Source organism: Panthera pardus, unplaced genomic scaffold (genome assembly GCF_024362965.1).
Source record: "Panthera pardus isolate Hobbes unplaced genomic scaffold, ASM2436296v1 HiC_scaffold_13, whole genome shotgun sequence".
NCBI classification, from domain to species: Eukaryota; Metazoa; Chordata; class Mammalia; order Carnivora; family Felidae; genus Panthera; species Panthera pardus.
In genome coordinates, this window is record NW_026526688.1 from 44,982,483 (window position 1) to 45,052,884 (window position 70,402).

Here is a 70,402-nt window from a genome sequence, read left to right on the forward strand (position 1 = left end):
GATGCAGTAGCTGGAAACTAGGAGGAAGTTTTCCAGGACAAAGCCTTGCGGGCTAATTGGGAGCCTCTGAGCATCCAAACCTTCTGAGGCAGACACCGGCCCTGGCAGCTGGTGGCACAGAGGATGCTAGGCTGAGTGGTGGGTCAGCCCCGAACAGCATGCTGTGGGGACCCGGGAAACTTGCTGGGGATGCTATCACTGATCTGATGAAAATCTGGGAGTGTTCTACCTGCTGCCTGTCACGTGTAACAAAACCAAAGTCACAATTTTGTTCAATTTTCTTTCCGCTGTGGGTACACTGGACAGACTTACCGTGGTTTCCCTTTCCTTATCTGCATTTGATCAGGCCCTGGCTCGCCTCTTTCATTGTTCTCAATCTCTAGGCACAATCCAGAGAGTTCTTTATTAAGCTTAGTTAGACCAGTTCCCCTCTCCCAAAGTGCTCCACGGCCACAGTCAGGCCACTAGCCCAGGTAGCAAAGAAATGAGGCATCTGGAAGAACCTAGCGGCGCCGCAAGAGTCAGTCACATCACTTGGAAAAATCGTGCTCTTTGGCCTCCACTCCTGCTCTCTGAAGGGGTGAGACTAAGGGTGAGGGGCCCCTCCCAGGAAATTTGCTGAGCTGGGAACCCCAATGCTTGCCCACAGGTTAGCCAATGTCGCCATCTAGAGGCCACTTAGAATACAGGTTCTTGCAGTAAGAGGTTAGTAAGCTCTTGATTTTGGTAATTCCTAAAATGCCAACATTTCCTTTTCTTGCCTTTAGAAGTTCAGAATTGCTCTCTCATCCACAGTGTGGCTTTGGCTGCATCTGGGACTTAAGGGAAGTCCTCCCCTGAAGCCAGGCTGGCACAATGTCAAGTGATGGGCACAGCTGCTACCTGTTGCTTCCAATGCCCCGCTCCTGTTAATACTCACTCGTTACACAGGGTCATAAAAAATAAATCTTTTAATTGCTTTGTAATTGGCACAGATGGTATAATTCAAACTCACATTTTTATTTACTAGACTCTGAGACATGTTATAGCTCTGACTGAAACAGTGCAGGAATCATAATGGTTTAAGTTTTACAAAATTACATTCAGCAACAGCAGCATCATGTTCTGAAAGTTATTTCATAAAATGAAGACTGGGGCTTGAATAAATAAGGAAAAAAACATCTAGAAAATAAACCACCCAGACGGAAGTCATCTGTTATGGATATCTGAGAATTGTGCTTTCTGGTGTTTGAAGACCTTGCTGCTACTTTATTAACAATCAAGAAGTTGCCAAATTCTGGCTTATATATATAGCAGGGCAGTGGGGACGAGGAAGGGCTTTAGAGGTGCCTGGAAAATGCTCTGCAGGAACAGGAACCTCAAAGCCAGGTCTTGTTGGAACTGTGGGCCTGAAATGGCCTTAAAGGAGTTTCTGGGGAGCTACACTCACTGTGGGGCTGGTCTTTGAGGCTGCCTAGAGATTGAGAAGGAGTCACTGGCCTTTGAGATAAGAAATCACCATTAAGAGGATTAGAGTGGAGAACAAATCATAGCATTTAATTCTCATTGAGGACAGCCCTGTCTCTTCAGGAGGATATTCGAAAGGCCCAAGTCCCTTTAGGTTACCCCTGCAGTTTTCAGGGTCCACAGGGACCACCGAGGTAACCAAAGACATAACCTCTGATCATTGTGATTTGGGTTTGCAGCACTACCTTGAGCCAGCTCCTGAAGTTACCTGCACTGTCATTCCAGAGTAGGGACAAATATTTACTGAGTGGAGTCAAACCTGGGCGCAGAAATCACTTTGCCCCAGAGCAGCAAAGGTGATTACTCAGTAGGGGGTCTGCATGAAGGGACTTTCCATTAATGTGGATGACAAATGGGAATCCCTCTCACTTTGGTGATTATAGGCATGAGTGACCACATTTTAACCTGGGGAAGGCATTTGTGGGTTGGTTGGTGCTCCTGGGCAGGATTCAATACTGAACTCGATTCCTGGCTACTGATTTGATACCTGTTTTGCAGAAATGTCTGGATTTCTCAAACCCAATCCAAAGCCACTACCTGAAGTGAGCTTCTTATGTCAGATCCTAAGTACACACGGTTCCCATCAACACCCACAATCCTTAGCGCGCTCTCTCCAGGTCACAAGGAGAGCATGGCTGTGCTGTGACACGGGGAATACCAAAATGGAGACCAGGTAAGTGCATAGTTAGTGTTCCTGGACAGGCCCACGGGCCACGAGCCACGGCTGGCTGTGCCTGGGCTCAGTGTGCCTGGGCCACCTCCACTGGGGCCTTCAGGTCAGCCGGGGACTTGTCCAGGGCAGGTTTCTTGGAGTAATCTCGCTCTCCAAAAATGGTGCTTCCTATTCGGACATTCGTAGATCCTACTTCAATCTGTGGGAAAGAAGAGAGAGTATCAAGGGCTGAGTTTAAAATCATGCAGCAAATGCTGAAGTCCCGCCTCTCGTTCTGGCTTTGGAGGGGCTTCTATGAAGAACAAGGCTGAGGCAGCTGAAGAGGGGTGCAGGGCAGGGGTTCCCTTTGGGACAACAGCACCTCCGGGGGTGTGTTTAAGAAGTCAGGATTTCCTTGGCTGTCACAGTGACTAGGGGACATGACTGCCATGGAGTTGGGGCTGTTAAGACGTGTCACCCTGTGTGACTGAGACACAGTGGCACAACGAAGGGTTGTCTGACAGCCCACACCCCTTTCTAACGTTCCACTGTCAGAAGAAAAAACCTCCCAGTAATTGTTTGAGCACGGGACCGAATTCCAGTTCACTTATAAACACAAAGCATTTTTGCACCGTTTTGATATATATGATTTTCCGAGACTGCAACTACTAGATACACACAGTGAGGTTGACACTTTAGTTTTTAGAACTTGATCAAGTTATTTACTGTTCCAGAGCCACACACCTCTCTCAGCATATAGTTACAGCTGTTGTGAATCTACCCGTAAGATGAACTCCAGACTATTTCATTAGGACTCACTGTCACACATCCATGCCCAAACATTTATACAGTGCGATGCTTTTTTAAAAAATTACAGTTTAGGGGCCTTTGGCTGGCTCAGTCGGTACAGCGTGTGACTCTGGATCTCAGGGTCATGAGCTCCAGCCCCACAGTGAGTGTAGAGATTACTTAAAAACAAAGAAAGAAAGAAAAATAAATTAAACTATAATTTTAAAAAGTCTATTTAAAAAAAAAAAATTTTTTTAATGTTTATTTATTTTTGAGACAGAGAGAGACTGAGCATGAATGGGGGGAGGGTCAGAGAGAGGGAGACACAGAATCCGAAGCAGGCTCTAGGCTCCGAGCTGTCAGCACAGAGCCCGACGCGGGGCTTGAACTCGTGAACCACAAGATCATGACCTGAACTGAAGTCGGACACTTAACTGACTGAGCCACCCAGGTGCCCCTGAAAAGTCTATTTTTGAGAGCGCGCACGCGCGAGAGAGTGAGCCAGGGAGGGGCAGAGAGAGAGGGAGACAGGATCCAAAGCAGGCTCTGTGCTGTCAGCGCACAGCCCAGACTCACGAACCATGAGATGGCAACCTGAGCCAAAGTCGGATGCTTAACCGACTGAGCCATCCAGGTGCCCCAAAAATAAAGAAAGAAAAATAAAAATTGAGCTATAATTTTTAAAAGAGTTTATTTATTTGTTTTTAAGTAATCTCTACACCCACCATGGGGCTTGAACTCACAACCCAGAGATCGAGAGTCGCATGCTCTAGCAACTGGGCCAGCCAGGTGTCCCTTCTGATTTTTCTTTAGAATCCCCTTAGGGAATTAGATGGAGTTTAGGAGAGTTATGTGTCAGGCTGTAATTTCTATACATCTCATTTCCGAAAAGAAGGGGGTGGGGGATGTTGGGACAGTTGAGGGCCACTGCTGTTGGCTGCTCTATTGCCATGATGAGGCGTTTCAAAGCTTTCTCCAGCAAACATTGCTTTCCTGCGGCCTTTCGGGCCCTCCCCTTGGGCGGACAGGGCAAGGAGGACACTTACCGCATGCTGGAAGTCCATGGACATGCCCATACTCAGCTCAACCTGCTCAGTGGGGACGTTGAGCTTTTTACACAGCTCCTCTCGGAGGGACAGTAACGCCTAACAGAAGGACAAGTGTCACATTATTTCCTCCTGCCTTCTCCAAGGGTGTCTGAGAGTGGCTGAATCTGAACATCTCTGACAAAGACTATTGGTTCTTCGTGGTTTCAAGCCCTGTCCAAATTTCCAGAAGTTACCTAAAGTTTTTTAGCAAATGCTCCTACTTTCAAAACAGTGATCAGTCACTGGAAAGGAGGAAAAGAGCTCATTTTCTCTAGAGACTGTGTTTTAGCCAGGTTCAAGGGGAGTTGAGGAGAGTTCAGAAGAGGGTCATAATACCAGACAGGCAATATCTGGGAGGGCTTTCAACTTTATTACAACAGCCAGCCCTGCAACAGCATTTTGTTCAGATGCTTCTCTAGTGCATGAGCAATCCCGCCATCCTTGGACCCCAGTACCTGGAAATCTGGGTTTGGTCCTTGACTAAGATCATGTCCAAAGCTTCCTATGGTCATCAGCCCCACGAACTCCAGGCTGGGGCACTTGGCATTTATGTGTTCCACCATGGCTACTGTCTCTGAAGGCAAAAGGCCATGTTTACCTTCACAAAAAGAAACAGAAGACACTTGTACCAAAATGTTTTAAGTAGCCAGAGGAAGGCTCAGTTTCCATCCCTTCCTTGTAACAGAGGAGGTGACTCTCAGACAAGAGGACTTCTTAAAAAACACATATCCTCAAGTCCTAAAGAGTAACCTAATTTTTGAGGTCTTTGTCTATGTTGCTTCCCTTCTGAATAATAACCATCTGAATCTCAGTGATATGAGCCGAGAACAGCTAGAGTACAGGGAAAAGAAAAAACACTGCTTTTCTTGGGACACCAACAAGACTCACATTGCCAAACACCAGATTTATCTGAGGATTCTTTTCCTAGGTCTGGTATTTCTACAGTTTCATTAATTTATTAGAATTGTAAACATTTTAAATTATTACTTTTTTAAATGTTTATTTATTTATTTATTTATTTATTTATTTAGACAGAGAGTGCAAGTGGGGGAGGGACAGAGAGAGAGAGAGAGAGAGAGAGAGAGAGAGAGAGAGAGAATCCCAAGCAGGCTCCATGCTGTCAGCACAGAGCCTGATGAAGATTATGACTTGAGGCAAAATCAAGAGTCAGACTCTCAATCGACTAAGCCACCCAGGTGCCCCAAGACTGTAAACATTTAAAAATAAAGTATCTATCACACGGATTTCACTATATATTTTCAAAATTTAATTGAACTTGCCAATTAACAACTAGAGGAGGAATCTGCAGCAAATGATTATTTGTTATGCAGTTATAAGGAATATTGATATCCTCTTTCCCTCATTTATCAAATGGAGATGCTAAGAACATTCACTTTAATCTTTAACTACAGCAAATTATAGCTAATTACCAAGAAATGATGTCACAGACTTGACCTGAAGTCAATTTCAGATTTACCTATATTGGTAATGTAAGATATAATCTAGGTATGTGTAGAAATAATGACAATTATTAAAATTTACAGAACACTTCTCTGCCAGGTACACATGCCAAGTCCTAAGAGCCTTTCACTTAATACAGTAACTATGAAGTAATAAGTACTCTTACTATCCCCCTTCTACAGATGAGGAAACTGAGGCACAGGAAAGCTAAGTACCTTTTCCAAGGTCATACAACTAGAAACTGTGCAACTGGGATTTCAGTCCGGGAAGCCTGACCTGAGGGCCCATCTAGAAAATAGTCTTGGCACTGTGCTCCTTCATATTACGGTTTGATGAACACTGGTCTGATGGTCATAAGCAAACGACTAATCTGTAAACACTCAATCAAGTGGCTAACAAGTGAGATGAGTGGGGTTCTATGCCAACAGCTTTGCCCGCATTAAGACTTATAATCCTTACAACACCCTCTGAAGTAGGCATCATTATGACAGCACTGTCCACCAGGGAAACTGAGGTACAGAGAGGCTAGGTAACTAACCCACAGTTATGACGGACAGTGCTGGAGGTCAAACCCAAGATCTGATTTCAAAGCTCCTGTTTTGTTCACTAGGTTACAACGTTAACGCAAGCCCCTTGAAGGTATTCATTAACGGGTGCTCACGGGATTTTCTTCTGTTCTCTCCCAAGATAATGCTAAGTAAATTTTTTTTAACACTGGGGAAGTGTTATACAGGTAACTATGCCGTCTCTTTTAGGAGTGATGGTGACTTTTGGGAATTTTCTGGAAATCAAAATCACAATCCCCTTCCTGACTTGTCCAATTTTGGGCCACCAAAAAATTAAGAAATAACAACCCATGATGTTATGAAAGAATTATATGTGGATGGGCTTAGATGTCACTGTGCCTTCTAGATCCTACTTACAGGCATGAAACGTCTTACTTACAGGCCCATGATTTCCTTCTATAACCTTAGCTATCAGATACTTAGGCCTGCCATTCTTGCTGACCTTCAACCATCCTAAGGGAAGAAAAATCTATAGTTAGGTCTGGTCACTTACTCTCCTCTCCACTGGTGTTAACCTGGACCATAACCTTTAACCTTTCAGGAGAACCTTTTTTCTGCCATGAACTGTTCACTTTGTCTGCCAACTTCACAGAATCCACTGTTTCCAGCATGAAGAGATTGGGCACAGCTGTAATGAGAAAGAGGCAAGGTAATTCTCTACTCGTCCCAGTGTGGCAAGCAACGCGCAACCAATATTTGACTTGGCAGATGGGAAGACAGTTTTCCAGAAAAAGAACAAGACAGTTAAGTCTCAGTTCTGCTAAGACTCACGTGACAGTTTTACTAGATGTGAGTTCGGATGTCGGCCCATTGCTATCTAATCAGAGAAGACGAACAGGGGGAACGCTGACGCACCACAATCCGGCAGCATGCCAACTCTAAGAGCTTCCTGAGGGTCGGGAATTGCAGAGATTCCTAATAGCAGGCTTGATCTGACTAAATCGCAGCTCACACAGCGAGAAACAGGTCAAGATGACAATAAAGAGAGGATAACCAATGGAGGCCAAAGTGCTTCCCTGGCATGCTAACACCATGTTCTTAAACTGTGCGCTGGGGGTGCTCTCATTCAACAAGGACATCAGAATGACCTCAACACGGAGAGCTAAGGGAGATGCTGACGTCATCAAAGCCATCTTCTTTTCCAGAGATGCATGTGAAATGAAGTATTAGTCTTGCCCAGGTAAAGAACGACAAAGACAGAAGCAGCATCAGCAGCTTGCATTTATAAACACTGAAATCCCCCAGGCAATTTGCTAACTGTTGTATATGCATGATTTCTTTTTAATCTTTTTCTTATTTTTTTTTATTTTTTAAAAATATTTTATTTTATTCTATTATTTAACTTTTTTAAATGTTTATTTATTTTGAGAGAGAGAGAGATAATGAGCAGGGGAGGGGCAGAGAGAGAGGGAGAGAGAACCCCAAGCAGGCTCTATGCTGCCAACGCAGACCCCGATGGAGGGTTCGAACTCATGAACCATGAGATCATGACCTGAGCTGAAATCAAGTCAGCCACTTAACTGACTAAGTCATCCTGGCCTCCTAAAAGATTTTATTTTTAAGTAATCTCCACACCCAACGTGGGGCTCAAACTCACAACCCTGAGATCAAGAGTCACTTGCTCCTGTGACTGAGCCAGCCACGCGCCCATTTCTTTTTAATCTTTATCATGGTTCATGAAACACTATTATTACCTCCATCTTACAGATGGGGAAACTGAGGCTCAGAAAGGATAAAGTTTATTCCAGTTTACAAAATTAACAAATATTAGAGCTGTGACTTGAAATGATGGCAAACTGACTCCATATTCTTCATACTGAATTTGAGTTCAGGCTACTTCACTTAAAAACTTACATATATTTTAAAAAACAGACTGAAAGTACGCATGCTTGATGTTGGAAAAAAAAAAAAAAAAAGAAGAAGCAATATAGAAGTAAAAGCAATATATGCAGTAAAAACTCCAAGCCTCTCACCCTAGAAACTATCACTATTACTGCTAGGATAAGGATTCTTCCAGATCTATTTTAGTGTATTTCCATCCAAACGAACACACACACACACACACACACACACACACACACACTCCCCAGACATAGAATTTCCTGTTATTTTTTGAAATAACATACAAATTGGCTCCTACTAAATGTTTTATGGGTTGCTTGCTTCCAGTTAGCAATACATGTTGGAGATTGTTTACATCAGTACCATAAATCCACCTGTACTTTTAACAACTGCATCGTTCCACAGAACAGATGATCACAATTTATTTAACATTGTTCTTGTTAATGGACATTGTTTCTTTTTTACTATAGACCCAAAGCTTACACACAGGCCTTTGCGCACATATACATGTTGCTATAGGCTGCATGAGTCCGAGAATTGAAATTACTAGTTAAAAGAGGAAGCACAATTTAAATTGTATTGGATATGAGAAATTCAAAAAAGCCCTACCATTTTAGAGTCCTCCTGGCAAAATGTGGAGTGCTCACGTACTCATGCTCTCAAAACATTGCATGTTAGCAGCTTTTTAATTTTTTTGCAAACCTGACTGGTGAAAGGTAGAATTTTTTATTGTGTTTTGCATTTCTCTTACTGAGGTTAAGCATTTTTCACTTGATTCCTGGATTTGTATTTTTTATCCTTGTAAATGACCCGTTCGTTTTTCCCTATGTTTTTCTCATTGATTAAAAATATATACACATGTTTCTTTATGCATTATGGACATTAACCTCTTTTGCTTTTAAAAACTATTATTTTAATACCAATCTGTGCTTTCTTTTTGCTTTAATTTTTGTGTAAGCAAATGTGCTAGTTGTTTCTTTTATGGTTTCCAGACTTTATGCTTTATTTAGAAAGGCCTTTCACCAGCTTGAAAAAATAAAAATATTTTCCTATGTTTTCTTCTAATACTTGTTTATTTTTAAAGTTTATTTATTTATTTTGAGAGAGAGAGGGAGAGAGAGAGGAGGTGCGTGTGAGTGCGCGAGCCCTGGAGGGGCAGAGAGAGGGGGAGAGAGAATCCCAGGCAGGCTCTACACTGTCAGGGCAGAGCCCAATGAGGGGCTTGATTTCATGAACCATGAGATCACGACCTGAGCCTAAATCAAGAGTTGGACACTTAACCGCCTGAGCCACCCAGGTGCCCCTCTTCTAACACTTTCAGGGTTTTGATTTTTCACATTAGGATTCTTTAATCTAGCTGGAATTTACACTGTGAGGAAGGGAAGCTAATTTAATTATTTCTCAAATTAAAAAGCTGATTGTCTTGCTGCGTTTATTAAGTGTAAATAGTCTCTCTACTTGCCCCATACCTAGTGTGAAATAGCTTTTAAGAATAATGTAGTAGACTTCTGCTTCCTGACAAGATGGAGTAAGTACGGGGCCCAGAATGACCATTCCACCTGAACAACCAAATGGACAAAATGTGTGAAACATATATGAAACAATGGTTTACAAGACCTGTGTATCATAGAGTGAAACATAGTGATCTCTGAGACATGAGAAACACATGAAGTGACTGCCCCACCTCTCTTTCCTGGAGAGTTTCTAGAATGTGTTGCAGAAAAGGGGAAGAGAGGAAGAGCGTGGGCCTTAGAATGAGGACATGAGCTAAGAATATGGAAAGACTATGCAGCTAGAGTTCACAGGACAGAATTTGGGAGAGGAGAGAGCTGCATACAGAGGCATCACCGGTGATTTGAAAAGGGCTCCCCTCCAGAACTCAGCTGGGTATAGACTGGCACGTGCATCACCCAGGGCTGGGGAGGGAACTATTTGAAAAGATTAGAAGAAACAGTGCCTGATGTTCACAGAGGGCATGGAATAGTGCCTGTTTCCATCAGACAGGCTGGAACATTCAGGATTCATGGGGCACTGGCTAGAGTATACAGAGGGCCTTGCCTCAGAAATGGGGAATAATTAACCCTGAACTGAGCTCTCTCCAGTCACACCAACTAATCTTAAAAGCAAGACCTAAAAAGATCAAACTGTTCCCGAGTAACTTAACTGTGTTCCAAAAAAGCTCAAAAATATTTATAGGAATACAAAACTGACCAGCCCCCAACAAGAAAATTCATGTTTGGCTATCCTCCCCCCAAAAAAGCAGGCACTGAAAGACTCAAAGAAGCAGAAAATATGATATATTAAATCAATCTATTGAAACTGTTCCAGACTGTCAAAGATGATAGAATCAGTAGACAGCACATTAAAAGTTACCATAACTGTGTGCCATCTATTAAAAAATAGAGAGAGACAGGGAAGATATTAAAAAAAGACCCAAATTGAACTTCTAGCATGAAAACCACATGTAGGAGATGGAAAATCCACTGATGGAATTAATGGCAAATTAGACAATGCTAAAGAAGATCAGTTACTTTGAAGATATTATCCAAAATGAAACAGAAAAAAAATCATAAAAATTAAAAGGGCATTAGTGAGCTGCCGAAACACCTCAAGCAGACGAACAGGTAACCGGAGTCCCCAAAGGAGAAGAGAAGTTGTGGTGGGGAGGGAGTGGGGAGGCAGAACATATATATGAAGAAACAGTGATTGAAAATATTCTAAACTTGACGAGAACTATAAACTCCAGATCCAAGAAGCTCCATGAACCCCAAGCACAAGAAATGTGGAAAATATTACACCAGGAAACATCATCATCAAATTGCTCAAAACCAGTGATCATGAGAAAATCTTGTAAATAGCTAGAAGAAAAAAAAACACGTTACATACAGAGGAACCAAGATAAAGATGACATCCTATTTCTCACTGGAAACAATGTAAGTGAAGAGAGTGGAGTGACATCTTTAAAGTCCTGAAAGAAAAAACCGTCAAGCTGGAATTCTATAGCTAGCAAACATTTCTCTGAAAAATAAAGGTGAAGGTGCAAACAGTTCAACGGACAAGAATGAAGTTGCACCTCCCTCTTCCTTAGGCTATACATAAAAATGAATTCAAAAAATCCCAAAAGTGAGAGCTAACACTATAAAACTCTTAGAAGAAAACAGGAGTAAATCTTGGTGACCTTGGGGGCACCTGGTTGGCTCAGCTGGTAAAGCATGTGATTCCTGATCTCTGGGTCGTGACTTCAAGCCCCACATGGGGCATAGAGATTATTAAAAAAAAAAAATCTTTGTGACCTTGGATTTCCTAGCTATAACACCAAAAGCACATGCCACACACACAAAAAAGAGACAAAGTACACTAAATGTACTTTAAAATGTCCATTTTACATTAAAGTGTACATGAAAATGAAAAATTTCTGTGCTACAAATGATACCATAAAGAAAGTCAAAAGACAATCCATGGAATGGGAGAAAAAAATCTGCAAATGATATATATCATAAAGGCCTGGTACCTAGGATATATAAAGAACTTTTACAACTCAATAATAAAAAAACCCAATTAGGGGCGCCTGGGTGGCTCAGTCGGTTAAGTGTCTGACTTCGGCTCAGGTCGTGATCTCGCGGTCCGTGAGTTCAAGCCCCGCGTCAGGCTCTGCGCTGACTGCTCAGAGCCTGGAGCCTGTTTCGGATTCTGTGTCTCCCTCTCTCTCTGACCCTCCCCCGTTCATGCTCTGTCTCTCTCTGTCTCAAAAATAAATAAACGTTAAAAAAAAAAAAATTAAAAAAAAAAAACCCAATTAAAAAATACACAAAGGATTTGAATAAACATTTCTCCAAAGAAGATGCACAAATGCCAATAAGCACATGTTCAACTTCATTCGTCATTAGGGGAATGCAAATCAAAACCACAATGAGAAACCATTTCACAAATTTTTTTATTATTCCAGCTGATCTCCTTTGCTGACTTATTAGCTATAATTCTCTGTGTTATTGGTTGCTTTATTTTATTTTTTAAATAAGTTCTACATCCAATCTACACCTTGAGATCAAGTCATGTGCTCTACTGACTGAGCCAGACAGGCGCCCCTAATGGTTGCTTTAAAGTTGAACTTATGCATAGTCTACCTTAAAGTGGTGTTATACTACTTCATATATAGTTTAAGAACCTTATAATTGTGTACTTCTATTTCTTAACTTTCCATTCTGTATGCTATTGTTGCAATGCATTTTGACTTTTTCATATGTTATAAATCCCACAATACATAATTATTTTTGTTTATATAACATATACTAATAAAACAATAGATAAAAATTATTGAAACTAAAAGTAGTTCTTTGAGAAGACTGATAAAACTGATAAACCTCTAGCCAGATGGATTAGGGGAAAAAAAAAAGAGAAGACACACATTACCAACATCAGGAATCAGCTGACATCACTACAGAGCCTACAGATATTAAAAGGATAATAAAGGAATATTACAAACAACCGAATGCTCACAAATTCATTATTTTTTTTATTGCTTATTTATTTTTGAGAGAAAGAGAGAGTGCAAGAGTGTGGGAGAGGGGCAGAGAGAGAGGGAGACACAGAATCCGAAGCAGGCTCTAGGAACTGAGCTGTCAGCACAGAGCCCAGCATGGGGCTCGAACTCCCAAACTGCGAGACCATAACCTGAACTGAAGTCGGATGCTTAACCAACTGAGCCATCCAGGTGCCCTATTAAATTCATTACTCTAGATGAAATGGACAAACTCCTTGAACCTTGAAAGCTCACCCAAGAAAAATCAGATTATATGAATAGTCTTAAATCTATTAATAAAATTGAAACTACAGTTAAAAACCTTCCCACAAAGAAACTCCAGGATTCACTGGTGAATTCTACTAAGCAGTTAGGAAAGAGACAATACCAATTCCACACAAACTCTACGAAAAGACTGAAGGGTTGGGAATACTTCCCAACTCATTCTATGAGGACAGCATTATCCTGTTATCAAATCTACAAAAAGATATTATAAGAAAGGAAAACTACAGACCAATGTCCTTTGTGACTATAGATGCATACACTTTTTTTTAAGTTTAGTTATTCGTTTTTGAGAGACAGCAAGAGAGGGGCAAAGAGAGGGAGAGAGGGAGAGAGGGAGAGAGGAGAATCCCAAACAGACTCCACACTGTCAGCACAGAACCCAATTCTGGGCTTGAACCCATGAACCATGAGTTCATGACCTGAGCCAAAACCAAGAGTTGGGTGCTTAACTGACTGAGCCACCCAGGCGCCCCTAGATGCAAACATTCTAAACAAACTTAACAAATCAAATGCAACATTATAGTAAAAGGATAATACTGCATGACCAAGTGAGCTCATCCCTAGTAATATAGGAGTGGTTTAACAATAGAAAATCAATAAATGTAATTCAACATGTTAATAAACTGAAAGAGAAAAACTGTAGGATCATTTCAATGGATGCAGTAAAAGCATTTGACAAAATCTAACATCTACTCTTGATAAAGCCTCTCAGCAAATTAGGATTAGAAGCGAAATTTCTCCTTCTGATAAAGCACATCATGAAAAACATGCGTGTACACTCTTAGCCCTTCTACTCAACATCGTATTGAAGGTATTAGCTAGTATAATATGGCAAGAAAAAGAAATAAAAGGCATCCAGATTGGAAAGGAAGAAGTAAATTGTCTTTGTTCATAGATAACATAATTGTCTACGTAGAAAATTATATGCAATCTGCAAAAAAAGCTACTAGAATAAGTGAGTTTAACAAAGTTGCAGTATACAAGATGAATATACAAAAATCAACTGTATTATATATTAGCAACACACAATCAGAAATTAAACAGAATCAATAACAGTATAATAGATAGCATCAAAATATAAGAAAAACAAAGATATAAATCAGAAAAAAGATGAAGAAAACCTGCACAATGAAAACTACAAAATATTACTGAGAGAAAATAAAGAAGACCTAAAGAACTACTGAGCTGTACCTTGTTAATGTGTTGGGAGGTTCAATATTTTTAGTATGTCATTGTTCCCCATATTGATCTATAGATTCAATACAATCCTAATTCAAATACCTGGCAGGGCTTTTGATATATAATATATATATATATATATATATATATATATATATATATATATATACACACACACACACACACACACATATATTTATACATGTATATATATTTATATATGTATATATATTTATATATAAAAACATATGTATATAACATACATAACATATATTTATATATATAAAACATATATATAACATATATATAACATACATATATATAACATATATATATATATAAAACAAATATATATATATTTGGTAGAAATGGACAAATTGGTTTATATGGAAATGGGGAGGATCTAGAATAGCCAAAATGACTTTGAAAAAGAACAAAGCTGGGGGCTAACAGTACTCCATTTTAAGAATTATTATAAAGCTCCATGAATCAAAATATCATGCTTTCAGTGTAAAAGTAGATAAGTAGATCAGTGGAACAGAGTAGATAGTCTAGCAATAAACTCACAGATAATCGATTTTTGATAAAGGTACAAAGGAATGCAATGGAAAAAGGACGGACTTTCCAACAAGTAGTGTTGGAACAATTAGATATTTATATGCAAAAAAAAACCCCAGAAAACCAAAAGAACTTGGAATCATACCTTGCACCACATACAAAATTAACTCAAAGTGAATAATGAAGCTTAATATAAAACTGAACACTACAGAACTGCTAAGAGAAAATCTGTGACTTGAACCATAGAGAAATATTTTTTAGACACAACACCAAAAGCACAGTATTGATAAACTGGGCTTCGTTAAATTAGAAACTTGGGCCCTTCAAAAACACTGTTAAGAGAAGGAAAAGACAAGCAACAGAGTGGAAGAAAACACTTGCAAAGCATGTATCTGATAAAGGACTAGTCAGAATATATAAAGAATTCTCTTGTCTTAAAAGTAAAAAAATCCAATTAGAAAATGGCAAAAGACTTCAACAGACACTTCACCAAAGAAGATAAACAGAGGCAACCATGTGAAAAGATGTTCAACATCATAAGCCATTAAGGTAATGCAAGGACACTACCACATACCTACTAGAACGGCTAAAATTAAAAGACCGTGTTAAGTGTGGGCAAAGATGTGGAAGAACTTGAGCACTGCTTGTGGGAATGTACGACGGCACATCCACTTTGGAGGATGGCTTGGCAGTTTCTTAGAAAGTTAAACATACATGATGATGGGTACAGGGTTTCAGTTTTGAGAGAGGAAAACAGTTCTAGAGGATAGAAAGTAGTGATGGCTGCAAACAATATGAATGTACTTAATGCCTTTAATCTGAATACTTAAAAATAGTTAAAGGTGATAAATTTTATGTTATGTGTACTTTCTCAGAATTTAAAAAAAAAATTAAACATATACTTATTGTGAGATTCAGCCATTCTACTCCTAGGTATTTATTTTAAGAGATAAGAAGAAGTCCATATGGGGTGCCTGGGTGGCTCAGTTGGTTAAGCGTCTGACTTCAGTTCAGGTCATGATCTTACGGTTCATGGATTCAAGCCCTGCGTTGGGGTCTGTGCTGACAGCTCTCAGCTTGGAGCCTGCTTGAGATTCTGCGTCTCCCTCTCTGCCTTTCCCCTGCTCGTGCTCTGTGTCTTTCTTCTTCTTCTCTCTCTCAAAAATAAATATTAAAAAAAAAAAAAAAAGAGTCCATACAAAGATGTTCATAGCAGCTTTTTTTCCGTCACTGCCATAACAATTTTATTTGTCATGGCCCCACATTAGAAGCAACCCAAATGTCCATCAGTAGGTGAATGGATAAAGCAATAAAAAGGAGTGAACTACTGATACACAAATCAACATGATGAACCTCAAAATAATTATGCTGAGTGGAAGAAGTCAGACAAAAAAAAGTACATACTTTATATTTCCATTTATATAAAACTCTTAGCAACGTAAACTAATCTACAGTGACAGAAAGCAGGTAAGTAGTGCTGAAGAAGGGGAGTGGGGAGGAGCGGAAAGAAGGGGTTATTACAAAGGGCATGAGGAATCTTTTTGGGGTGATGGATGTGTTCACTATTTTGACTGTGGTGATGGTTTTACAAGTACAAACATACGTCAAAACTAATCAAATTGTGCCCTTTAAATATATACAATTTACTACTGGTCAATTATACTTCAATAAAGCTGCTTAAAAAAAATACAGGTTATTTTAGAAACCTTGAGAGAAATAAGTATTCAGTTCCTCAGACAGATCTCCACATGTCATTGTCATATGGTTAAGTTCTTTTGTAGTTAATTCTTAATTGTACTTTACTGTATATTGTGTTTTATATACAATATATACAATATATACTGTATTTGATTTACTGTATATTATTATATTTTATTTACCATAGTCTTACATCCAGAGGGAAAAGGAGAAAAATGTCTCCCTTGCCCACTTAATAATTTTATGGGATACAATTCCTTATAATTTATTTGGAAGACCACCAAATGATACCTAACACAAAGTAGGGTAGGTTTCCAAGTACATACGACCCAGTCAATGGTGAATTCATTCTATTCTTGGTATGAGGCTTTTTCCTTATACTAAGCACTAACATTTCTTTCTCCCAAAACTCCAAAACACAAACGGTGAATTAGGACTATTCTAAAAGCTGTTCTCTTTTCCACAGAAAGTAGTATAAGTAGTATGACAGAGAAATTTTGTCTTCATGTTTAGAATTTGATCTTACCCATCAATTTGTTGACATTTTGTTTCTGTAGGTGGCCAATGAAGTGCCATTTGATCTCAGGACACGAAGACAGAATCTGAAGGAAAAAAGGTAACCATGTCTGACTCAGAATTTATGAAGGCCATGCCGGCTCAAATACCTTACACACTCCCTTCTGACTTTTCATGTCTATGCAATAAACTGCTATCACCTTCTTCAGCTGGGCTCCTAAGGATACTACTACCTAAGGCTTCTGCTCTGCTCCTCTTCCTTATTCCCATCAGCTCCCTCCATCTTTTAGATATCATCCATTAAGGGCAAACTGATTATGGGGCACCTGGCTGGCTCAGTTGGTAGAGCATGCGACTTGTGATCTCAGAGTCATGAGTTCAAACCCCATGGTGGGTGTGGAGACTTCTTTAAAAAACAAAAAATGAAAAAAACCCCAAGAAAGATGAACTGAGTAAAGCTTTCCAATCTCAGAGGATCCAGGATTACAGCAAGCTCCTAAATTACCATATCCAAAAAGCTGCAAAGGAGATGACTATAGTCCTAGTTTTAATAAAGAAAGAAAATCTAGCTGAGATTTATTTGGAGCTTGAGGTGAATGGAGACATTTCTACTGCCAGTCAACCTTGCTATAAAACCCACCACCAACAAGGGTCTAACTTTCAACTGCGGAACCAAGATTAGATGCAAACTCAAGAATTCAGATATTCACTTACTTTGGGATTTGATGCTTTTTCTAGCAGTTCTTGAACCTGAAGGGTAAAAACAGAACAAGTGAGAAGCCTGGCAATCACAACTTTTCCAAAGGGAGTTTGGAAAAGGGATCTTACGTAGTTCTCCCCGAAAGTGCGCTGGCCATGACTGTAGGCTTCAATCACCATATCTGCAGGTTTGGTTTTGCTGACTGCTACCAGTCGGGGCTGGATGGCTGGGAGATCCTGCCAAGAGAGAAAGAGCCCAGTGGGTGAACGTTTAGGAATATTATTCCAGTGAGTTCTATAAGATAGACCCTGTAGGATCAGTTGGCATAGGTCTTAACTTGACATTTGGTAAGCTCCATTATTCTTATACTGGAGGGGGGACCAGTATCAAATAATGTTGATCAAATGTCTTTCAAATGCATGGCATCCAAATCTAATATAGTAGCTACTTTAATACCTAGTAAAACACAGTTCTCTCTCAGGAGACCTGGGAAGGTAAGTAAAAGCAGTATTTCTTTAAAATGCGGTCTTTGACCAACTGCATCAGCATCATCTGGGTACCACTCCAGACTTACTGACTCTGAATCTTTGGGGCTGGAGTCTAAGAATTTCCTTTTTTTTTAAATTTGAGAGAGAGCACAAGTGGGGGAGGAGGGTTAGAAGGACACAGAGAGAATCTTAAGCAGGTCCCATGCCCAGCATGGAGCCTGATGTGGGACTCGATCCTATAACCCTGGGATTATGACTGGAGCTGAAATCAAGAGTCGGACTCTCAACTGACTGAGTCACCCAGGCGCCCCTGAGAATCTCCTTTTTAAACAAACTCTTCGGATGATGCTCTTGCATGCCAACGTTGGAGGTTTAAGAATCAGTTTGTTAAGGGAAGGCATTACTCTCTGACTAGAGGGGATACCACTTCTGGCTTCTGAAACCCCAAGATTAAATTTTGGAAACTCATTCTGGTCCTGGTATATTCAATAATATTGCCCCCCCCCCCCCCCCCCCCCGCCAAAAGTGGCCTGTGTAGGGTAGCTATGTAATTTATTGTTCAATCTAATTAAGAACCAGCAGCAGAACTGAGGCAGGGACACCACAAACTCTGGACTGAGGGTTAGGCCCATATGACCCTCTTACGGCCATCACGTAAAGAGCAGGGCTTCCCTGAACTCTGCAACCAAATCTATACAGAGGCAACAAGAGATCCACCTATCCTCACATAGCTCAGTTTTCACAGAGCCAATGATCCTCTACAATTTTTACAGAATCACTGTATTTTCAAAGGCTCTAAGGATTCAGATCCATTAGCAAAAAGTTCCAGCTTCCTTCTGAGGGATGATGCATCACCAGCCTTTTATGAGACCATGTCATAGCTCCTAGGATTACATTGACGAATTGATGACTTCCAGAGAGAAAAGTGGAACAGGCGGCCCATCCACCTGTGGAGTTTTGCTGGGAGAACTTCCCAGAGTGATGTTTATTAGGGACATCCCTAGCTTTCCTTGGAGAATCGCCGAGAATCATAGAACATTAATGCCAAGGGTGGGCTGAAAAGGCAGTCAGAGCTCATTCCGTTGCCTATCCAGGTGAGGAAACTCCCGGCCAGAGCAGTTGAGTGACTTAGTTCAAGGTAAGCCAAGGAAAGACTACACTGATATAGATCTTGTGTCTCCAGAAGAGCATTCTGAGTTCTGACACCATAAATGCTTGATGGGAGAAACTCTGACCTCTCTGTTCAGTTGTGTTTCACTCCACACCATTGGCTTAAACTTGCAGTGAGGGGGAGCAGACACTGACCCTTGATCTAATGAAATTCCCAGAGGAGACAAAATACATTAGAAGGGGGGGGGGGGGGAGGGAATCTCCCTCTAGACTGCTTGGGATTGGATGTCAGCTCCCCTCGAGTCCAAACGTGCCATGCAGCTCTGGGGTCTTCAGAACCCGGCCCGTCCACCGTCTCTTTCACCTCCGGGTGGAGCCGACTGTTCCTGAGCACCTACTAGCAGTCAGACGCTGCCACACACGTGATCTGGGGATCTGGCCTCCTCTGGGTGCTCCTGTAGTAGACGTCTCCTCTTGTAGCCTCTGGGCACGGGACTGGCGCTGCTCCTGTCCGCTAAGGCTGTTGGCCACGACACGAGGTGGGACGGGCAATGGTCGCGCTGCTGGGGGACTGGTCATCTTCCCGGGTAGTGGATACCTTCTGCTCCAACTAAGCCAACCTCCAGAAAACCTGACAGACTCACGGCGAGGTGGCTGAGGACACCCTTCGCTAAGCGTTTTGGGGGCTCTGCAACCCGAGCCAAAGCCAAGGCGGAAGGACGGCTCCCGCCCCTCCGGGAGACCCCTCTGCGTCACCGTGACGACCCATTCCCACGCAGGTGTTTCCCCCTCCTCAAAGCAGCCGCCCACCGTCCCCACGCTGTCCCCTTCCTCACCCGCGGCCGCCGCGCCACCGCCTGCTGCACGCGCTCGTTCACTGCCCGAAGTGCGAACCCGACTCCCAGCTCCGCCGACATGCTGCCAGCTCTCCACATCCCCCGGGACAAACGCAGAGCCCCAGACCCGGGAGCCCCCCACAGGCAGAGACCACCTTCCGGTCCCGCCCAGTTCACGTCTGGTGTGACCCAATCGCAGCTCACCACTGAGTCGTCTCACCCAATCCACACCGGGCAGCGCGGGGGCGGGACGGGGGCAGTGTGGCGGGAGGCCCCACCCCGCCGCGGCGGCCATCTTGGGGAGGTCGTCCCGGGCCTTACTGGGGACAGCCTGGCCCCGCTCTGGAGGCGGCGCTCCGGAGGCGGGGGGTGGGTGTGGGGTGGGTGTGGGGAGGCCGGCCTGACGTGGTTCCGGTGCCCCCTCGCAAGCCTTGCCAGTCCTCCTGCCTGAGCCACGGTCCCCGTCCCCGCGGGAGCTTCTTGACGCAAAAAACGCGGCCTGTTCCGGGGTCCTGGTTCCTTTCTTAAAAGACCCACATTTTTGCCGGTCCCTGGCGTTGAGAGAGCTGTGAGCTAAGATTCCTGTGCGCGGGGACCAGGGTTCGAAGCTGCTAGAGCCGGAGACATGGCTGCTCAGATGAGGCTCGTGAGGAACCCTTAAGAGACAGAAAACAGTTTCTGAAGGAAACGGCACGATTCAATTATATGGCTATTCTTGTCATCCTTGTGACCAGTGCTGTCAAATAGCAATATGATGCGATCCACACATGTATTCAAAGAATTACCAATAGGCGCAGAAAAAGTAAGACATTTTAATGAATACTTTAAACACCACGTTAAAACCCAGTACCTCCAAGGTAAGGTTTCGGTATGTAACCAATAGGGAACCTTACTGAGATCTTTTTAAGCGTACGTAATTTACAAAACCCGGTGCAGAGTTTTGACTTACCGCATGCCCCAGTTCGGGCTATCCATTATTTCAAGAGATTGGTGACCACCTGCGGTAGCGCTGCCTTATCAGAGGGCACAGGTGGCCTTTGGACCGCCTAGCATGAGCTCCGCACACATTCAGTCCAGTCTTGAGTGTCCTTATGTGTCCAGCTCTCGGCAGTGTGAAGGTCATAAACATGGCGAGGAGCCAAACAATGTAAAGGCTAACACAGTAAAATACGAGGTTTAATAGATGGTGAAATAGTAGGTGCTGTGGGTGGGTAGAGAGAATTCTGTTACGGAAAGTGCTTTTGGCTGTACTGTTTAAAGATTCTCAAACGTTTCAACTGGATGGAGTGGGACGCTATTATGTTGGAGAAAGGGCCAAAGTGCGTCCCCCAGGTTGTCTTGGGGTGACCGGGCTTACTTCAAATCTTCAGGAAATAAAGGGCAATATTCTTTCTTCTATTACCATCTCCCCAGACCCCAGGAACTGAGATAAAATTTCATATGTTGTGTTCCGGAAAATCACTTTGAGCAGAACCGAGGGTACTTGCCATCAAGAACTACTTTGGGGGAAGTTTCTGTTTACAGGTAACTGGGGGTATCTGTAAATTAGGGTTGTCAAAATGGCTCTGGACTTGATAATTTCTACTCCTGACAAAATGATAAAAATTTTAAAAATGACTAGAATAATTATTCATGGTGTGTATATAATAGACCTTTGCTCTAGAGAGATGGAGTTGAAAGGTCTGGGGCTAGGCAGCGGTCACTGGTGAAACAAAAGGGATTACAGTGATGGAGATCATGTTGAAGAGATGTATAGAGGAAGCATTGGGTGAACCTGACATAAAGTGTGACACGCTATTTGGAAAACATTTAAAAAACCATAAACACCTCATCAGAGCTAAAGGATGTACAATCCAGGTGATAGGTTATTACGATAACAAGTAGGAGTAACTTCATAGGTCAGGTGTCATCTTTGAATTCTAAGGTCAACCTCCCCCACCCCGGCCTCCACTGTTGAATGTGTGCATGGCTCCCAAAAAGGCATCAGGAGAGTGATTTGAACTTTCAAGTTAATAAGGATAGTGGTGCCAAGATTGGGTAGTGGTGGCACAGGATTGACACACCGAATTTTGGTTTCATTGTTGAACTGGCATCTTGGATAAGTTACTGAAGTTCTTAGTTTTTCTTTTATAAAATGGAGTCACAATCTCCTTCAGAGCTGCAGGGGGGATCAATCAAGATAACGTGTTAACACCCTTAGTAGAGTGCTCTGCCAAAGCGAGTGCAAAAACGTTCAACACATGTGAGTTCCCCCACCCTTCTTATCTATTCAGTCAACATTTATTGAGGCATTTCTCTGTAAAGGTACCTTTGGGGAGACCAGGATGAGTAAGACAGGCTTTACTACGGATTCATTTCTAAGATGCTTTTCATCGCTAACCTTCTATAACTCTACGGAAATAAATGGAAGTAAAGGCAAAAAGATCAAGGTGACCCCGGTCTCATCATTTCACATTTTCCAATTTCTTTACTTCTTAGCTATGCTTTTGAATGCATTGTATTCCACTTTTTTCTCCTGGTTTTCCTTTTTAATTTCTTCTCTTCCTCTTTCTGGGACATCAACCATGTAATTTATTTAACCTTTCATTCTTCCCTACCACCTAATCCTTAAAAAATGGAAGTCCACAATCACATCATCACCAGCAACTGTCTTTACATTGCTCTGACAGTTTGCAAGGATAAAGGGGAGAAGAGAAAGATTAAAAAAGCCAAATACCCAGAGGAACAGATTATATAATTTTATAAAAATCTAGTATACTTATTCATCCTAAAGGCCATCAAGTGTTTAAAACATTCACCTCTATAGTCTGAGGCCCTGAATTATGGGAAATGCATTCATGGATTTTAAAACTGTTTCCTTCTGCGCGTACTGTGATTCTATCGGGGATAAAAAGAGATAAAATAATAGAAAATTAATGTTGCCTGGTTACTTGGCTCTAAGGAGAAATGGAGAAATAATGTCTGTGCCCCAGTTTAAATGAATTGAGGTAGAGAAACCATGACAACAATCCCTCAGCAAACATACTGTCACATTTGGCTTTTGAAATGTGAATATAGATTCTAGAACCACAGACCTAGGGAGGACCTTTAGAGATCATTTGATCTTTCATACAGAATTAGAATGACATTTAAACCCTCCAAACAGCATAGAATCTCCCCAATTTTTGAAAAGCATCAGAGAAAATGTTATTCATGTTAATCCCTGGATTTATTTCCTATTTGCACACAACTATTTTTCTGGATTTCAAATTTTAGCCGGTCTTATCTCAAGTAGAATCTTTTAAAAAATACTTCATTCTGCAAACTAATTTCCTCTTCTCTGATCTCTGGGGAGCTAGAGGATACCTAGCCAACCATTATGCAACTTCTATGAATGTGAAGTCGCTAAATTCCCCTTATGCCTTTTATGGGGTCAACCCATGGGGTTTATTTTCTTACTTTTTAAATTTTGGTCTTAGCATTTTGCTTTGCTAGCCTCCTCAACTCTTATTTTTTATTAAAAAATTTTTTTAATGTCTTATTTTATTTATGAGAGATACAGAGCTTGTGCGTGGGAAGAGCAGAGAGAGAGGGAGATCGGGAATCCGAAGCAGGCTCCAGGCTCTGAGCTGTCAGCTCAGCGCAGAGCCCAAAGCGGGGCTCAAATGCACGAACCAAGAGATCATGACATGAGCCAGAGTCAGATGCTTACTACTGACCGAGCCACCCAGGTGCCCCACCTCAACTCTTTTTATATCAGAGAACTGGGAGTTCTCCACAGGACCAAACCTGCTTACTTTTTACATATGCCATTTCTGTAGAAGCTGTATTCTTAATACTGTTTGCTGCATTCTAATGTTGTTCCCCTTTCCCTCTCTGTGCCGGGCAGTCTGTAATCTTATAGTGGTACCCACTTTATGGTTGTATGCTTCCTAGGCCTGTTTTTCCAAATGATTGAAAATGTTATTTCTGAGTGCTTACCCACAGTAGGCACAGGGCTAACCCCTTCACGTGCATGATTTCATTTCCTCCACTCAACCCATTTTATAGATGAGGAAACTGAGGCTCAGAGAGGTTAAAGAATTTAAGGCCATACACCTAAGAAATGGTAGAGCAGGGATCTTAATCATGGCAGTCTAATGTCAGTAACTACATTCTTAACTTACCTATTCAATTGTAAGTTCATAGTATTTGCGTAGCAGCTCTCAAACCAATAGAAAAAGTTTGGGAGCATCATTAAAAAAAAACTCAGAAAGCCTGGGCTAGGGTTGCCAAGTTTGGCAAATAAAAATATAGGATATCCAGTTAAGTGTGCATTTCATATGAATAATATTTTTTTAGTGTGTCTCATGCAGTGTTTGAGACATCCTTACACTAAAAATTATTAGTTGTTCATGTGAAATTCAGACTGAACGGAGCACCCCGTATTTTGTTTGGCAGCCTTAGGCTGGGCGGCTTTCCGGAGTAGAGACTGTAACTTTCTCACTAAATTGATATCAAAATGAGTTTTGGCTCAACTCAAGGAATCTCTGCCCTTTGGGGAAGTGCAGCCGCTATGGATTCTTTAAAATCAGCAACCTCTACAGCACCTACCCAGAATCATGCCAAGTTTACAGGTTAGTTGTTTACTGTTTCCACATTGATGATGGGGGTATTCGTCTGAATATATTTATGTATATATATATATTTTAAAGTTTACTTTTGAGAGAGAGAAAGCACGCACAAGTGAGGGGGTGGGGGGAGGGAGAGAAAGAGAGAAAGAAAGAGAGAGAGAGAGAGAATATGAATCCTAAGCAGGCTCCATGCTCAGCAGAGCCAGAAGGGCCTTGATCCCATCATGAATCTGGGGTCATGACCTGAGCCAAAATCAAGACTCAGATTCTCAACCTATTGAGCCACCCACGTGCCCCACTAGTTTTATTTCTTTATATCACCTATCCTAACATGAGCTATTGCTGAATTTCACTTTAACAAAGAAGTAAATACAGGGGCACCTGAGTGGCTCAGTCAGTTAAGCGTCTGACTTCAGCTCAGGTCATGATCTCACTGTTTGTGGGTTTGAGCCCCGCGTCGGGCTCTGTGCTGACAGCTCAGAGCCTGGAGCCTGCCTCGGATTCTGTGTCTCTCTCTCTTCTTCCCCTCCTCTGCTTGTGCTCTGTCTCTCTCAAAAATGAATAAACGTTTAAAAAAAATAAAAAGTAAATACAAAGACTTGTTTTATTTAGCAAGACTGAAAATAAAACTCAGATATAAATTCACACCTTTAGTGTTGTCTAAAACAATTCCTCCAGCTATCAACCTAAGGCAATTAATCCAGCATATAATTTATAGAGTTATTAATATAACAAGAATCATTTCTCATTTACAAAGGGGGTCATTAAACTGTTGGGGCTCTTTCAAAGTAGAGTTTGTTTGACTATTCAATTACCAGCTTACACAGAAATGGAAATACAAACACAAACTGATTGGCTATTAACTCTTTTCTAAGGAAGCAATAGAAACTGTGGCTAGAATCCTACTGAGCACTAAAGTAGAGGTTAAGTTCATGGACACAGAGCAGCCACTAGCCAAGATACAGGTTTATTTTCAACTGAGGGAGGTTTATCTTCAATCAAACTTAGAGAAGTCAGTAAATACGGTGATCTTACTTTCACTACTTACTCTCTGTAAATGGCAAAGTTATCAATGCTGAAAGATACACATACCCATAGAAATTACAACAGATCATGTATAAAACAACTTTTTTTGGATCAATATAGTGCTACAATTGTCAATTTTTTTCCTCCTTCAACTTAATATGACCACAGTTACCTTCAGATTTATGTTATTTTAGTCTTATAAAAATTATTAACAAACTTTGGCTTCCTTGCAAATATTCTGTCCTTATATTAAAAAAGTGATTAAAAACAGTACCGAATATGAACCACTTCTGTAAAGTTTAGTGAGAAACATTCAGCCAAGGTGACTTTTCCTTGGAAAATCCTACAAAAACTGAATTTTATAAACAGTTACTTATTTTGATAGAAGTTCCATTTATAAATAGCAGCCATGACTTTGCTGCCTACAAAATTGTAGGCTGTCACATTTTACATGTTTAGAACTCAAATGTTTTAAGATTGGATTTTCTAGTGAGTGTTAAAGAAACAAAGTCGCACAGACAGACTGGTTAGTCCCATGCTGAGGAAACCGCTGACCTCCATGATTTCACCATTTAGGCAGGTTATAGATAACCGTTGAATTTGAACCGAGGGCTACTGCAACATTTATACTTTGTGTTTAAAGGGGAAGCAACATTAGCAGTGAGGGGGGCAGGTGCAGCAGACTTTACTGAGGCTCTGTTGTGGTTAAAGTGTATCTAGTGCAAGGGACAAACTATCACAGAATGTTGGTATTAGGGAGGCTTTCAAGTTAAGAACCTGAGCAAACGTACTGTTCAGAGGCTGAGACATCCTTGCCTTGGGTTCTGTTAAGGTAGCATTTTCTGAGGCTGAGGCGGCAAGTCTCAGGGTAGGGGGAGCTGACAAATATGAAAACTGGGGATGCTGGATGTCATGTGTCCTGTTGCTCCTAACAAGGGATCAATGGCACCGAAATGGAGGAGGGTGAGTATATCTTAATGACGGTTACCCTGTTGGCCTCGGGAGACTGACTGTCTTCTGCAAGCGCCTGTGAGCACATTAAAACCCATCATTCCCACGAACATGTGGTTGCCTGCACAAAGTGTGACCAGGACCAGTGGTTTGAAAATTCTAAGTCCCAGAGATAAGAACAGAGAAGGGCAGCATTTCAGAGGAGTTCACATTTTGTTTCTACCTAAGCAGGCTGATTGTTCCCAGGACCCTAGACAAGCCTGATGCTACTTGGGAGCAAGCTGGCCCGAATTTTGGGACCGTTCGATAAACCAGGTCTGGGCATGGGATCAAAAATGAAGTGGGGATCTGTGCCAGAAAGTATCATTCATAGTATCGCTGAGGGGGTACAGTGGTAGTTTCTTTGGTGGTGGGGGGAGGGGGGGAGGCTAATAACAAGGCTGAATTCTCAACCAGAGCTTGTCATGGAGAATACCAACGTGTTTGCAAGTTAACTCGAGACAACCTAACAATCTGGTGCACGACTCGTAGGCTACATAAGCTGCACACCACCCCACCCCCCATTTCAGGATAGAAGAAAACCTTTCATGTTTGTTCTCCTCCATCCCAAATCTCCCAGAGTGACTCAAATTTTTCCTACTTAGAAATGGAAAAACAAAAACAAAACTAAAACCAAACTCAAACATTTGAACAGATTTTGATGCAGCCCTTCCAACCCAGGGGCCGGGGCAGGGCCTCGGGCATGTACCCCCATCGCTGTCTCTGGAGATTTAGCACTCAGTCTGACCCCTGTGTGGCTGTCAGTGCCCTAGATTTAAAAACACGTGCTACTTAGAGAATGGGCTCCCTTTTTATCGCTGCGTCAGACTAATGCCAGCACAAGCTAGAAGCATTATGACTAGGAGATCTTCCAGGGGACCGTCCTCCTCCCCCACAGGAGCTCTTCAAGGTAGAATCCCCACAATAGAAAAGACACTTGATCTCAAGGAACATACGCAGTTTGCCAAGCAGGTGCCATGGTGGCTGAGAGAGATGACAACCCCACGTCAGCAGCTATTAAGACACTTGGGTTGTTTGTTCCTGTCTTCCTGATGCCAAGTGGAATTAATGAACAGACGTGAGAGGAAAAAACCAAATCACAGAACAGGTGAAAAGTTTTAAAAAGAAGCGTGTGGTGGTGCCCAAAGCCTGACTCTGGAATGTAGTTGGAAACCACCGCTCTTTGAGCCCTGGGGAAAGGAGGGCAGTGGACAGAAAGGTCTGCAGAGCCGACAGCTCAGGTTCTTCCTTAAGAGGACTCCAGAAAAGCGTGCCAACGTGACTCACAGACGCCCCGAGAGAAATGCCAGCAAAGCCCAACATCCCCTGCAGCTGTCCCCCCGCAGCTCTGCTGGCAAACTCAAAAGCACACATTTGCTCAGTTGCTGGGCCTCACCCCCAGGTGTCTCCCACCTTGGAGGCAGGGGCGAGAAAACTGGACCCCGTTTTCCCAAATAAGGGAAATCAGATCACCTGGAGGCAACACCCTACGTTTCTCCCACTCTGTAATGACTGAGTCCCTCCTTAAATCTGCTTCAAAGGGCTAAAATTAGTGTCTAGAGGGCAAAGGTCAAAGCCATGGTTTCCCAGTCTTAACAGAAGTCATCTGACCCACTTACCTGAATAAAACCCCAAATCATCAACCCCTTCCCATCCTTCCCAGGGAGGGGATCTATTTAAATCCATTTCTTCTTTTTTTTCACCACCGAATGTGGGAGAGAGTCAAGGCAGGTAATGTGGGAGGGAGGAGCATCCTGGTTCATCATTCAAAAATAAAGATCTCTTTTAAGTGTCATTTGAGGTCGTATACAAAAATTTCAATTCTCCTCAGGGTCTGCTTCCAAGGGGTCATCATCGAAACTCAGCTTGTCAGCTAGCCCCTCGAACTGCTTGCCCAGACCGCCTGCGGAGTCCATGAACATGTTCGGGATGTCTTTGCCAAAGTAAATCTTGCTGTTGGAAGCAATGGCTTTGTACTTCATCAGCTGCAAATACTCAGGGGTCAGCTTCAGCTGTAAGAAAAAAGGAAAGGCGGCTATGTGGAGGCAGATTCAAGAAAACTCTGGGTGGCACCCTTCACTTTTCACAAGGAGAGGGTCTTTGTCGAAGAAATGTGCCTTCCCTACCCCTTCCTGGTCTCACTGTTCTGTTAGTAACGGGTACTGATTTCCAAGGTCAGAGCTGCAAGGGAGTTTTAGGGAGTTTCTGGGTTTAGCACAACAACTGAGCTTCTATTGAGGCATGGCTAAGGAACAGGGGAGCACCAGGCCCACACAGCATGGCAGCCAGCACGTCTGGCTAGGAGGGGCTTTGGTGGCAGTGGCCATCCAACATCACAAACCCTCAAACCACATCAGCCCAAAGCCAAATATACCCTCTTGTCACCAGGTGCATTGGGCTTTACCTTGTTTGCTTCAGCGATTTTCATAGCGGTGTAGCACTCGGCATCAGCCTTTGCCTTCTCCCGGGCCAGAAAGGCAGCATCTGAGGGCAAGAACGCAGTGAACTGCAGTGTAGATGTTACCAGAACCCTGGGCCCTGTGACGTTCCCCTGGTTGCCTCTGTGACCTTGGGAGACTGCTCTTTTCTCTCTGTGGTTTGGTTTCCTCTTCCGTGAAATGGTGGAAAGAGGCATTTTTTCCTACTTCATAAGTTGTTGTGAAAATCAACCATGGGTGAAAAATGCTTTGAAGTCATCTCCGGATAGTGGGGACCAACTCTGAGCACGTCTGTTGCTATGCCCAGCGACACTTATGAAGGCAGTCTCGGGAAAAGTGCTGCCAAGGGACACTTCCTGTGTCCACAGGCTGAGTCCTTGTCACTCCGCGTCTGGGAAGACAGGGGTGGGGTGCCACTTCACCCCTCTTGTGCTGCACAGCAAGAGCGCGAGGAGCCCAAAGAAGGCTCTAAAGACAGCCAGAAGTGGCTCCCCCTAAACCTGGATGCCACGAACATGAAACAGCTCGGTCCCTCTCCACCTTCATTTCTCTTTTATTTCCACTGACCATTTCAAAAAGATTCTAGTTAACACTGGTTAAGCTGGCACAACTCCCAACAGGAGAAGTCCATGCCATGGTCCAGACTAACACCTGTTTGGATGAAGACCTATTTAAACTTCCACCATGCAAGCAAAACACTTCCTTAATCTGCTGAGACCAGCTTTCTGTCAAGCTGATGCAAAACTTTTGATGCTTGCTCCCTTGCCTTGGGAATGCGGCCAGCCTCGTGTAATATCTGTAGCAAAAAGCCTGGAAGAAAGGTCAGCCTGTGGGTGGGTTCTAACTGCACACCCCCAGCACGGCCCCGGGCGGAAAGAGCGTGCAGTCTGGCTGGGGCGCTGGCTGCATGGGGCCCACTCAAGTGGTCTTAGCACCTGATGACATGTTTTTATAAGAAATAAAAATGCGTTGTTTTGCAGAGAGCTCCCTAACAAGGAACTGCTGGCCTGTAAAATCCCAGCTGGCTCCTCGCTGGGCCCCTGCAAAGCCTGAGAGCCCCATGGTGAGTACAAGTTGACATGGCATTTCGAAGCTGGGCCTCGAGGTCCTATTTTTGTCCTAGAATTTGCTTGATATAAGGCACCACGTGAAGGAAAGGGCAGGTGGTGGGAATGAGCTGAGGGCTTAGGGGCAGGGAACTGAAGGTGAATAATATTCAGAAAAGCCAGTCAAGAAAACACTTTTCTCCAGCTCCAGTGTTGTTGGTACCGAAAAGGTGTCTTTTTCAGACCTGCCTCAGTATCTACCATAGGGATACTGAGAGCAGACTTAGAAGCCACAGCTGTGGGGGGTAGGCACGGCACAAGGAGGGGCTGTTCTGGCCTAGCCTCTGAGTTCACTGCCACTGAGACCCTTGCCAGACAGCAGGGATTTACACAATTTCCCTTTTTCTTACTCCTCACCCGAGAGCACCTAACAGCACTACATGGACATTTGTTGAATCAGTGAACGCTCTCTGAAGTGGAAAACGTATGCCAGCCTGGCCCAAATCTCCCCCAAACTTGAGTCAAAGCACAGTGAAAAAGGAATTTTCCAAAGAAATCCGGACATCTTAGAACAAAGGTTAAAGAGCCAAGGAAAAGGGCTCTCCCGACCCCACCCCCACCCAGCCACACAGTGGGGCGTGAGGAAAACTCAGGCACTCATTTCAGCTTTGCTCACCTTCAATTTCCGAAATCTTTTTCTCGGTCTCCTTCTCCATCACCTTCTGCCCATAGGTGATTTCTGCCACCTGAGCCACTTTTTCTGCCTCTGTAGTGACGATGTTGAGAAAAGGCTTAGAGCACTTATGGATATCTCACAGGCTAGACTAAATCCCACCCTTCCTGTGATCAGAGTCCCTGATGCGGGGATGCGGATGTGTTCAGAGGGAGGGCCCCAGAGGGTGACCACGGTGGGCACGTGTGGACTGCACCCGTGAGTGCAGTACCCCGACATCGGCATGAGACAGTCAGCCGGGAGACCTGGGCCCTCCCACGAAAGCGAGGAATGAGTCCCAACCTCTCTCCTAAGTCACAGGGGTGTTTCTCCCAAAAGAGTATTTTAAGGAATACGGTAGTGTCTAAAAAGGTTCTTCCTGCCACTTCACTCTGGGAAGCAGTCAGTAGTCGTTGATGATCTAGTGCAGAGGTTAGGAGCCGGGTTCTGGCCAGGGTCTCTGCGGGTGAACCCCATTTCCACCACTTACTTGCCATATGACACTGGGCACGTTAGTTAGTCCCTTCGTGCTTGTGAGGAGACGAGTCACATGTAAGTGCTTAGAAAAGTGCACGGCTCATGGTAGGTGCTTGAGAAGTATTAGCTACTACTATTATCGATTAAGAATTAACTAGGAAGGGATCCTTTCATTTCAGAGATAGGGGGAGACTCAAAGCTCACCGGCCCTGCCCACCATCTGACAACTTCAGCGTCGCTTCCGGGAGTACAAGTGCCGCTCCTGTGCGCGGCCAGGGTTTGCAGGACCGTGTGACCTAACCGCGCCCGAGGCTTCCTCGCCATCTGCCCGCCTTCCCCAGCCCTTCCACCCTGAGAGGGGATCCCAGAACCACATCCAGACCGATCAGGGCCTTCTTGCGCTCTGTCTCAGCTTCCTTCTCCACCACCTTCTGTTTCTGGGCTGCAATGAGCAGCTTTGTCTTCTCGCTTTCCCTGAAGGGAAGAACAGTATGCAGCCGTGAGGCGGCTGCGGAAAACGCTTCCGAGGAACTTCACTGTCCCCTGGAGGAACCAAACTTCTGCTGAGGAGAGGCAAACCTGGCTTTCTCACTCTCGCCTGGAAGGCTGTTCCCTGTCCCAAGTAAGAGCAGATCTGTTGCAGGCAGTAATGCGGCTCTCTTTCTCCTCCCAAATAACTCATTTGTGAGAAGTAAAGCATAATTTACTTAGGTAAAATGCACCTGCCTGCCCACTGAACCGCCTCTTCCTCCCATCTTCTTTGGCACGAGCCATGAAGCACAAACAATGCCCCCTGGCCCTTTTCAAAGCATCACTGCTTGAAAGGGCTTCTCCGGAGCCCAGGTGACTGTTGTGACACACCCGCCCCACCTTACAGTGCAGCGGGCTGTGCCGAATACTCAAGGAGGGGAAGAAACGCGTGGCACGGGTTAACTCTGGGATGGGATGAGGTGAGGGGTGTGGGACAGAGTGGGGGGTACAGGTTGGGCAGAGGGAATACTCACATCAACTCGTAGTTTCTGCGGATCGCCTCGGGTATATTGGGCTTTGTGACCCGCACGGCCTGGGGAAGGATAAAAATAGCACCTGATGGGAAGGTGAGGGTGGTGAGGGACCCGAGCAGCTGCCACTAGCCCTTGATCTGCTTGCACAAGAAGGACATCCCTTGGAAGAGTGGGGGATACACCTTTACCAGGGGGTGTCCCACAGTGGCCATGCTTACTTGGATGACGAGCCCGGGGGCCATGGAGGTCAGGTCCTGTTGCAAAGCCAGCTTGAGATTTTCATCAATCTGATCTGGAATCAAGAAAGACCGAAAACGTTGTTGTTACGTTTTTTAGGCAGGGTGGAGGAAAGTGTGAGGGCAGAGTACAAACTAACACGCCAGCTCAAGAATGCACCTGACAGGCCAAAGGTCTTTCCAAGGCAGAGCCCAGAAATCTAAAGATACCCTGCACGTCTTTCTTGTTTTTAAAAAATTTTTAATGTTTATTTATTTTTGAGAGAGAGACAGAGCACGAGCGGGGGGAGGGGCAGAGAGAGAGGGAGACACAGAATCTGAAGCAGGCTCCAGGCTCTGAGCTGTCAGCACAGAGCCAGACATGGAACTTGAACTCATGAACCAGAAGATCGTGACCTGAGCTGAAGTCAGATGCTTAAATGGCTAAGCCACCCAGGCGTCCCCCGCCACCCATCTTTCAAAGTGACATCCCTGTGCGGCCCCTCTACATAAGCTAGATGGGAGAGTGTCCTTTTCCTGTGGCCTCCAGATAAAATCACCGAGGCTGTTGAAAATATCAACCTTGCCCAAAAGGAAACTGAGCTTTCAAAAGAACAAGTACAAACAACAATTCTAGCACATTTCTTGAGTCAGGCAGCAGCCTTCCCCTAGACAACAGCAGCGAAACAGAGGGCGGGCCCCCATTTTCAAGAGGAAGGAAGGTGGAGTGGCTGTGTTAGGTATTTCGAAGGGAGCCAAGCACATTAAATCTGGTAATTTTAGAAGTTTCTACCAGAAAAACAGACTCTGACGTCAAGGAAAGCCCCAGGGAAGACTATTTCCATTAAGAACTCCCATCAAATAACACAAGGGGAAAATGAAAATTTACGGTTCTGGAAATGAGCCCAAGTCCTCTGATGTGTCGTTTGCTTTGGCCCTGATTGCTCTGTCAGAATTCACATGGGAGTCGTTTCATAGGGAAGTTTAGGAAGAGCTCTAACTGGTTGCCCCTTCTGGCTGTGACTGTGCGGGGCCACAGCTGCCCTCTCTGGCCTGGGGCTTCTCTTCCTGGCCCTCCCCCCCCGACCACCCTCCCGAGGTCTTCTATAAGACCCTGCAAGGCCCTGAGAAGACTCCATGAAACCTCGAAATCTGGCTGGGACATCGGAACTGAATCACCTCTCTTATTACTGTCAGCTGTCACCTGCTTGAAGTAGCCGTTCTTGGTCACCTGTGCCCAAAGAGGAGCCACTGAGGAACAGCAAATGCCTTTAACAGATGCCCAAATGGAGGCCCATGGAGGTTCAGTGATGTGCTCAAGCGAGTTAGCAGTCAAACTAATAAACCTGTTTGGTCACTATGCTTTAATTTTTAGGTCTAAAATGGCACTTTCTTCAGCTGTCATATCGGTCAGCAAGGAATTTTAACATTTCTATGGACTGGATATGCTCTCATGAGCCTGTCAGCGTGAGGGAGAAATGCCCCAAAGGCAGTACCTCAGACCTGATATGTGTTTAACAATTTGACAGATGGAGATAAACATCACGTTTCATATTTTCTATTTTAGATAGATCAACCAAATTTGAGATGTTCTGTGCCCTCCCTAGGTTAATAATAACATTGTCATTTATTAGTGGACACCTGTGGTCCTGGGCTAGTAACTTTCTAGGACAATCTGGAAGAAATATTTTGCAAGGTGGTTTATTATCAAAGCAATACTAGTAAGTTTTTTACACATTATAGTTCTGCAGATAAATTCTGATTAGGTTATATTACACAAAGAGGTTGAATCAGGTCAACTTCTGAGCAAGTACCAGGTAATGTTTTTATAAAGTGGGCAGACTGGGGTGCCTGGGTGGCTCAGTCAGTTAAGGGTCCGACTTCGGCTCAGGTCATGATCTCATGGTTTGTGAGTTCAAGCCCCGCATTGGGCTCTGTTCGGACAGCTCAGAGCCTGGAGCCTGCTTCAGATTCTGTCTCTGTCTCTCTGCCCCTCCCCTACTCGCTCTCTGTCTCTCTCTCAAATATAAAAAATAAAACATAAAAAAATTTATAAAGTGGGCAGAGAGGACGCAGCAGGGTAAGCAGTGATGAGAATTAGGCCACGAAGCTGAATCAGGGCTGTGAGTCCTGAGAGGACAGAACCAGGAGAAAACCTCCATGCCTAACGAGTGGGATTTGAGACATGAATTTCTCTTTTACAGATGCAAATAGATTCTAAGCAAGACAGTGATCTCCCAAGACTTAATTTTTCTAATCAATTGATTAATTTTTTGAGAAAGAGAGAGAGCATGAGCAAGGGAGAGGGGCAGAGGGAGACAGAGAGAATCTTAAGAATCTAAGCATGGATCCTGACGTGGGACTTGATTCTACAACCCTGGGGTCATGAGCTGAGCCAAAATCAGAAGTCAGATGCTCAAGCAACTGAGCCACCCAGGCACCCCAAGACTTAACTTTAAAAAGAAAAACATTTCAAAGCAAATATATTTTCTGAGCTTCTCTGTAAAAGAAGCTTCACTAAGCTACTAAGTTTATCTCTATGACAGTAAGTTTTCTTTCTTTCTTTTTACTTTATCTTGAAGATTTTATTTTTAAGTAATCTCTACCCCCAATGTGGGGCCCGAACCCATGACCCTGAGATCGAGTCACGTGCTCCACTGACTTAGCCAGCCAGGCGCCTTGACAGTAATAAGTTTTCTAACGCAAAATGATGTCACATTTTCATTTTCTCTTCATGGAAATTAGACCCCTTTGCCTTTTGTTGTTTCAAATGCTTTAAAATGTTCATTTAATGGCACAAGTTCTAAAACAGTGGCTCTAGAGAAAAGTAATGATATTTTATAAAATGCTAATCAGTTTGAGGTAAAAAAAAGAAAAAAATAAGGCAAACTTACTGCATTTTTTGTAAAAGCATGCTGAATCCAAACCCTCTAAAGTGAATTTAGATTCACTTCCTATTGCAGAAAAATTGAAAGTGACTCTGACGATTTCCCAAATCTGGAACACCGTGTGCAGGGGGCTCTGATCGTGGTGTCCGGCAGCACCAGGCGCTCCTCCCCTGTCTACTCTGAAACGTCCTCACGCACGGTCCTTTTTCAGGAAGATTCCTGGGAAAAGTCACTGTCTAGTCCTCATATCAAGACTAGCTGTACCATCGTTTACTTTCGGCACCGGCTACTAGAACACTTCCGGCAGCAAGCTGAACCAGAATGCTTCTTGCGAAAGAGCTTTAAGGATTACTGAACTGTTTCCCTCCCTTGCTGCTAAAGTCACACTATGTTTATTTTGGTGGCTAAAGAGGACAAAAGGTATCCACTTAAGTACGTGGATTCTTTTAAGGATTTTCCTATTCATCCCTACAGGTATAGGGTTAAAAAGACCCACCACCACAAAGCTCTGGGAACTTTAAGTAGCTATGGTCCTTGTCCCCCTTCCAGAATTAAATGCGACTCCTGCCGTCCTCCTCGCCTTTCCTGGCTTCCCTGCATTCGGTGTGGTGTGGTGGGAAGCAAGGTGAAGCGAGAGTTCTAGCTTCAGCCCTGCCATTTGTCTCTTTGAGCCTCACTCAGTACCCTTATCTGAAAATGAGGCTGCTGGGTTGGATACTCTCTCAGGTTCTTGAGAACTAACCCTGTCTTATTACAGAAGGGTGTTTTAGGGACAGCAGGTGTTTTAGGGACTGCCATTCCAGTCCTGATGTGAACCAGGAGGCCTCCAGTCCACTGTCATCCGTGTGCCCAAACTTCACCTGTCTTCTTGACCTTCTGCTTCTATCAGCACAGACCGGTTCCTGAGCACTGGGCTTGCACTTCCTGTCCACCCGTACCCATCCTGCCCTACGGTGGCTCGGAAGTCGGTGGTGGGGGGAACAGCTGCCAAGGCATACCATGGCCAGAAGAGGCTTCCTTACCAAAGAGCTCGATGTAGACCTCCTGAAGCGTATGCACGCTGCAGAACTGGTTCAGTTCGTGGTGGATCTTGTTGAAGATGAGGGCCTTGTCGTAGTCAGCAGTGTAGTTCTTCACTATGTCATACACTGGGAGGGAGGGTGGGATTGCAAGGTAAGAAAAGGCAGCCCCCCCCCCCCCCGCCACTGCCTGACGTGCTGCAGCAGACCCTGGTGGTGGGGGGCGCGCGGGGGGACATGCTGGGCAAAGTAAGCCGGTGGAGAAGGGAAACTGGAAAAACGTACCTGCGTTTGGGACCAAGAAGTTCACCACTTCAATTCTGTCAAAGTAGATCATTACACCACCACTGTTGGAGGAAGAAGGGACAGAGAAGTCACCAGTAGGCTCTGGAACACAGTGCAGTCCCAGGGCGATGGCGTAAGAAGTGTGACTCAGCAGGAAAGAGTTCGAGGGAGGTCAGAAGGCAGGAGGGATCTCCAAGTAGGAATCTTCCAAGTTTGGAGCAAGAACACAGTCTCTCAAGAAATCACACCTCCTAAAAATATCTCCAGACGGAGAAAAATGAAACTTTTGGGGGTACCAGTAAGAAAAAGAATAGTCTGTATCTTTTGAATCTGCCATGCCTTTTGACTGAAGCAATCAATTGCAGGGAAAAGTCAAGGTGTTCTCAGAACTTAAAGGTCACAGTGGGATTTTCCGGTCACCATTTCTCATGGTCTCCACCCTCACTTTGGTTCAGCCCTTCCCTTTCCCTGCAAATATTCGTTTTTATAAACAATTTTGGGTATACAGGAACGGTGAAAAGAATAGTACAACTAACGGCCATACACGAACACTAAACTTAACAACTGTTAACATTTTACCTTCTTGATTGATCTTTTTTATGCTGAACATTTCAACGTTGCAGTCATGATACTCTTTACCCCTTCATACTTTAGTAAGCAACACTCACCTAGGAGTAATGACATTCTCCTATGTAGTCCTAACTCCATCCCCAAACGTAAGAAAATTAGCAAGAATCCCTTAACAGCCTCTGATACCTAGTCCTTATTCCAATTTCCTCACTTGATCCTGTTGTGGACTGAAGTGTGTGCCCTCCAAAAAGCCATAAGTGTAAACTCCAAAACCCCCAGGTGACTGTATTGAGAGAAGGCCTTTCAGGTGGTAATTAAGGTTATGAGGGCTTAGGGGTGGGGCGCTCACCCAATTAGAGTGGTAAACGAAAAAAGGCAGCCACCAAACATCTTTTTCTCTGCATGTACAGAGGAAAGGCCGTGTGAGCACACAGCAAAGCCACCATATGCAAGCGAGGAAGAGAGGCTTCACCAGTTTCCACCCAGTCTGTGGCACTGTGTTATAGCAGCCCGAGCTGACGAATCCAGGCCTTCTCTGTCTTTCATAGCTGGTATTTTTGAACCAGGTTCTAATCAAGGCTCACCATCCACCACATTTATGTCTTTTAAGTCTCCTTTTCAACCCAAAGCTCCTCCTTGTGATGAGATCAGGCCCATTATCCCGTGAGATGCCCTAATTCTGGATTTGCTCCCATGTTTCCTTGTGGTGGTGTTTGTCACCCTGTCCAGTTTAGATCTCCTTTACTTTCCAAGCGGACCACTAGAGCAGTGTTCTGTTTGGATCGCCAGACCCCGAGGTCTCCCCTACCTTTTTATTTATTTTTTATTATTTTTTTAAATGTTTATTTATTTTTGACACAGGGAGACTGCAAGCGGAGGAGGAGCAGAGAGAGAGGGAGACACAGAATCCAAAGCAGGCTCCAGGCGCTGAGCTGTCAGCACAGAGCCTGATGTGGGGCTTGAACTCACGAACTGTAAGATCATGACCTGAGTCGAAGCCGGACGCTTAACTGACTGAGCCACCCAGGCGCCCCTCCCCCTACCTTTAAAACATTCTCCATAGCTGGTTATACAAAACCTATCTTCTTGTATCGGGTCATTTGCCTGCTGAAGGCCTTTAGTGGATCTTCACTTGTAACAGAAAAAGTCCAAACTTATTACAGCATTCCAGGCTCTCCCAAATCTGTCTACCTCCCATGATTTTCCCCGATGCACTGCACCGCCTAGTCAAATTGGAGCCTAGGGAGCTAGGAGGTGGGGAACTTGGTAAAACTACCAGGAAGGAATGCATCCCTTTTCGCTATCTCTTGCTGCAGTCAGCCAGACAGCCCTTCTGTTGCTGCAGGTGTAACTGCTTTATCCCGGGGCCCTTACCTAGTCCCGCAAGGCACGTTCTTCACCTCATCTGTCTGCAGTGTGGTCTAGAAATGGAGGAGACATAAAATGCTGTAAAATGGGCAGTGACAAGCAAAGTAACTGCATTTTAGAATCCCAAATGGCCTGGTCCTTGAAGTTATCTGGGATGAGCTTTGCTCTTGTTAAACATGAATGTTTCACCTAATCCTCCTTACTTATAGGGTGTGACACCCAAACAAAGGTACCTACCCACCTCCCCCCCCTTCACTGTAAGTGAATCACCATACAGATGAGCTTAGTAATGACTTAGTAAAAAAGACCCTGCATTAGGAGTCCTAAGACCTGTGTTTATCTCTGTCTCTTCCTTTACCAGTCTTGAAACAGCGGATTCTTTATTTGGCTCAGCCCATTCTCAGCCTTATTGTAAGACTCGTGAGGTCATGTGCACAAATGCACTCTAGAAACCATCGAGCAGAGGAAATAGCAGAAGTGATGTACAGGGAGAATGCTGAGGAGGTATCCTGGGATATTTTCCTGGGTTAGTTTTAAAGTCATTCTCTAAATCTTATTCCTCTTAGCTGGACATACTTCAAAGATGGCTAGTCTAACTTAGCCAGGCTTTTAGATCTGTCATAACTAATCCTACTTCTACTTAGATGTCATTTCCCTTCACTGAGTCCAACTCCTCCCACCCCAACCAAATTATGTTTACATCTACGAATTTCAAATAAGAACCAGCAAATTTACCATGTTTTATTTCTATTTATCTTGGTAGCCTGTGATTTAAAACACACAGACACACGCACCCTACTTTTCCTTCTATACATTCAGAACATATTCTTCTTTGGTTTTACCTTGAAGTGAAGAAATAATTCCCAGCTGGGGCTGCTGGGCCAAGGCAATGACCCAATCCAGCTATTTCAACAACCAAATAAAGCTCTAGAGTACATGGTTCATGGAGCCTCATTCTCCATTAGATATATATACATACACATATACATATATGCACACATATACATGCATATATGCATACGTGTATATAAACATGTGCATATATATACATACACATGTACGTATGTATGTATACACATATATATATGTGTGTGTACGCGTTTGTGTGTATGTTTGTGTGTGTGTGTGTGTGTGTGTGTGTGTGTGTGTGTATGAGATTCCTTGGAAAGGCATTATACTGACCTAATGGTAAGTAATTACAATCATGCGTTTGTCAACACCCCAAATCTGCAGTGGTCCAAACATACCCCATAAGCCAAGTATACCTGCACAGACTTATATGATGTGATGAAAGGGAGCATGAGATGGAAACCAGGGCCACTGGTGGAAGTCAGTAGGGCACCGCCTCTGCAGAGGAAGAAGAGAGAGGCAGTTTAGCAAGAGGTATCTATTACATCAATACTATTTGCACCGGCCCCATAAACGTTTCATATAGAGTGCCACGTGTCTCAGCCATGTCCACAGACCCCTTCCTCTCAACTCGACCCTAATATTCTAGGAAGTTTGATGGTAAAACATAAAACCATTATTTATGCTTTTGTGGCAAAAAAATAGGCACATGGGCCAAGTGGAATAAAGACGGCAGAATCCCTGGCAATACTTAATGTAAGAGGAACTCTGTCTTTGTCATATCTGTTGAGCTTGTGGCAATCCAGGAGGGCAGTTAAGTCCAGTAACACATTTATCAATTAACTGCACTAATGCTGGATCCCAGTGACATGAACAATCAAAAGAATAATTTTAAGAAATGCTTTAAAAATCATTTACAAACAAGGGGCACCTGGGTGGCTCTGTCGGTTAAGCATCCGACTTTGGCTCAGGTCATGATGTCACGGTTCGTGTGTTTGAGCCCTGTGTCGGGCTCTGTGCTGACAGCTCAGAGCCTGGAGCCTGCTTTGGATTCTGTGTCTCCCTCTCTCTCTGCCCCTGCCCCACACACCCCCCACCACACTCTGTCTCTAACTCTCAAAAATAAATAAAAATGTTAAAAAAATTTTAAAAAATCATTTACAAATATTTTCCAGGCGGTAGCATTACTTTATAACCAAGTTGTATGTAAAGGGTAACAAAGTTAAAAGCCTTTTTGGGGGGACACATAAGCAGAAGGTGGGGAGAAATAAAGGGGAGAGTGGATCCCAACGAGACTTTTAGAACTTGCTATCAGCAATCCAGGAATAGGCATCTTGAGGATATATAAGAAGGAGTTCATAAAGACTTAAAGCAAAAAACCTGGTCATGGAGGTTACTGAAAGGAAAGCAACCCAAGATTTGTAAGTGCTTCTTTGCTTTATATTATGAAGGAAAAAAATAATTATTATATTTTTTAAAAAGAGCAATAAAACAGCTACCCAATGGAGCTTTCTTGTAAGAACCACTATCCTAGCGCTTGCTCGAATGGTTATGTATCAATCTGCAGGATTTCTCATTTTGCCTGAAACGTTAATTTTAAAGAGTGGGTACAAACTGGCAGATCAGGCTAGCTCAAGTTGCCATCAAGAACTGGTGCTCATCGGAGGTAACCTTGTGGCACCAAGATGCCGGGAGGGGGATATGAGAAAACGAGGTTTCAGAGATAACCTGCAAGCACTGGTTTCCTGTGGATTTTAACTCTAAACCTCTATACACATTTATCATTCACCATCCACAGCATCAACTTGAGACTACTAAGTTTTATATTTACATTTATGTATGTATATAAGCGTGTGTGTATATGCCCCCCTCCCCTGGTCACTGACACAACAGCTCAGTCTAAAAGATTCCTCTATTCAATGTACACAGATATTCAACAGAATCTGCTAGACAGTGAGTAGGAAAGAAAGTCATTTAACAGGAAGTTGCAAGCTTCTCCCTGTCCCTTCCTTACCTGTAATACACCCCAATATGTCCCTCTTCTATCTTGTGCACAGCTGAGAAAAGAGACGCACAAAAGAAACTGGAAGCCACAGCCACAACTGCTCCCAACTGAGCCATCAGTGAGCCTTTATCCTAGGGAAAAAGATGCAAGAAAATGTGTGTGGTCCGACATGCAGGAGAAAAGCCATGACAAGCAGAGAGAGCACCTTACTAAGCTGGGCTCCCTGCAAGTGGCTCCTATCCAGCCTGCTGTAGTATGAACACAAGGCTAGATCTACAACTCTCTTCATCCCTGTTCTCAGGCAACATTCCCACTCCTTCCTTAGCTGTGGAATTATACTCCCCACCTCGCTGGAGAGGCAGTGGCTCCAGATACAGCCGGGCCCCAAGAGAGAACCAGTGCCAATTGGGCAGCGTTCAGAACACAGCCTTCTCTTCCTGTGAACACGAATGTGCTGTCACGGGAGCCACTCACGCTAGTAAAAGGGAAGAGAGGCAGCTGCAGTATGTTGCCCAAATTACAGAGGATGTCAAATGACAGGCAGTTGTGGCTATGTAATTCTGGTCAGAGCCTCCCAGTCCTAATTGCCTGCCATTTCAAAAGAAACCATTATTTAGTCTTTCCAGATGCTGGAGCGACAGACACAGCATGTGAGCAGAATTCCATGATGGGATTCTCTGGCTTTTCGTCCACCTTCCCAGTTATTCCTTTGGATCTAAATGGGGGAGGGCTCTACACTCCCTCCCATACACTTGACTGGCACTTTGCACCCGACAGGTCCCCAAGCCCCACGGTTAGAGAAGAAAGAGGGTTCCCAAGGGTGGGAAGACTGGGCTCCTGGGTCCAATTGGGTCCAGGCACCAGGATGAGAAAGAGCTGGCATCTAGAGACTCATTTTCTGAACACCGAAGGATCTGGAAAAACGATAGTAACTGACAGCAAAGTTCACAGGCGTGCCCGGGCCCACCCGTGCAGGGCGTGGATTCTGCCTCCCAGGACTAACATAGCTAGCTAGGGCTCAGACATCTGCAAGGCGCTTATTTTACCGTAGCGGACTCCAGCTACCGATCTGCAGCTGCGTCCTTTCTGCAAATGCCCTCCTCCCCGCTCCCAAATCGCGCCCCTTCCCAGCCCTCTTCCGAGAGAGGGTCGCGCGTCCCAAGCGCCCTGGGGCTGAGGGGGAAGGGACGAAACAGAAAGGGGTTGCTTTCTAGCTCCTGAGGGAGAGAGGCTGCTGGGGTTCGAGCCCGGGAGAACGGCTGATCAGCTCGGGCCGGGAGCCTCAAACAGGCCCAGCGCGCACACTAAGGGGCGGGGGCCGCGTACCAGGCTGTCCCTCCAGGCGCTCCGTACTCGTCCGAACCCCCGTGCAACCGTAGAAACCGCCACGCCCCTCCACACGCTACTTCCTTCCGGGTCCGTCGCCTCGATGACGCCTTTAGTTCACGCGAGAAGACTCCCTCCTTCTTAGCTTGTCAGCCCCGCCCCCGCGCTCCCCGAGTTCGTTGTCCGCGCGTGGGCGCCAGGGGGCGCCCTCGGCTTGGTCCGGCCCGTTGGGAGCTCTGGTTAGGGTTTCCAGGGCGGGGACGGTGCGGAGCGCCTGGAGAGTGACGAGCGGGAGGAAGCTAGTAGCGGCGGGTGCTGAGTGACTGAGCGTGTAGCTTTCCGAGGTTTTGACTTTGGAATTTGCCCTGGATTCCCCCCCGCCCCCCCTCCCCCCCAGCCCTGCCATTAGGTCAAGTGTATTTTTCGGGGCAGGTACCAGCGAGTTGCAGCCATTCTAGCCCTCTGCTCGTGCTTTCCTGTAGCACCGGTGAATGAAACACGTCTTTTAACGCGTGGATTAGCACCTTTACGTCGTTCATCAACAAACAGTCCCTATTTTGAATTGCTTTCCTAGGAGCCTTGGCCTTTGAGGTCCCCACAGCACCATACAGTAGACAAAAAAAGGAGTTATCCCAGTTTTAGTAAATAGGATCCTGAGCTCAGTGTGGTGCGGGGGTAACGGTGGATGAAAGCCTCCCTTGCGCTCCGTCAACTTCGGGAGCTTAACTGCCTTTATAACACCTAACTGCGGTACACAGAGGCTGGTGCACTCTCCTTGGAGGGACTAAGTTCCCTGAGGGCAGCTTAGGTACTCAGCAAATGCAGACTGAAGGCATAATGGCACCAGGATCAGGATCTAGAGCTTGGGTGTTCTGGTCTCAGGGCCTCACGTTGTCCGCAGCTGTGGCTGTTCAACAGCAGCACATCGGGACATTTCTCATTCAGCCACTGAACTTATTTTGTTTGCAGAAGAGAAAAGAGGCCAGTTAATTGCAGCCCCCAGTAAATGAAAAGCCTTTACACAGAGAAGATGGCAAGATGGTGCTGTTAGACAGATTTAGGACACAGGGAAAGAAAAGCGTAGGTTTTCCGGGCATGTCTGCTTGGAATTCATCCTGGGTTTGCCCTGGATGAGTCTGTGCTGGGATGTTTCAGCATTACATGGTTAAGCCCACAAGTGGGCTGCCTGGTGCTGCCTTGGGGGCTCTGTGCCCACCTCCATCAGCGAGGACCTCTTTTCTCCCCATCCTGTCACTGCAAATCTCCCCTCCTCCCAGCTGGTCAGTCTCCTGATGGATCCTATCAGAACTTAAGAGCTTTTTATCTCCACCTTCAGTGAAATAATTCACCAGGGCACACTTAGTAAGTTTATTAAATGGTTGAGTGGATGAGTCAGAGAAATAGAAATATTGGGGTTTATCAGCCCAAGGAATGGGGCTTAGCCTGTAGTATAAAGGATTTGAATTTGTTGTAATTTAAGAATATCTTGACTGTTAAGTTTTGGAATGAACTATGAGTGAAAGCTTTGGGATTCTGTTCTCAGGAAGTTTTTTTTGCCAGACCTGAGTAGTTTAACTTTGGCCCTGCCTAGAGGCAGCAGGTGGACTTCAGATGATCTAGCATTTCCAAAAATCCCTTTCTTAAGACTTCTGTGGTTTTTCTGACAATATCCAGTATTATCAAGCAGGTACATCTGTAATGATTTGTTTAATGAAAGTATTTAAAAATCCATTTTTAAAAAGTTTTTAAATGTTTATTTTATTTATTTTTGAGAGAGAAGAGAGCAAGCAGGGGAAGGGCAGGGGGTGGGGGGACAGAGAATCCATGCTGACAGCAGAGAGCCCTGATGTGGGGCTTGAACTCAAGAACCGGGAGATCATGACCTGAGCTGAAGTTGGACACTTAACAGACTGAGCCACCCAGGTGCACATTAAAAATCCATTAAAAAAACCTTGCAGTGTAGAGTAGTGGTTAAGTGCAGGTACTCCACAGTCAGACTGCCTGGGTTTAAATCCTGCCTTTTCACCACCCTCCCCCTCCACCCTGCCTCTTGTTAGCAGTGTGACCTTGGAAAATGATTTATTCTGTGCCTCAGTTTCTTCATCCGTGAAATGGGAGTAATGATAGTATGACCCTTATAGGACTTACAGGACTGTCATGAGCATCAAATGACAGATCAAGAAAAGCACACACACACACACACACGCACACAATGAGGTAACACCTTGCAACTGTCAGAATGGGTAGACAAAAAAAAGACAAGAAATAACAGGTGCTGACCAAGATGTGGTGCAAAGGGAACCTTCGTGCCCTGTTGGTAGGGGTGTAAGTTGGTAAACCACTGTGGAAAGCAGTGTGGAGGTTTCTCAAAACATTAGAAGTAGAAATGCCATATGATCCACTACTGGGTATTTACCCAAGAAAATGAAAACACTAATTTGAAAAGATACATGCACCTCTATGTTTACTGCAGCATTATTTATAATAGCCATGATATGGAAGCAGCCCAAGGGGCTGTGTGTATGTATGTATGTGTATGTATGTGTATATATATGTGTGTGTGTGTATATATATATATATATATATATATATATATATATACACACACACACACACACACTCAGTAATGGAATATTACTCAGCCAAAAAAAGAATGAAATCTTACCATTTGTGACAACATGGCTGGACCAAGTGGGCATTATGCTAAGTGAAATAAGTCGGACAGAAGACAAATCCCATATGATTTCACTCCTAAGTGGGATCTAAAAAACAAAAATGAACAAACAACCAGACTTTTAAATACAGAGAACAAACTGGAACTTTCCAGAAGGGAGGTGGGTGGGTGGGGGACGGGTAAAATAGGTGAAGGGGATCAAGACATACAAACTTCCAGTTATAAAATAATTAAGTCACGGAGATGAAATGCACAGCACAGGGACTATGGCCAATAACATTGTAATAATGTTGTATGGTGACAGATGGTGACCACACTTATTGTGGGGAGCACCACGTAATGTATAGACCTGTCCAGTCACCGTGTTGTGTACCTGAAACTAATATAACATTGTATGTCAACGACAATTAAAAAAGCACACACAACGTTTGGCACGTTTTAAGTGTTCAATAGTGTTAGCTGTCACTGTTTTAAATAACAAATCCCTGTAATGTGTTCTTGTCTGTTTGCGGGTTTGGATTATTAATGTGGCAGAAATTGAGAAGGATAAGCTTAAAGTTATGTGGCATTGAGTAATAACCAAATGAAGACTTGTCAGAAGGAGAGATAAGGGACTCTGGAATTACACTTCAACGGATATTTATTTACAATACAAATTTCATAAAGCACGATCTAGTGCTTTCCATGGACCAGGCCCTATGCCAGTCTCCTTTTATTTAATCTTCAGGTCAGCCCTTTGAGTTCAGCTCCACTTTAGAGGAGGAAGTTGAAGCTGAGAGAAGTCAAGGGATTTCCCAGGAGCACAAAGCTTGTAAATTGCAAAGCAGAATTCAAGTGATCCCAAGTCTGTTTCTTCCTTACAGCAAATGATGAGAACATAATGATTCAACTAAAACACATTCACACACACACACACACACACACACAGAGTTACCACATTTATCTCTCGCACGTAACCTTTCAGGAATGTAGACCAATGGTCAGAAATTGCAAAACTTTACATCAGGCCAGTTCCTTTTATAATTGTAGGTTGAAGCAGGATAAGAAGGTGCTCCCACCCCAGCCACCCACATCTCCCTATCTCTGGATTGTTGTTTGTTTAGTCCTCTTACCAAGCTCCTTGTTGGTGAGAGAGCCACTCCAATGAGAGAAGAGACCCCCTTTGTGCACAGTCAGAGCCCTAATTATTAATAACCAGGTTAGCCCCAAAGGAACCAGGCAAGTCTTAAAATCTTGGCTTCACTGCATTTACATCACAAGACTGGAAGTTGCTGGAAAAAACTTTTAAAAAAAATTTTCTTCCTCATGTCCTCAAACAGGGAATAGAGGTCTTCTTTCAAGACATTTGATACCAGTAAGATTTGGGTGAGGTTGGTAGACGAGGAGTGGAAAACTACATCCTTAATAATAATCAAGGGGGTTACAATATTCCCTCTTATTTTCAGTTGGAATAACCAGGATCTGGGTGACTTTTTTTTATTAACATGTTTTATTTTATTTTTTAAAAATTTACATCCAAATTTGTGAGCATATAGTGCAACAATGATTTCAGGAGTAGATTCCTTAAAGCCCCTTACCCATTTAGCCCACCCCCCCCCCCCACAACCCCTCCGGAAACCCTCAGTTTGTTCTCCATATTTATGAGTCTCTTCTGTTTTGTCCCCTCCCCATTTTTATATTATTTTTGTTTCCCTTCCCTTATGTTTATCTGTTTTGTCTCTTAAAGTCCTCATATGAGTGAAGTCATATGATTTTTGTCTTTCTCTGAATGACTAATTTCACTTAGCATAATACCCTCCAGTTCCATCCACGTAGTTGCAAATGGCAAGATTTCATTCTCTTTGATTGCCGAGTAATACTCCCTTGTATATATCTACCACATCTTCTTTATCCATTCATCCATCGATGGACATTTGGGCTCTTTCCATTCTTTGGCTATTGTTGATAGTGCTGCTATAAACATGGGGGTGCATGTGTCCCTTCAAAACAGCACACCTGTATCCCTTGGATAAATGCCTAGTAGTGCAATTGCTGAGTCCTGGGGTAGTTCTATTTTTAGTTTCTTGAGGAATCTCCATACTGTTTTCCAGAGTGGCTGCACCAGCTTGCACTTCCAGGATTTGGGTGACTTTTAAGAACAAAAGTATATTTGCTTGGGGCTAAAGTTTTTTTCAAAGGACAAAGGGATCAAAGGGATCAAAGGGGAGTCATGAAAAAATGGGAGTTGGGAGTTGGTTGGAAGTCACCTGAAGATCATGTTGTGATGATGTGTTTTTACAGCCTTCTTGAGGTATAATGGGTATAATAAAGTGCATATAAAGTGTATAATTTGATAAGTTTTGACATATGTCTACACCTGTGAAACCATTACCACAACCCAGATAATGAACACATGCATCATACCCCCAAATTTCCTCATGCCCCTTTACAACTCTCCCTCTTACCCCTCTCTCTCTGTGACCTTCCAGCCCTGATTCCCAAGCAGCAACTGATCTTGTCGCTATAGATTAGTTTGCATTTTGTACAATTTTATACAGATGGAACGCATACCGTATAGGCTCTTTTATGGGGGGAGCCATAATGCTGGCTTTGTTTTTCCCAGAATATTTAGAGACTCATCCACGTTGTTTAGTATATCAACAGCTCATCCCTTTTTTACTGTTGTGTAGCACTCCATTGTGCCATGAGACAGTTTGTTTACCCATTCATCTGTCAATGGACCCAGTTGTTGCCTGTGATTTTAATACAGCCCATCTATGTCACTCTTGGAAGAACAGAAGGCAAAGGGGAGGAAGTCTCCAGAGCAGGGACTCGGTCAAGGTCCACACTGCATTCGGGGAGTGAGAAAAAGGCCCTGTTACTCTGGGAAACTGCCAAGATGCCTCATGGTTGGAGGTGTGGCTTGGCCTGTTTTGCTGGGATGACCATTCTTTTGACATCTCTGAATCCATAATAATTTTAGGAATTAAAGAAAAAGACGTTATAGAATTTTGTCTGCATATATTTTTCTAGATATCTCTTTGTTTCACCGATAGACTCCTTTTTGCATAGACAGAGATACCTTATATACTTGGTGTGTGCATCTCAAAGGATAAGGGAATCCATGTTTCATTCTCGGCCAGTCTGTTTCCACCTGGATTCCTAAATTCATCCCTCCTTTCTCCTCGGGGACCAAGAGCCTTCCATGACCTCCTCACTCCACCATCTCTTTGGATGTGGGATGGGGCCAAACCAATCATGTTGCAAACACGTTCCCCCCAGACATACTCCTCCCGTGAAAGGTGTCACCATGCACTCAACTATGCAGGCCACCCAGCCTCTATCTTAATCTGCCCCCTTCATTTAGATACGAAGCTCTAATTGTTCCTTTATGCTGCCACCCTCTTTATGCATTGCCCTGGTTTGGGGCTTTATCATTTCTCACTTGGATTATTGTGAGAGTCTGCTGTTAGTGACTTCCTTACTCCGCCTAAAAGCTTACCCTTGAATCAGTGCATCATCCACACTGTGCTCTGTGTGACCTTTGTGCACCTTTTCTGCTTCGAAACCTGATCATATCGGGGGAACAACTTCCCATCTCTTACCTCGTCATACGTGGCCTTCAATGATGTGATCCCCTACCTTCCCCTCCAGCTTTTATGATACCATTCCATTGTGTGTTTGTGTTTTGCTCGACCAACTCTTGCTCATCCCTTAAGACCCTTCTCAATGCTTCTTCTCTGTTTTCACAGAGTCTTGTGCATTGTCCCGCACACGCTTTTCTCGTATGGCACACCCTTTAATATGCTGAAGTATTCTGGTTATGTCAGTATGTGCCACAGGAGTGTAAGCTTTGGGAGGGCAGGGAGTTCTTTTACCCGTCTTTGTGTCTCCCACACCCACCCCAGAGAGTCTAACATAATTCCTAGTATATAAGTGGCACTCAATAAATGCTTGTTGAACAAAATAATAAACATCGTATGTCCCTTTAGGACATACATGAGCTCACGTGATCCTCATGAGAGTCCACCAGGATTTTATGACAATAACCCCGTTTTACAAACAAGGACACGCAGGTTAGATGGGTAAGTCACTTCCTCATCTGATTGTTGATCCAGTATTTCCCCTCTCCCCCATATTTGTGAATGTGGAAAATGTCAATGCACCAGGACAAATATTTAGTTCAATTCAATCAACCTTTATTAAACACCTCCTAGCCATGAGCCACAGTCCTAAGTGTTGAAAGCATGGAAGAGTGAGAGAGGCCACCTGTGCCTGCTAAGTTCCAATGGCAGGTTTCTCAGCCTTGCTGCTATTAACATTGCAGGCCAGATGGTTCTTTGGGGATTCCTTGGTGGGGGGGAGGGCTATCCTGTGCATTGTGGGATGTTTAGTGGCATCTCTGGCCTCTATCCCCTAGGGGTCAGCAGCAGCCCTCTTCCTCCCCCATACCCAGTTGTGACAACCAAATGTATCTCCAGACATTGCCAACTGTCCCCTGGGGTGGTGGTGTGACAAAATTGCCCCTAGCTGAGAACCACTGTTGTAGAGCAAGACATAGCAATGGGGTTCGAGAATGAAAGAGCAAGCTTTTCCGGGCATTCCAGGCACGACAGATGTGCCAATGCAGTTCTGTGTGGGCTAAGAGAGTCAGGGGAGCGGAGCCTGGAGAGAGAGGTCATGAATGTGGAGCCCAGGAGTTAAGCATGGGGGGCAGGTATTGCTGGTGGGGTCCTAGGGAACCTACCAGGATAACCCCCGCTGGCTGTGGGATGGGAGAGGTGGAAACATTTGTGTAGATGTTGGAAATGTAGGTCTCAGCTGACTTACTGAACCGAATTCCAAAGAGGGAAGCTCTGCCTTGGGGAGAGGCTGGGCTGTAAATCCTAGAGGGGAGGACTTTAATGCCACTTAGAAATCAGGCCTGAAACACCCGTAATGTTTGTCAGTCCACATTTTAGTGTTCTTAAGTAAGTGTGCAGGGTGTGGGGGATGAATTATGGCAGGTATTTGATTTAAAAAGCCTGCACAGATTTAATGTCCTGATAAAATGTATTAAATCTTTTAAGGTTTTAATGAATCTAGTATGTGTTTCATAAATCAAGAACTCTGCTAAGCCGTCTCCTGGTTTAATAAGAGTAAACTAGGAAATTGCTCTGAGCAGAAGCAAAATACATTTATATCACATTGAAAAGTAATAGAGTTTTAAGCTGAGGGGGTCTTTCTGGGCCTTTTAAGCTGTTTGCTTATTACATTGCTCCTACTCCTTCAAATATTAAACCCCAGGCAAACACGTGCTTAACCGTATCAAGATGTGAACTAGCACAGAGGTAAAGATTATTTGTAAGAGAGCAGAAAACAAAGCCAGTATATTTCCTTACCCTGAGACCTCGGACCAAGTTGATTTCTTCTCTGAAACCTGGCTTTGTGTATCTAGGTTCGAGGCGGTTGGTTAAAAATCATTATTAACTGTTATTAAACCCTTCTTCCTAAATTCCCTCACCCCTCCATCCTGGCCTCCTCAACACATCTGCTGGATTGAAGTGGTAAGTGTGTAAAATTCTTGAATTTTACAGCTGACTGTGGAGTGGCTTGTGAAGGCTACTGGTCAGACAGTCCAGAGCAAGCATGCAGAAACGTCTTCCCCCTTGTCTTAAACCCAAGGGCTGTAATGTTTGCTTTTGTTCCTTTCCCTTCCCTCCACCCAGTCCCACCGCTCAGCTCTAGCAGGGCTGGGGAGGAGGCCCTTAGGGGTATGGGTATAATAGACGGACCTCTGTGAGCAGGCTGGAGATCGGAACCCCCGTTACTCTGCTTCCTTTGTGGATGGGGCAGGTTCTGGGTGAGATGGGTGGTTCAGGGCATTGTGGGGGGGGGGGAGGTAGTGATGGAGGAACAAAGTTGGGGTGGGGGGGCTGGAACATTCCTGTGCACAAAAGCTGGCAGGGCTTGTGAGCTCTGCAGGGGAGGGAGCCGGCCCCATAAAGCTCAGCGTGGAGAAGCCTGTCCAACCTCATTAGCTGTCACGGGCAACAATACTGATCTGGCAATAAAGGCGATTCCAAACCTGTTGGTCATTAATCACTCGCCTGACAGTTGCGAATGGAAGTGGAAAAACCTCATCCCCCTCTACCCTTCCCCTCCTCCTCTGGCCCAGCTCCGGGGTTTCGAGTTACCTCTCTGTATATATGGGGTTCGCTGCTGGGGCGGGTTTCTTCCCCCTTTGGCTTTTCAAGGGAACCTTTTCAGTGTGGAGAGGCCACAGGTTGGCCAGAGCCTGGCAGGCCATGGCTCTACACAGAGATGGAAGACTGAGAAGGAGAAAGGAGGTGGCCTCAGAGGTCAGCCCTGGGCTGTGACCCCTGTGGGATCCAGGGCTGGGGCTTGGCAAGACTGCGGAGTTGGGGAAGCTTGTCATCAGCTCTCCAGCTCCAGCCTCGTCTTTCTACATCCTCCACCTCGTTCCCTGGCACTCTCCTCCCTCCCTCCTTCAGCCACTAAGTGCCAACATATTTCCCTGTGCATGTTCCTTTACCCTCCCTTTCCTGCCCCCCCCCCCCCCCCCCCCCCCCGCCTTCCTGAATAAGCAGATCTAGCACTCAGGACAAGTTTGCATCTAAGACCTTTACATCCTACCTGAATGTAAGCACACGTCCTTTTCCAGAGGCATGGGTATTGTTAGCTTCATCCCTAACAGTGGCAGGTGGTGAATAGTGACTTCCAGTGACTGGAACTTTTTAAAAAAATTTTTTAATTGTTTAAGTTTTATTTATTTTGAGAGAGAGGGAGAGAGAGAGAGGGAGAGAATCCCAAGCAGGCTCCACGCTGTCAGCACAGAGCCTGACTCAGGGCTGGAGCTCACTCATGAAGGGTGAGATCATGACCTGAACTGAAATCAAGAGTCGGAGGCTCAATCCACTGAGCCACGCAGGTGCCCCTGTGCTATTTTGTGGGTGGGGACTGGGGTCCGGGACTGGGGTGGGAAGTCAGGCCCAGGCTGCACTGGCGCCCCTGCAGGCAGCTCCCGGGAAGTGCACCTCGGTTGCTGGTCTGCGTTTTGTAGGTCAAGGAAATGAAAAGAGGAGAAAAAGCGGTGTGCCAGAGAGCATCTACAGACCAGAACGGGCGAGGACTCACATAGCCGCCAAGTTCCTGGCATGCTCTTCAATGCCCTTGAGCCGGGCTGCCTTTTAGAGTGAGGAGGTGTAACTTCTGCTCGATTTCAGAGGATGTGGGGGCAAGAGGGGTGTGAAGAATTAGGCAAGAATTTCTGAACCGGCAGCCTGAATATAATTGGTGTGCTTCTTGGCTCTTTGGATGGGCAGGCACGAGAGAGTAAACTGAATTCTAACAACCTGGGAAGGGAGACATTGCAGTATAAATTTCTCAGTGATCGAAAATACGTTTCTAGCTTCCCCAAGCTTTTCTGATTCCCATGGGTACCCACGGACCCTGGCTGGGCCCACATATGTCACTGCTGCCTATTCTCTGCGGGGCAGGGGGCAGAATCATCTGGCCACAGCGCTGATCCATCCGGACTACTCCGACAAAGACAAATTCCCATGACAAATTAATAGAAACAAAATAGAGAGCGAGAGAAAAAAAAAAAAAAAAGGACAGGCACAACAAAAGGGTTTTTTTTGGTCTGTTTTCCAGTTTCCTTGACACCTCTTTTACTTTTACTCATTCCTCCACCCCCACCCCCCACCGCCCCAATAGTGTGGTTGTTCTTAACTCTTGCTCCAGAATAGAATCACTTGAGGACATCTGCAAAATAGTGATGCCTCGGCCACATTCCCTGACACTCTGATGAAACTGTCTGGGATCAGGCCTCCGCCTGGAGATCTTGGTAAAAAGCCCTCTTGGTGATTCAGATCTCAGCCAGGCTGAGAACTACTGGCGTAATATCTTGAAGCTCATCATGTCAATTCACGCCACTCTATCTTTGCTTCTGAGGTTTCCCGTGCCTGCAATACCTTCCCCTTTTCTCTCTGACTGTTGACCGACCAATGGGAGCCACTTGGGTCAGGAGCCACTACCGGACAGGGCTGGAGTTGTTCAGAGAAGCAGCCAAAGACGTCCTTAGTAATACCCATCACACAGAGCGTTTCTATTTAAAGACTAAATGGTCTGATACAAAAGATGTGTGCCACGGGAGCTCAGAGGACAGAGATTTCAGGGAGGGCTAGAATAATCAAGGAAGATGGTATGGAGGAGGGGGACTGGGGCTAAGCATTGATGGGTGGGTAGGGTATAGGTAAGGGGGCAGCAAGGGTAGAGGACTTTAGGCAGAGTATTCCCAAGGCTGAAATGATCCAGGCAGGTGTTGGGGACAAGGACAAGGTTTGCTTGACCAGATGGAAGCCTCAGCCTCCTTGCACCTGCACCGACCACTGCTCCTGCAGCCTGACTGAATCCCATGTGCACTGTTCAACTGCTTTCATGTGCCTGCCTCTCATTCTCTCCATCATATCTGTCGGCAACTGGTAGGCAGGGACTATACTTCATGTAAGTTGGGACCTGTCATTCAATTCAGTTGAAATCAGTTGAATTCAACTCAACTCAATTCAATTCACTATGTATTTAGTGAGTACCAACTAAGTGCCAGTTCTAAGCTTTTGGGATTCAACTAAATAGGCAAAGACTTTGGACCTTCCTGGGCCTGGATTCTAGCAGGGGGACACAAACAACAATAAATATAATAAATAATACGTAGGTAAATTACATACTTTAGTGAAAGCTGATATGTACCACAGAAAAGAGAAACAGAGGAGTAGGATAAGGGGAACATGTGTGTAGCCGAGTCTTCATCTGTGTCTATGTGTGTAGAGTTATCACCTGGAAGGTATTGAATAGAAGGTTAGGGGCGCCTGGGTGGTTCAGTTGGTTAAGCGTCCGACTTCGGCTCAGGTCATGATCTCACGGCTTGTGAGTTTGAGCCCTGCGTCGGGCTCTGTGCCGACAGCTCAGACCCTGAAGCCTGCTTCAGATTCTGTGTCTTTCTTTCTCTCTCTGCCCCTCCCCCACTCACACTCTGTCTCTCTCTGTCTCAAAAATAGATGAACGTTAAAAATTTTTTTTTAGAAAAAATAGAAGGTTAGACTAGGTCTCCAGGAGAAAGTGAGAGTTGATCAAAGGCTTGAAGGAAATGAAGGAGTTGGCCACGTGGATCTGTGGGAGAGAAGCTTTCCAGAGAGAGGGGACAGCTAGGGCAAAGCCCCTAAGTGGAATCCTGCCTGACAGGCTTGAGGGATGGCGGGGAGGTCACCTGACTGGAGCCCACAGTGGTGGGAGAGGAGCCAGGAGGGAATGGGAGCTGGCTCACGTGAGGTCTCAGAAGCCACCCTATGGACTTTGGCCTCCACTCTAGATGAGACAGAAGCCTTTGCAGGGTTTCAAGCGGACAAGTGGCATGATGTGACTCTTGGGTGCTGTGTTGAGGGTAGAGGATGGGGGTTGGGGTGGGCTGTAGGGCAATGATAGAAGCCAGGAAGTCTACCGCGGGATTGATTGTTACCCACACAGCCAAACGCACACAGCTTGGTCAAAGACCTTCAAAGTATTCGCAGGCAAAGGCTGCACAGTATTCCTGTATGCTCATTAAGAGCTTTTTTTTTTTTTGTATGTGGCTCCTGGGTGGCCCATTCGGTTAAGTGTCCAACTCTTGGTTTTGGCTCAGGTCATGATCTTGTGGTTGGTGGGTTCAAACCCTGCATCGGGCTCTATACTGTTAGCTGCTTGGGATTCTCTCTCTCTCTCTCTCTCTCTCTCTCTCTCTCTCTCTCTCTCTCTGCCCGTCCCCTGCTCATACTCTCTCTCTCTCTCTCTCTCAAAATAATAGGCTTCAAAAAAATTTTTTTTGAAGAAGCTTTTTTTTTTTTTTTTTTTTTTTTTTAGAAGATGCACATTATTTAGATTTTTGACCTGACTGCATAAGCCTGACCATCCAGCTTATTCACCAGGCTTGGCTTCAAAAGACATTTCTCTCACCTAATCAACACATTAAGATTTGTCATTGTCAGTAAAAAATGCAACAGGGTTTGGAGATGGTTTTCAAAGAATGCCAAATTGGTTAGAGCAAGATAAGGTATTAGAATGAGTATATTTCCTTTCCAAAGTAACTGTTTTGAATGGGACGGTATATATTCTGATACCTAATTCCTGCTACGTTTGTTGCAAACGTTCTCTGACTTGATAGTGTTTCTTCTGTATTTCCCCTACTACTGAGAGGGGGCTTGGCACTCAGCGCACAGTATACTTAGTAAGAATGGAATTAAGCCGCTGGCATGCTGGTTTGTGCTAATTTGCAAGGCGTTATTAAAAATTCCGCTTGAATTTCCAAATCCAACTAATTTTAAGGGGGCAAACTACCTTTTTCCCTCAAGGGAAATGAGACATGCCTATTTCAAGGTCCTTTACCTTCCCCTCCTAAAAAGCGAAGGTGACCACTTTTCTGTTATTTTCTTACAAGTCCACTTAAGCGAATGAGCGGCCTGGAGGGTAATCAGTCTGTCACCCAGTAAGCAATGCTGGTGAGTGGCCTCTGTGAGCATTAGTCACTGAGAGAGCATACAGAAGAAATCGAATCCGCCAGCTCTGCCCTCACGTTGCCCCCAATCTGTGGAGAAAAACAGGAACCACGAGAACAAGGGGACACTTGCAGAGACATGCCGGTTGGCGATTGGAGGAAAGGAGACTCTTTGTTACGCTGTTTGGGGATCATTTTAAACTTTTCAGTCTATCATAGTATCTATTATCTCATTTCATTGGGCCCTCACAATAACTCTCTGAAATAAAACCATGGACTGTTACAGTCAAAAAGGGCCTTAGGATCATCCCTTTTTATCCGATCCCTTCGATCCCTTCACTCTACTGGGAGGAAACTGAGGCACAGATGCGTGAAGTGCTTTGCCCCGGGTGGGGGGCCCAGAGGGGCCAGAAGTGAGACCCAGTTCTCCTGGCTCCCCTAGGCTCCCCTCACTCCTACACTGTCAGCGTGGGGTCGAGTTACAGGATGGAAGGTCATGGGAGCATTTAATGAAGCTGGGGGAACAGCCTAATTTGGCGAGGGGGAAGAAGAAGCAGCTAGTGGGAAAAGCCCCTAACGGTTTGTTGCTGAAAAGAGGAGAGGCCTCGGCAGGGAAGATTTGGTGGCTCCTGGACAGGGTTTGGAAGGTCGGGTCACAGGAGGGGCACCCCTAGGCACAGAGTCACAAGAGGAAACATTAGCTTTTAGTGATTATTTTCTGAGGTGTTGCAGCCGTGGTTCAGAGGGCCACAGGGCAAGGGCACGGAGTGCCACAGGGCAGATGCTGTAGTCCTGGTCTCCTTCCAGGCTGAGGGGGCCCCAGGGGATATTGCTAGGTGTTGCAGTACCGTCAGTGGGTGAATGTCAGGGGACTTCTGGGCATATCGGGTTCTGGGGCCAGGGCTGCTTCTGTGTGTGGCTTCCTGCCCAGGGCATTTAGAGCTTTGCTTATCAAACTTCAACATGCATGCAAATACCTGGGGTCTTGTCCTAATGCAGACTGAGAGCCATAGGTCAGGCCTGGGGCCTGAGATTCTGCATTTCTAACAGGCTCCAAGGCCATGGTGATGTTGCTGATTTTAGGGTCACACTTCGAGGAATAAGGCTTTGAAGGGGAATTAATGAGAATTCAAATTTCCAAAGCCCTCACCTGGATGGTGGCCTTGCCACCTCTTTCTGCCTGAGGACTTCCATCTTTCAAACATTGTAGGTATGTTTTCTGCCTTTTCTAGACATTTCCAGCCCCGGACTCCGCCTGACCCTGAACCGACCTCTCCTTTGCATGCTGGTGGCACTGACCCCCTCCGCCGCTCCTTTGGCCCTTAGCGTCCACTGTCCGGGCTGTTCTTATGTTTGTTATTTCCCCAGCTAGCGTGCTGGCTACCTGCGTTCCACCTACTTCCCTCCGACCAAGCCACAGCATCGTGACTGTAGCCAGGATTCCATGAGTGCAGACGCCTTGCATTAGATCCGCCCTTTTGGAGCCAACATCTCCTTTTCCACACCCGTTGTCACCTTGCTCAGCTGGCCTACAGAATCCTTGCTGGGCCAGTCCCTCTGTCCCCATTGCCGGGGACTCTTTTTCCAGAACAATAAGATGGATTCCGTTCCTCTCCTAAGAGAGTGTTGAGTTCCGGAATGGGGGTAACAGTTCTCTCTTGGCAGGGGAGGAGCCGCCCAGGCAGGCGGGCCAAGGGGCCATTGATCTGAGTCCAGTGAAAAAGTGGCTTCTCGGGAGCCCTGGATCCAGGCCCACTTCTAGACAACTTCTTCTTTCAACTCTCTTTCATGTGTTCTAACTTCACAAACATGCCAGTTCCCAGCTGCCCCTGAGAGACAGCGGTGATGGTGGTGGGTGGTGTGGGGGGACCGCAGCAGGAGTCAGATGCGTTGGCGGGGTGGGGGAGGGTGTGGTGGCCCGTTCCACCATATCAGAGACTTTTCTGCTGGGGGCTGCGGTTGCATTTCAGGTCTGCGGAGACAGTCGTGTGGACTCGCTCCACCTGACTTGGGCGATCGCACCGCTACACGTATTAAAATAGAGATGTCCTTGTAGGGCAGATTCACCCACCAACATCTCATCCCTTTCTTCTGCCCTTTATACCTCCCCCCCCCCACACACACACACAAATACTTAACCAATTAAATCTGTTGAGCGCTATTTGCAGATGATGGTGTGGAATTGTGCTGGACTTGTGTCCGGCCTCATTAAATGTCAGCATTAACAATACGGCACTTGGCAATCAAGGCTGCTCTGTGGCTGTTAGTCATTAATCACCATCTGACAGTCCTGAATTGGAAACGAGGAGCCTGTTCACATGTGCTCTGTGTACCTAGTTACCCTCTTGGTAATCAGTCTCGAAAAAGTTTTCTTTGACTCCCTGCCTGCGAGGACCTCTGTCCTGGCAAGGGGGCACGGGGTCATTAGGCTCTGCTCCCCTCTCCTCCTCCTCCTCCTCACTGGGAAAAGAGGTTGAGGTCCTAAAGAAACAGGGGGGAGAGGAGCATATTGTTTTTGGCCTACTCTTTCCCTCTTAGGCCTGTTTTATGTAGCCTTGTTTTTATATTCTGGCCCAGTGGCCAGGAAAATTCTCTTTCTCCCGGAAGAAATCCCGAAAGACAGCAGGGAGGTCGGTTCTGTTCCAAAAGCCGGTGGGGTAAGTGTGCAAATGCGTCCTTTCCAGGCTGCTCAGCTGTGGACCTCTGTCTGCTAGATGGGGGTGCTTGGCTAATTTCAGGGATTGCTTCCCGCAACGTGGGTCTGAACTTCCACAGGTCTGCTGGATCCCTTTGCAGAATTGAGAGCAAGGACCAGCTTCCCCTTGGGACCCATCCCCAGCACCTTCCTACAGCCGTATTAATTTATTTGTTGATTCAAGAAATACCTGTTGAGGGCCTGTTGCGTGCCAGGCACAGACTGGACACTGTGGGTACAGCAGTGAGCACGGGGTGGGTCAGCACTGAGACAGGAAAGGGAAGTCCTTCTGGCAGCATTCTGGCTGCCGGGTGCTCCCCAGGGACACCAATCCTGGAGCTGCCATTCGTGGGGAAATGTTCATGTTGCAGAGCTTTTCGGACCTGGCTCCTTCCCACCCCTCTATCTTCTGACGTCTCATTCCCGGGAGCCCTGCTCTCTGTCTACTTAGGTGCGGGCTGCTCCCAAACAGGTTTGGTGAACACTGATGTATTAAGGGGGGGGGGGTCTCTTCTCTCTTTCCCCCATTCATAGAACACTGTTATGATTTTTCCCCCCAGGACTTTGCTCCTTAACTCCAAGAAATGAGTTGAGTGGGAGAATGCCAGCCACCATGGCAAGTTGGGAGAAGAAGGAGGGTCTCCTCTGCCTGCCTCTAGGGTTTGCCGCCCTACCCCAAATCATGTGTCCTCAGGAGCACCTCTCCTGTTCTGGGCATGGGGAGACAGAGGAGAGAAGGGAAGACTTCTGGAACAAGTGGCCATTGGGCCACTGATAAAGGACTTGCATCTTTTCTCTCTTGCCTGATTACCTTTTTTGTCTCTCTTGTTCCTTTGAGTTTTACCTCCTGGGGGGTCTCTTCTCTCATCAAAGTAGTGACTTCAGTTTAAAGATGTTGACAAATGCTTAAGCTCTTTAGCTCTTTTCAGATTAAATGGAATTTGGCAAGCATTTATGGATGGCTTGCCTTGTGCCTGGCACTGTCCTAGGCATACAGGGGGCATGAGTATGCATAAGAGATCCTTCTTGCCTTTAAGGTACTCATGGTCCAGTGAGGGGTGGTGAGGGATCCTCACATAGACAAAGACTATCAGAGAGATAAAATAAGGGGCTCAGAGGATTCAGAGCAACCGATTGGGGTGAAAACGAGACCAGTGAATTTGTGAGAGGGGGTAGGCTTTTTAGGAGGAAGGAGCAACTGGATGCAAGAGCTGGATGTCTAGGAAACAGTGAGCCGTCATGTTTGGCTCCTGTGAAATTTCCGGCAGGGACGGGTGGAAAGGTGTCAGGGCCATTCCGTGGAGGACTTGATTTTTAGGTTAAAGGTTTGGCCTTGATTAGAGAGGGGCCGCTCAGGGGGGAGCCAATGAAGTCCTATGGGTTTCCAAGAGTAAGTAACACACTCTCCAGTATTTCATTAAAATATTATCTTTCTGGAAGAGAGAAAGCTGAGTCACCCTCAAGCTTCCCTCTTGGGCAAGAATCTTGTAATTATGTATTAATTTGTGTCATCGTTCATTTAATTTCTGTCTCCATCAGCCGTTGCCCACATCACAGCTCCAGGAGCTGGCGAAGCTCAAAACTCGGCCTGAGAGCATCCCTGAAACCCTCCTGAGAGGGCCTGTCAGCCCCAGACCAGTCTCCAGTTCTCCCTCTTGCTTGCCGAGGTAACCACCTTAGTGGTGCCCTGGACTGTGGGGTGACTGGGTGGTCAGTGCTCTCCCTCCACACCCCTTCGCTGCCCTTCTCCTCCAAGCTCCTCCCCGTTCCTGGTTTTTCCAGGGCTCTGGCTGAGTTACTGAGCTTTTGTCCTTCCAGGGAGGCACAGCTGCAAGGGAAAAGGATCTCCATGACAGGAGAATTTGGCTGATGCCCGGGCATGAATTTCCCCAGCCTGAGACACTCTTCCTTCTTTATCTGGCTGGCCGTGCTCAGCCTTCTGGTCTCAGCTTCACGGTCATGGTCCCAAAGAGGCTCTCTCTGACCTTAGTTCTAAACAAGCATTCCTTGTTACACCCTCTCTGTATGCGCGGTAGAACACTCCTTTTCTTTCATTGCTACTACCACGATGTATAATCCTACATTGAATTGTTTAATTTTGTTCTCCTTATTAGTCTATAAGCTTCAGGAAGGCAGGGGCTGTGTGTCTTTTTGCTCACTATTTTACTCTGAGAGTTGAGCCCAATTCCTGGCATGTAATAGATGCTTAGTAGATGGTACTGAAGGATCCTACAGATGGTGCTAGGTCCATCTAGGGGCTGGATGATCTCAGAGCTCATTGGGCATCTACCCAGCGGCCTGGGGTGGGTAAACTATGGTGTTTTTTTCTTTTTCTTTTTCTGTTTCAGAAGGAAAGGGGGAGAAGAAAATATAGAGTGAAGAGAGTACGTATGGCTTGGTATTCTTGGAGACCCTCTCTCATGGACTGGCTTAGCCTACTCCACAGGAGATCGTGGGTGGGTTGGGGTTAGGACCCTGCTTCTCCTCTGATAGAGTCCCCAGACCTTGGAGCCTGGCTTGAAAACAACAACAACAAAAACCCCTATGGATGTTCCATAGGAAAAAACCATGTTCCATGTTCCAAAAAGAAACAGCACTTTTCTGACCCCAACTACCTTTCACTGGCCTGTTCCTGAAGGATTCTGAGCTTGGAAAGCCAAAAGAAGTTTCAGGCAACATTTTTTTCACCTGAAGCATGCATAAGCTGTAATCTGCTAGGAAAAATAGGACAGCAGGAGAGGAAGGCAAGAGGACAGAGGTTAAAACAGGGCTGGTTTGGGGCAAGCAGTGGAGGAGAAAAGTTAGTATTGTGGTGGGTGGGAGAACCTCCTTCTTTCCTTCTTTCCCCTCCTTCAAGGTGCTCTCTCCACTGAGCGAGCTTGAGGGTGTGAGAGCAGAAGGAGGCAGAGATGAGGACAAGGCCCTCAAAGCATGAGGGAGAGGGGAGACTCGTCCCTCTAATGGTGGTTCTCAAGCAGGGCTGGACCACCCCCAGGGTTGTTTGGAGGTGTAGGGGATAGTTTTGGTTGTCTCCATGACTGGGGGGTGGGGGGATGCCAAAAACAAGTCATGTCTTGAGACCAAGGATGCTAGACCTTCTGCCCTACACCGGAGGGTCCTGCCCAATAAAGAACTCTCTTGGTTAAAATAATCATGAGAAACAGTGAGATGAGGAAAAACAAGGACTTGAAGGCTTTATCTCTCTGGGGCATTAGACACCCCGTGGGTCTTGTCCCCAGAATTCCTGAAGTCCATGGAGAAAAAGTGGAGAGGCCTACCCTGCCCACTGGCGCATGTGACGTGGCACTCAGGGGTCACTGTCCTGTTTGGTCCCCTCTCAGCACTCCCTCCATGCCCCTCAAAAACCTGCAAAGCTGTCCAGCGGGCCCTGTTAGCTCAAGCTGGGCCTCCCTCAGCTGCGACAGTTAACTTTTTCCATATGCTGGGGCTGCTCCTGCATCAGACAAGGAGGATGGGGAGAGATATGCGGTCAGAGTGGTTGCAGGTGGAGGCGAGGGGCAGCCCGCGGGAATGTCCAAGGGTTGGTGGGAGAGGTTTTTTGGGGGGTGTCGCCTTGTGGGGGAAGTACTGGGGGAAGTCAACGGCAACACGTTCTAGCCTGTTGGGGGGACGGCCGTTGGCACCAGGAGAAATCCATCCAGCGGAGCCAACCCTCATTAATCATCCGGGCGGCTGAACTGCCAGCTCCTTTCAAGATCTTTCAAGAAGGGTTTTCACCCAAAATAGAGTTGAAAATGTGCTGGGCCCTACTCAGAATCTCATCAGTCTGGGCATTATGGGAAGTGTCAGGCAGGCTGTGACAGACAAGGCCCACTCTGTTCAAGGGGTCCTGACTCCCACGGCCTGTCATATCAAGCGCCTGATCAAATTTGACAGCTTCATTTGTACCTACAGAATAGATAAAAGGGGCTGTTCATTGAAACAAATGGAGGGGAAGGGGTGGGGGAGGGAAGGGAGGTGAGAGGGAGTGGGTATGTGTATGTGTGTGTGTGTGTGTGTGTGTGTATTGGGGGGAGGAATGACATTGGGGGTAGGACAGGGGAGGGTGATGTTGGGAGCAGGGGTGCAAAGGAGGATGCTCTCCATGAGCATTTGGGTCAACACCCCCAGAAGAGGGAATAGGGGTCAGGGAAGACAGGTGAGTATCAGGAAGGGGATGGATGTGAAGGTCCCACCTATCACCGTCACCATCAAGAGGCTCCTGAGACCCTCTCTGTGCTCTGGGTCCTGACACTGTATAACCAGAGCCAGGAAGGTGGGCCCTGGGGGTGAGAGAGCCCAGGGTAGGTGGCCGTGACTGGGAGAGCAAGGCCAGCACAGGTGATGCATGTTTCAATTCCAAGCCTTGAGCTGAATTTTGCAAAGAGCCTTCCTTCCCTCGGAAGCAACCCCTTCACTGTGCTGTGTCCGCAGTGAGGCTGTCGTCCTCCTTTGACTGCTTGCCCACACCTGCGCTGGTGGCCCCAAAGCCCTGGCTCCCTTAAGTTACTCTTGCCTTCATGCTCCCTGCAGGTGGATGCTGGTTGGTGTGCACCGGAGGGACATCCTCCAACACACTCTGGCTTTGGGCTTTGCTCAGGCTGTCCCACTGGCCTCAAAGACCTCTCTCTTCCTTCCCGTGGGGGACTGGGTGAACGAATGCATCCTTCCAACTCCCAGGGTGCTCTGAATGCCTGGCACTTTTTAGGAGTCCCCTTCATGTGTTAATGTCATACTTTATTTCACATTGTTAGTAGGTGTTTATACGGTCTTCCCTAAGAGATTTTAAACAGTTTGATGTGAGGGGCCATGTCTTATGCATCTTCTCTTCTTTGACAGCATTTAGCACAGGTAGCAGGTTCTCAGGAAACATTCCCACAAGTACGCCTACACTGCAAAGTTCAGCTGTGACCAGCAGGGGGTGAGCTGGGGATCAGGGGATTTAAAGTTCTTTTCTGACCCAGTCTTTAGAGGAGAGGGTCTGAGGTTGACAAGTCTCCGCCTATCCTGCCCCCACCCATTTAGAGCCATTGGGAGATTTAGAGAAAGGCCCTCTTGGACACGGATGCGGCCCAGGCTAGGTGTCCTGGGGCCGCCACGGAGACCCCACATGCTCCGCTTGGCCAGATGCTCTCGTGCAAGGCACCAGCCTCACCACAGTACGTGGTGGCTCCTGTGGCAGGAGTATAGGTTTTTTTTTTTTTTTTTAATTTTTTTTTTCAACATTTATTTATTTTTGGGACAGAGAGAGACAGAGCATGAACGGGGGAGGGGCAGAGAGAGAGGGAGACACAGAATCGGAAACAGGCTCCAGGCTCTGAGCCATCAGCCCAGAGCCTGACGCGGGGCTCGAACTCACGGACTGCGAGATCGTGACCTGGCTGAAGTCGGACGCCCAACCGACTGAGCCACCCAGGCGCCCCAGGAGTATAGGTTTTTGGAATCAGAGAGACTTGACAGGGATCTTGCTTCTACTGTTTACTGGCTTTGTGTCCCTGGGCAAAAAGTGTTCAATAATAGACTCACTGCAGAGACTTGCTGCCAGGATGAAATGAAGTCTTGTATGGAAAGCGCTTAGCACGGTGCCTGGCACACAGCAAGCGCTCCGTAAATGTTAGAGAAGGAAAAGAAGCCACATCTGACCCCTGTTGCCCAGACCTTTCTCGTCTCAAATGACAGTACATACTGTTGATGGCACTTGTTTGTCAGTGACCATTGATCACTATGACTTTCGGTCCATCCTGAACCTTTTTGTAAGTTTCACAGATGAAAGCATTCCTAGAATCCAATACATGGGAGGTGTCCACCCTTCTTGTAAGGAGGGCTTGTTAATACACTGCCTCGATGATCCGAGAGGAGGTTGTTTGCAAGCCACCTGGTGGAGATCTCGGGACTACAAGGTATGCAGAAGGTCACAAATCTCTTTGAACTTCAGGGTCTCATAGGTCTGAGATGTCCGCCCCAACTGCGAGGCCAGGCTTGTCTGGCTAGAGCATTCCATCCCCAGAGGCACCTGTTTCCTGTGATTTCAAGTGTAAACTTTCTCCAGGTAAACAGGGCTCAGTGGGTTTGGAAGGAGTTTCTGTTTGTTGAGGCCCAAGGAAGCAGGGTGGAGGTGAGCTGGACGGAGGGAGAGGAGAATTCTGTCTCACTTACTGTGGACATGGACAGTCACGCATGCCTTCATCACACTGCAAACTCAGTTTCCCCCTGTGTAAAACGAGCATGGGGAGGGCAGGGTGGAAGCTGGTCAGAGTGCCCAGACAGCACCCTCTCCAATTCTCCTCTCCTTCCCGGGAGGGTCAGTGTCCTGCCCTTGGCAGTTAGGAGAGGCTGGGTGATCAGTTCTAGCCAGAGGAGTATGAACAGATGAACAGAAGTGACATATGTCATTTTGGCCTGAAATGTTGTTTGTACAAGATTCTTCAGTTCTTCCCCCGCTGACCACCAAGGATGTTCCTGTTAGTCAGTGGGCCTGATAAATTATGTGCAACACTGTGATGCTTTCTGATGATGGGCCACCTTGGTTAGACTGAATGACAGTTCCCGGTTAGCTAACCAAACATGAATCTAGGTGCTTCTGTGAAGGAATTTTGCAGATATGATTCAAGTTCTTAATCAGTTGACTTTAAGTAGATCAAAAGGGAGGTTGTCTGGGGTGGGCCTGACCTAACCAGGCAAGCCCTTTGAAAGAGGGCTCAGGCCTTCCCTGAATTTAGAGACTCCAAAGGGCTCATGCCAGTAGTTCCAGCCTTGGATCTTCCCTGCCTGCGTGTCCTACAGACTTGCTTAGCTAGCCACCACAATTGCATAAGCTGATGCTTTGCAATAAACGCCTTACTATATTACTGGTTCTGCTTCTCTGTTCAAACCCTGACAGATACAGAGATCTTTGTCAATGATGGAGATGTAGTATAAACGAGAAATAAGCCTTTGTTGTTAAGCCCCTGAGATGGTGGGGCTCATTTGTGACCACAGCATACTCTGGCCTGTATTGACCATCGCAACACGAATAGAGCTGTTGGTCCATCATATATTTCAGCTCACACGTCTGCCTCCTACTGGACTGGAAGCTCCCTGAGGCAAGGTCCGTGTCTCTCCCGTCTTTCTAGTCCCAGAGAAGACCGTGGTACCTAGTATGTAGTGGGCACTTTGTTATGTTTACCGAGTTGCAAACCCACTGCACCAAGCAGCATCTTGGCTCTTAGAAGGGAGGGGCAGGACTGAGGTAGTCACCCCATTTCCTTATGGGCTGGCTACAAACCTGTGTGTAACCCACACCAGACACAGGTACATGGTCGTATGTACACACACCCAGGAGAGCAAACGGGACACAGGGAATGTGCACTGACAGGTTCCAAATTACTGTTTCCACTCTAAAATCTGGCTCTGATTTAAACTCCAGAAGGATCACTTGATTTTATGTTTCAAAGAGCTGTGGAGATACCCGCTGCCCACTCAGAGCAAAGGTCCCCCCAACTCCTCCATGGTTTGATTTTTATCTGCTTTTCACTTCTTCTCTTGCCAGTTCCATTTTCCAAAAGCAATTGGCGGTAGGTTATGAAACATGATTCTTTCTGTAGACCTTGATTTAACCTCACGGGATTCTCAACGTTATTTTCAACAATCATTTCTGACCCGCTTAAGTACCCAATCAGTCTTTGAAATACCTGCATCAAAACTAAACTACACTCAGGATCTCGTCAAATTAAAAAAAATATTTTAATAATCCATTTTGTTGAAATGAAAAAGAGAGTCCCTTCTCTGGGTGAAAATTCCACATTACAGTATTTTTCTTCTGTATGCTCCCCTGCTCCCCCCCCTCCCCCCCCCCCCCCCGCCATTATTGAGGTAAAGTCATGACATTTCTTCTTCTGGACCTTTCACACTCACTGTCTTGATAGGAACTTTAGAACTGTACTTGACTTGGGATGAGTGATGAAGCATTCTAACCAGCTCTGCTCCATATGCTTTACTCTAAACATTTTATAAACTCATAGAATATTCCAGTTAGAAAGGGCTTCAAGATTAGAGGGCCCAATAGCTTCATTTCAGAAATAGAAAAATAGACTCAGAGATTAAGTGACTTGTTCAAAGTCACACAGCAATTAAGTTTCAGAACTAGAAGAAAATCCCAGTTTTCTGGCTCCCATTTCTATGCTCTTTCTCCCCAATATGCAATGACTAGACATCCTGGACTTTCCAGGACAGTCTTAAAGTACACTGTAAGTGTACTTAAACTTTTATCTCCGTTTTAAAGTTTATAAAATACAGTCGCTTCATTTCTCTCAGCCAGTAGGTTCAACTTCTTTTCTCTTAAGAGAGAGTTTTCCCCGTTCATCTGTGATCCAAATCCACTGACAGCTTTTCCTGTTTTAGTAAGTGCTAATAGTGCTTGGAAGTCTTGGGAAGTCTTGGGAAGGCACCCTGGGAAGACTTGGAAAGGCCCTTCATTCAGGAAGAGTACAAACCATTTCTGTGCCGCGAACGCTCTCTGGCAGGTGCAAGTTGATTAGGAAGAAAGGAATGGAAGAAAATTCAGATGTGCCGTATACAGTGTCAGTAAAGCGTCTTCCTTCATCTGCTTCAGAAATGGAAATTATGGGCTCAGGGGCTCAAGTTCCAGCTCTCTTATCACTATGGAATGAAGGCCTCATCCATCTTCAGCCTTCAGAAAAAGGATGGGCCTCCAAGGAGCCTCCCAACAGATTGGATGGCAAGGTGCCCCCCATCAGCCCCAGTGGTCTCCCCCTCCAGCTCCTACAGCCCACCCATCTGGTCCACACAATTAGCACCTTCTTACATCCTGTCCTATCCTCCACTGTCTGCACAGTACGATTTAGCACTTTATTAGATCAGCATAAACGCGCTTATATGTAACGCTATCTTGCTCCCTGACTCACGGGTGTGTCTTATGTCCCCCAACTAAATCAGACAAGAATTTCGTCTGAGTTTTCTCCTGTGTCTTATGGCATCCAGCACATAAACAGGAATTCTGTAAATCCTGTGCCTTTGATGACTGACCTCCTGGAAGTATTAATCCCCAAATACCAGCACTCGAATTTCAAGCTGCCATTTCTCTATTTTTGTCATCAGGTGCATCATTTGTCAAAACATTAAATGTACCAGCGGAAAGAAGTAGATATCACTTTTGTGGTCCCCCTACCTCTTTTTAAAAGTGGAAATCAACTGTTGGACTCCATCGATTCCCCATGAAGCCCCTGGCCTGGCTCCCATCCTGGACCCAGGCAGAGGTAGGTGTGTGTGTGTGTGTGTGTGTGTGTGTGTGTGTGTTCGGGTGGGAGGATGCTTCAGTTCTCTGTTTCTGGCCTCTGCAGCCTTCCCCTCTGCTGGGTGCCTTTCCTGTACTTGGACCCAGTGGCTGACAGCTGTTTTGGGGGGACTGGAGGAGAAAACGTGGGCATGCCGAGTGTTACAATAGGACAGGCTTTGTCCAGGGGCCGTGGTGCGTCTTCACTGACCTTGGAACTGAGTGACCGGGGACAAGTGAGGGGAGGCAGCTTCCTTCCCTTTCCAGGCTGCAGGTTTTTAATGTCTCCTTTGTTGGTCTGGGCCCCTGGAGACGGCACTGAAGGGAGAGACTTTAGGCTGTTCCCTCCCTCCCGGACAAAATGGTGCATGCTTTTCCTGTTTAAACAGGGCGCAGTTGTGAAGTGCCCTGACTCCGCACACACCAAGGCCCGGCAACGGCTGCAATAAATCAATAGGAAAATAGAAGCTGCCAGTTAGACTAAACAAGTGCATTTGCAAAGACGGCTAGCCCTCATTAATCACTCTGACAGTCCTAAAAACACATTTCCCCTTTAATGACTGTATTTGGATAATCAGTGCTTTTTCCTCCTCAGTCAGAGTTTGAGTAACAGACAGCTGGTGTTATTACAGCCATTGGGGAGGGAGGGCTGGGATTAGGGTCTACGGAGAGCCATCCACTGGCGGTCTCCTCAAACCGGGTCGGCTGCAAAAGCCGTTGTTATGCAATAATGAGAGGGAGCTTTGTACTGCCATCGATGGCTCCCGGGCAGCCATGTGCAAGTTCCCCCCCAAACCTGGACACCCACCTGCATTATGTGAAACACAAAAGCCTCATGTTGGGTTTTATGAGCTTTGGCAGATTTAACCACAGGCTGGGAGGCAGGAGTTTCTCTGGCAGCAAGGTAAGAAGATGGGTCGATGTGATCTGGCTTTGCTTCCTTTAGGTGACTTTGGCTTTCAGGAGAAACTTTGAAACCCAGCACATTCCTCTCTATAAATGATGTAACACATTAATGCACAGCACATTATGAAAATGGTAATTCAAACCCATAGTGCTCCAAATTAAACCATACATTATCGGATGCACTCAACCATCTATTTTGTAAAAAGACAGGACGAATGAAATCAAATCAAACAGAAAACTGGAGTGCAGCTTCCCCTACAGAATGATTAATAAAGTACAGAGCCTCAGGATTATTGCAAGACGAATTCCACGGTAACCCAGACATACATCAGGCAGGACTTAGCTCATATATCGAGAGGCACGTCCCAGTACGCCGGGTAGGGCAAGGCAATTGTGGCTGCCTAAAGAAGGGCGCCACACCTCCTGAGCTCCCCAATTTCTCTGGAGGTGGGTTAGCGGAGGGGAGGGGGGGACGACTGGCAAGTTAAAAACCCAACGCCATGCAACTCTGTTCGTGTCAACCCTGTATCTGAGAAGGAGCCTTTCCCCTCCCTCTCCTCCTCCCTTCCTCCCGCAGCTGCCCACGAGGCCACAAAAATAACCAGGCAAGAGGTGTGAAAATCTGACCTGGGGCCAGGAACGTCCAGTGTCTCAAGTTCCAGCTCTTTGCTTCCACCCTTCCTGGTGCCTTGGGAACACAGGCCCCATTTCTGGTGCCTGGGAGAGATTAGGAGGAAAAGAGGGAGGAGGGCTAGGAAGAGAATGAGGTGGAGAAATAGAAGGTAGAGGTGATTCTCAAAGAAAAGAGTGGCTAGATGAATTAATTATGCAAATAAGCAGTTGGTGGGGAGTATTATCTCTATTAAAACAGCAACTTTGTCTAATGAGAATTTAGCTATTGAAAGTAAGCAACTCCCCACCAGCTAATTAAAACAGCCACATTTCTTTGGAACTGGCACCCATTTATGGTGGGGAGGGCTGACATTTCAGGGTGAGAACTGGGACACTCCAGACCACAATGCTTGCCCTTTGATGTCACAAGGGTAGTTGGGGGCAGCTTATTCCAACTACGCAAAGGGCATCCTTCCCAGTCTGCAAAGGCCACAAATACATTTTCTGGGGAAACTCAATGGTCTGGGGGGTTTCTAAGCTCATGCATAAGCCAAGAAGCTTTAGAAACACGACTTTTGCTATACAGAGAGTTCACTATTGGAGACAGTGAGTCTATTCCTTTCTCTTTCCCAACAAGAGGAACGCTGTGGTCCTTAGCTAGGGAGGTCTGAAGCCCATGAAGTTTAAGAAAAGAGAAAAGTTTAAGTCTTCCTGCAGGGGGAGCAATTTCCAGAAGTTTTAGCAGCCATAAAAAAAAAAAAAAGGTATCTGAAGTAAAGAGGACTTGAGAGGAAGGGAAGTGGGAAATAACCAACAGCAGACAAAACAACAGAGAGAAAGAAAAACAAAGCAAGTCCCTACAGTTTCAAGTCATTTAAAGATTCTGACCAATTCGAACTTTGAGAACCCAGATAATGACGACTCCCCAGGAAGGTCCTGAGTTGGTCCCAGGGTGACTTCCACAGCCTGTTTAGCCTCTTCCGGACTTGCTCTCCCCCACATACCCAAAGACACTAGCAGCCGAGGTCCCTTCCCCTGGGACACACCTAAGTTCTTTTGGTGGCCAGCACGGACATTTTCTGCAGAAGAAGCCTGAGGTCCTCTTGACAGAGAAAGGAATTTTGGCCAGAAACA

General features: G+C 45.5%; 2 protein-coding genes and 2 long non-coding RNA genes across 6 annotated transcripts; 2 read left to right on the top strand and 2 right to left on the bottom strand.

Annotated features, from left to right (window-relative positions):
• Positions 1–932: 932 nt before the first annotated feature.
• PLPBP (pyridoxal phosphate binding protein) lies at positions 933–19,947 on the bottom strand. 2 transcript variants are annotated; one of them, XM_053901085.1, is made up of 9 exons: positions 19,794–19,901; positions 19,356–19,588; positions 17,488–17,595; positions 17,374–17,409; positions 16,670–16,745; positions 6,556–6,690; positions 4,491–4,633; positions 3,994–4,092; positions 933–2,378 (listed from the first exon to the last, which is right to left on the bottom strand). In XM_053901085.1, exons 3-9 carry the CDS (start codon positions 17,536–17,538, stop codon positions 2,247–2,249), a joined length of 672 nt encoding a protein of 223 aa, XP_053757060.1. In that variant the 5' UTR covers positions 17,539–17,595; positions 19,356–19,588; positions 19,794–19,901; the 3' UTR covers positions 933–2,246. The 2 variants fall into 2 exon arrangements, with proteins under 2 accessions (XP_053757060.1, XP_019296345.1); XM_019440800.2 differs by lacking the exon at positions 19,356–19,588 and having other exon boundaries at positions 19,794–19,947.
• A 213-nt stretch (positions 19,948–20,160) lies between these two features.
• LOC109262323 (uncharacterized) lies at positions 20,161–29,905 on the top strand. Its single transcript, XR_002077705.2, has 4 exons — positions 20,161–20,595; positions 21,207–21,317; positions 24,213–24,388; positions 29,820–29,905. It is a non-coding gene; the product is annotated as an uncharacterized LOC109262323 (long non-coding RNA).
• Positions 24,972–42,723, bottom strand: ERLIN2 (ER lipid raft associated 2). Of its 2 annotated transcripts, none has more exons than XM_019440803.2 (12): positions 42,604–42,723; positions 41,287–41,408; positions 39,689–39,770; positions 38,430–38,476; positions 36,486–36,547; positions 36,204–36,329; positions 32,297–32,370; positions 32,079–32,137; positions 31,457–31,548; positions 30,562–30,651; positions 28,806–28,885; positions 24,972–28,413 (listed from the first exon to the last, which is right to left on the bottom strand). In XM_019440803.2, exons 2-12 carry the CDS (start codon positions 41,391–41,393, stop codon positions 28,219–28,221), a joined length of 1,014 nt encoding a protein of 337 aa, XP_019296348.1. In that variant the 5' UTR covers positions 41,394–41,408; positions 42,604–42,723; the 3' UTR covers positions 24,972–28,218. The 2 variants fall into 2 exon arrangements, with proteins under 2 accessions (XP_019296348.1, XP_019296349.1); XM_019440804.2 differs by lacking the exon at positions 42,604–42,723 and adding an exon at positions 42,324–42,579.
• On the top strand, positions 30,040–33,661 carry LOC109262324 (uncharacterized). Its single transcript, XR_002077706.2, has 2 exons — positions 30,040–31,696; positions 33,491–33,661. It is a non-coding gene; the product is annotated as an uncharacterized LOC109262324 (long non-coding RNA).
• Positions 42,724–70,402: the final 27,679 nt, after the last annotated feature.

Coding starts and splice junctions, on each gene's coding strand:
- PLPBP (XM_019440800.2), bottom strand. CDS start 19,892: ATGTGGAGAGCTGGCAGCATGTCGGCGGAGCTGGGAGTCGGGTTCGCA. Junction 17,596..19,793: donor CGGTGGCGCGGCGGCCGCGG/GTGAGGAAGGGG, acceptor CTCTCTTGGCAG/GATCTCCCAGCCATCCAGCC. Junction 6,691..16,669: donor AAATGTCAACAAATTGATGG/GTAAGATCAAAT, acceptor TTCTCATTACAG/CTGTGCCCAATCTCTTCATG.
- ERLIN2 (XM_019440803.2), bottom strand. CDS start 41,393: ATGGCTCAGTTGGGAGCAGTTGTGGCTGTGGCTTCCAGTTTCTTTTGT. Junction 36,330..36,485: donor CTTCTTGGTCCCAAACGCAG/GTACGTTTTTCC, acceptor CCTCCCTCCCAG/TGTATGACATAGTGAAGAAC. Junction 32,371..36,203: donor GGTCTACATCGAGCTCTTTG/GTAAGGAAGCCT, acceptor TCTTGATTCCAG/ATCAGATTGATGAAAATCTC.